Source organism: Microcebus murinus, chromosome 17, assembly GCF_040939455.1.
Source record: "Microcebus murinus isolate Inina chromosome 17, M.murinus_Inina_mat1.0, whole genome shotgun sequence".
Lineage (NCBI taxonomy): Eukaryota > Metazoa > Chordata > Mammalia > Primates > Cheirogaleidae > Microcebus > Microcebus murinus.
Genome location: NC_134120.1, coordinates 37357505 through 37418579, shown reverse-complemented (window position 1 = coordinate 37418579; position 61075 = coordinate 37357505). Strand labels below are relative to the sequence as shown.

Genomic DNA, 61075 nt, shown 5'->3' with positions numbered 1-61075 from the left:
TTGCTAAATTTAATTTAGATTATAAAATGTAGTAATCTGCTGCAGAGCCGACCTAGGTTACCAAATCAAATTGGCTAACCCAGATAATCAGGTAAAATGAAGCAAATGTTTAGTTCTTATATCTACTATGTTTTCATATATTAATACTTCTAAGTGTGTTTTACTTTGTCCCTTTGAAATATTCTTAACTATGTATGTAAGGTCAGAATCTTATATATGCAAAATCATACTGTCCTTTGACAGTATTTCAAGGGTACATTCACCAGAAATTTTGGCCTTGAGACATGCTGGTTTTAAAACTATCTTAAAGAAAGAAATAATAACTTTCTAATTTAAAAACCTTAATAAAGAGATCAAAATCTTAGAAACAGAAAATATAATAGAATGGTGGTTGTCAGGGCTGGGAGCAGGGAGAAAAGGGGAATTGTGTAATAGCTGTAGAGTTTCAATTCTGCAAGATGAAAAGTTCTAGAGATCTGTTGCATAACAAGGTCAACATAGATAACATGACTGTACTATATACATTCAAAAATGGTCAAGATGGTAAGTTTTTTTTTTGGTTTTTTTTTTGAGACAGAGTCTCACTCTGTTGCCCCGGCTAGAGTGAGTGCCATGGCATCAGCCTAGCTCACAGCAACCTCAAACTCCTGGGCTCAAGCAATCCTCCTGCCTCAGCCTCCCGAGTAGCTGGGACTACAGGCATGTGCTACCATGCCCGGCTAATTTTTTCTATATGTATTAGTTGGCCAATTAATTTCTTCCTATTTATAGTAGAGTCGGGGTCTCGCTCTTGCTCAGGCTGGTTTCGAACTCCTGACCTCGAGCAATCCGCCTGCCTCGGCCTCCCAGAGTGCTAGGATTACAGGCGTGAGCCACCGTGCCCGGCCGGTAAGTTTTATGTTATGTATTTTTAAACCACATTGCAAAAAAAAAAAAACAAAAAACCAACAAACAAAAAATGTTAAGCCTAGGCCGGGCGCTGTGGCTCACGCCTGTAATCCTAGCTCTTGGGAGGCCGAGGCGGGCGGATTGCTCAAGGTCAGGAGTTCAAAACCAGCCTGAGCGAGACCTCGTCTCTACTATAAATAGAAAGAAATTAATTGGCCAACTGATACATATATAAAAAAAATTAGCCGGGCATGGTGGCGCATGCCTGTAGTCCCAGCTACCAGGGAGGCTGAGGCAGAAGGATCACTCGAGCCCAGGAGTTTGAGGTTGCTGTGAGCTAGGCTGACGCCACGGCACTCACTCTAGCCCGGGCAACAAAGTGAGACTCTGTCTCAAAAAAAAAAAAAAAATGTTAAGCCAAATATCATGGTGTATATATAGTGCTAATTATAATTTCCTAAATGGAAATTATAATTGTCAGTGAAATGTAGGAAAGAAGAAATGTCATCTCACTGGCAAAGCTCTTGTAGTTTCCAAAATAAAGTTTTTAAATATAGAGACTGAAGAACTCTACTCCTGTTGCTATTTTTTTTCACCCACTGGTCTCTCTCCAGACTTCTGATGAAGCTTAAAGCACACAGCATTGTTAGCTTAGTTTTTTTCTCCCTATTTTCAGTACTTGTACAATCTCTTAGGCATTTATTGGTTTGAGTTGCTAGTCAGGGTTAGTATCACAATCATTTTCACTTAATTACCTCTTTAAAAGCCCTCTCTCTATACAGAGTCACGTTCTTAGGTACTGGGGATTAGCACTTCAACATATGAATTTGGGGGATGGATAAAATTCAGCCTATAAAACCTATTACAGTTCAAACAAAACTTTTTATTTTATTTTTTATTTCTTTTTTGAGACAGAGTCTCACTCTGTTGCCCGGGCTAGAGTGCCATGGCGTCAGCCTATCTCACAGCAACCTCAAACTCCTCGGCTCCTGTGATCCTCCTGCCTTAGCCTCCCCAGTAGCTGGGACTACAGGCATGCGCCACTATGCCTGGCTAACATATATATGGGGTCTTGCACTTGCTCAGGCTGGTCTCAAACTCCTAAGCTCAAACGATCCTCCTGCCTTGGCCTCCCATAGTGCTAGGATTACAGGCATGAGCCACCACACCCGGCCTACCCCCGGCCTTTACTTGTTATTTATTTATTTATTTATTTATTTTGAGACAGAGTCTCGCTTTGTTGTCCAGGCTAGAGTGAGTGCCTTGGTGTCAGCCTAGCTCACAGCAACCTTAAACTCCTGGGCTCAAGCAATCCTACTGCCTCAGCCTCCAGTGTAGCTGGGACTACAGGCATGCACCACCATACCCGGCTAAATTTTTCTATCTATGTTAGTTGGCCAATTAATTTCTTTCTATTTATAGGAGAGACGGGGTCTCGCTCTTGCTCAGGCTGGTTTCGAACTCCTGACCTCGAGCAATCCACCCGAGACGGCCTCCCAGAGTGCTAGGATTACAGGTGTGAGCCACCGTGCCCGGCCATACTTGTTATTTTTTACTTTTTTTAATAGAGATGGAGCAGTCTCACTATGTTGCCCAGGTTGATCTCAAACTCCTGGGCTCAAGCAATCCTCCCATTCGACCTCCCAAAATGCTATGATTACAGGCATGAGCCACCATCACCAGCCTAAAACATTTTTATATTAAACTTTCTCTGTTCAAATTACTCTGTGGTTTCCCTCTCCTGATTGGACCCAAACTGATAAGTCAGATTGTGTTGCTTTTTTCCTGAGTATCTTCAATAAGGTACAAGAAATTTACATGCTCCCATGGAGATTTTTCTGGATGTGGGTAGAGAAAAGAAGATTTGGCATTGAGCATGCTGAGGTCCAAATGAAGAAAACAAGCATTTGTTGGACCCAAGTGCAGAAGTCAAGTTCTTTGATTCACTTCCTTCTCTGCGTACAGGATTGAAATGCTGACTGGGAAGAGTGTGAGATCTTGGCAACTAGAATGGGGAGGAATGAATGGACTGGAGGATTTGGGGACTCTTGACTCCCTGAGCTGCACCAGAGCACCCCATGCTGTCTCCTCTCTTGACAAACAGGATGTTCCTGCTGTTGCAAAGTACACTGGACTAGAATTCAGTTTGGAAGCAGTGGGGTGATATTTTAGAGAAACAGTTCTCAACTTTTCTGGTACCAGGGACTAGTTTCATGGAAGACAATTTTTCCACCAGCAGGGGTCATGGGAATGGTTTCAGGATGATTCAAGTGTATTGCATTTATTGTGCAGTCAAACCTCTCTGCTAACGATAATCTGTATTTGCAGCCACTCCCCAGTGCTAGCGTCGCCACCTCAGCTGCACCTCAGATCATCAGGCATTAGATTCTGATAAGGAGTTGCAAGCTAGATCCCTCGCATGCGCAGTTAGTTTATAGTAAGGTTCAAGCTCTTATAAGAACCTAATACTGGCTGGGCGCGGTGGCTCACACCTGTAATCCTAGCTCTCTGGGAGGCCAGAGCGGGCTGATTGCTCGAGGTCAGGAGTTCGAAACCATCCTGAGTGAGACCCCTTCTCTATTAAAAATAGAAAGAAATTAATTGACCAATTAAATATATATATGCAAAAACTTAGCTGGGCATGGTGGCACATGCCTGTAGTCCCAGCTACTCGGGAGGCTGAGCAGGATCACTTGAGCCCAGGAGTTTGAGGTTGCCGTGAGCTAGGCTGATGCCAGGGCACTCTAGCCTGGGCAACAAAGTGAGACTCTGTCTCAAAAACAAAACAAAACAAAAAAAAGAACCTAATAGGAAACTGATCTGACAGGAGGCGGAGCTCAGGCGGTGATGTGAATGATGGGGAGCATCTGTAGAAACACATGAAGCTTTACTAGCTGCCACTCACCTCCTGCTGTGTGTTCCCAGATCCTAACAGGCCATGGACTACTACCTATATGGCTGGCCTGGGGGTTGGGGACCACAGTTTTAGAGGATAGAGAAGGAAAGCTCTCAGCCAGCCCAGCTAGCCTTCTTCAACCACACTGTCCTGAGATAAAGTTTGTCAAACAAAGTGCACTGGGATATGTATTGCCTCCAGAGCTACTGCTAACAAACAGAAACTTTATGGGTATAGACCAGCCTTGGCTCTTCAATTTAGCAGCCCTACTGACCTCACAAAGTTTTTGGTGTTTGCTTTTAGGAATTTCCCCAAAAATGAAACTGATAAATAGATGCTTACATTTTTAATAGAATTGTAGCACCAATAAAAACCCAATGTGTATTATAAATGGGTCCATGATTCATTAAAACCAATCAATGTCTTAGTTCCTTAGAGAGCCTCAGGTTCTCAGGCTATTTCCAGATTCCAATACCTTAACTGCAAAGGAGATATATCCACCCCTTCTCCCCAAATAAGGTAGTCTACTCTAATGTCCTTTTATTTTTTATTTTTTTTATTTTTTTTTTTTTTTTTTTTTTTTTTTTTTTTTTTTTTTTGAGACAGAGTCTCACTTTGTTGTCCAGGCTAGTGTGAGTGCCGTGGCGTCAGCCTAGCTCACAGCAACCTCAAACTCCTGGGCTCGAGTGATCCTTCTGCCTCAGCCTCCCGAGTAGCTGGGACTACAGGCATGCGCCACTATGCCCGGCTAATTTTTTTTTTTATATATATATATCAGTTGGCCAATTAATTTCTTTCTATTTATAGTAGAGACGGGGTCTCGCTCTTGCTCAGGCTGGTTTTGAACTCCTGACCTTGAGCAATCCGCCGGCCTCAGCCTCCCAAGAGCTAGGATTACAGGCGTGAGCCACAGCGCCCGGCCTCTAATGTCCTTTTAGATGATCTCTTGACAATAGAATTGATCCCAGCAGACAATATCAAAGGAGCTGGATGTGTTTTAACAATAGAACTCTCACCACTGCCAAGTCAACCAAATGATTGATGCCCATGAGACACAGTGGGTCTCTCTGCTTTGCTTTATTAACTCTGTCCAGCAACAGATGGTACATGTCCTGTGGTTTCTTCCCTTTTATCCATGTTTTAAATAGAAGTTTTCATTGTAGTTGTACTTGCTCTCTACTGTGGTATATAACAGGTGGTTGATAGGAATTTCATTTATGATTTAATCTAAGTTTGCAGTATCATGAGATGTCAAACTAGACCAGATTAAGACTCAGGTAAAGGAAGAAGTAAATTATTTGAAAACACAAAACTGAAAAAATAGTGGTCCCATGACATTGCCTCTGGAAATATAGCTGGAAGGGACCTTGGATTGCCTCATTTTGAGGAAGTAGTAAATGTTTATGTATTGAGGGGGAAGGCTGGAATAATTGAACTTCCTGTACAGAAGGAAAGGCTTATGTGTGTGCTGGAGGGTTCTTCCATTTTCCTAAAATTTAGGCTTTGTCTGTTTTTAAAACTGGTGTCAGGCGTTTGCCTCTATTGTTGCAGTAGAACTAATCTTGTTATAGTTGCCTCTGTCCTGGCTATAAGGCCAAGACAGCCCAATGCCCAGAGGATGTTAATAAACATGTGGAGTAAAGAAAAGACAAAAAGGAAAAAGGAAAAGGAGGAAGAAGGGAGGGAGAAAGGGTAAGGAATGTGAGGGAAGAGATCTTTTAGCTTCAAATTTATATCTTTCTCTGAAAGATTTCAAGGTGTTCAGGAAATTTCTCCCCAAAATATGACTCCTTGGGATAAAGAGTGTTTTGAATTAAAGGCCCTTAGATATCAACATGTGTTGGAAGGAGCTTTCCCTCTATCTGCATAAAACCAGACAGACCCATGAAAAAGAACTTCCCTTTCTTTCCCTGTTATCTCAATATATTAAAGGAAAGAAGATCAAGAATGCAACCAAACCTGGCCCAAATCATTTAAAATATAATCTTGTCTCTCGGGTTAATTTAATTTCCAAAGAGGATCATTTACAAGTCAATCTGTTTCCCCCCACCCATCCATTCTCCCAAGTATCTATTCATCCTCTCTAGTAACCATTTATTGCCTCCAAACAGAATTACCTATGTTCCTCATCTTCCCCTCCCCTCTAAAAGGAGGGTATATAAATTTCTGGACCCCATTGGGATATTGGGTGATGACTCTGTGATTCTCCCTGTTCGTAGGGTAAATAAATCTCTTTCTTTTATTAATCTGCCTTATTGTGAGTTGATCTTTCAGAAAACCTTCAGGGCAAAGGGGGAAGTTTCCCATCACCCACACAGATTAAAAAACAACATCATCAAACAACATCATCGGGCTGGGCGTGGTGGCTCATGCCTGTAATCCTAGCACTCTGGGAGGCCAAGGCAGGCGGACTGCTCGAGGTCAGGAGTTCAAAACCAGCTCTCCCAAGAGCGAGACCTCATCTCTACTATAAATGGAAAGAAATTAATTGGCCAACTAATATATATAGAAAAAATTAGCCAGGCATGGTGGCACATGCCTATAGTCCCAGCTACTCGGGAGGCTGAGGCAGAAGGATTTTTGAGCCCAGGAGTATGAGGTTGCTGTGAGCTAGGCTGACGCCATGGCACTCACTCTAGCCAGGGCAACAAAGGGAGACTCTGTTTCTAAAAAAAAACCAAAAAACAAAACAAAACAAAAAAACAACATCAAAGAAAAGTTGAAATATGAGTTGAGTTGTTGAAATCTATTTACTCTTACTGGTCTAATCTAGGGTTCTGCCTCCTAAAACATCATGGCTTATTCAGTGAAGCAACTTTAGTTGTATTCATAATGTCTGTTTCATTGTTGCTTTGCTCTCTTTCTACTGACTGGTTTCTGTGTTGAGGAAGGGATACTGTGGCTGCCCCACAGCTCCTGTGTTCCACATTGGAAGGAGAGAGAGTACAGCTGTCACAGGCCAGGACTACATGCACCCCTATTCTAATCAGCTAACATGGAAGGAGGCTGGATTCCACATGACAAACAGGGCCACTGAAGCTACTAACAGGAAATTATTAAAAATGGAAGCTGTACAAAAGTATGTAAATCACTGCTGATATTAAGTTAAATGTCATGAAAATGCATATTCATAATGACATTTATGAAAGAGTTGAAATTTAATTGTCCCAAACCGGAGTACACTAAAAAAGGGTAAATTCCAACCCATAGAATGGGAGAAAATTTTTGCAAGCTATACATCTGATAAAGGGCTGATAACTAGAATCTATTTAGAACTCACGAAAATCAGCAAGGAAAAATCAAACAACCCTATCAAAAAGTGGGCAAAGGACATGAACAGAAATTTTTCAAAAGAAGATAATGGCCAACAAACATATGAAAAACTGCTCAATATCTGTAATCATCAGGGAAATGCAAATCAAAACTGCAATGAGATATTACTTATCTCCAGTAAGAATGGCCTTTATCCAAAAAGTCCCCAAATAATAAATGTTGGCGTGGATGCAGAGACATAGGAACACTCCTACACTGCTGGTGGGACTGCAAACTAGTTCAACCTCTGTGGAAAGCAATGTGGAGATACCGTAAAGCAATACAAGTAGATTTACCATTTGTTGTTTTTTTTTTAATCAAATTTTATTTTATTTTATTTCTTTATTTTGAGACAGAGTCTTGTTTTGTTGCCCATGCTAGAGTGAGTGCGGTGGTGTCAGCCTAGCTCACAGCAACCTCAAACTCCTGGGCTCAAGTGATCCTATTGCCTCAGCCTCCCGAGTAGCTGGGACTACAGGCATGTGCCACCATGCCTGGCTAATTTTTTCTATATATATTAGTTGGCCAATTAATTTATTTCTATTTATGTAGAGATGGGGTCTCGCTCTTGCTCAGGCTGGTTCGAACTCCTGATCTCGAGCAATCCGCCCCGCCTAGGCCTCCCAGAGTGCTAGGATTACAGGCGTGAGCCACCGCGCCCAGCCTAGATTTACCATTTGATCCAACAATCCCACTACTGGGATTGTACCCAAAAGATCAAATGACACTCTACAAAAAGACATCACTCAAATGTTTATAGCAGCACAATTCACAATTGCCAAGTTGTGGAAACAACCCAAGTGCCCATCGATACATGAGTGGATTAACAAAATATGGTATATGTATACCATGGAGCACTATTCAGCTTTAAGAAACAATGGTGATATAGCACCTCTTATATATTCCTAGATAGAGCTGGAACCCATTCTACTAAGTGAAGTATCTCAAGAATGGAAAAACAAGCACCACATATACTCACCAGAAAATTGGTATAAACTGATCAACACTTAAGTGGACATATAGGAATAGCATCTATCGGGTGTCTGCCAGGTGGGGGAGAGGGAATGGGTATACACATATATAATGAGTGTGATGCGCACCAACTGGGGCATGGACACACTTGAAGCTCTGACTCTAGGGGAGGGGGGACAAGGGAAATATATGTAACCTTAATATTTGTACCCCCATAATATGCTGGAAAAAATTTTAAAAGGCAAAAAAATAAAAAGAGTAAATTCCTTTATTTTCTCTAATTGATTTAGTCCCACTTTTGAATTTCCATTTGTACTAATTTGTAGAGGTGCGAGGAGAGTTTTCTTTTTTTTCTTTTTAAAATGCTCGGTTATCAGATGGGAAAGGGTTCAAATGTACTTTCATCAAAGCAGTACAGTAATTTTGGAGAATGTGCTCATTTGACAGAGGAGAGAATTTAAATTTGCAATGGAAACTAACTCAATTCTTTGTCTTTTGAGAAAGAAAACTACTTTTTCAGTATTTGTTTCTCATTTTGTTAGAGTCGATATACCCACAGCGTTACCGGACAGAGAGACAGAGTCACCGAGGATGCAATCACACAAGAGGAGGTTTATTTTCTGGCTAGCCAGGGTGTGAGCCTCAGTGCACCAGCGCAGTGGTCACTCTTTCAGGCAGGGACCCCGACTGGTGTAACTGCATGCTTTTTATCCCCATGGCGCACAAGCGGTGCACAAGCCGATCACGCGTGGATCACGCGTTGACCTTTAAGATGATTGGTTGCCCACTATTGTCCTTTTAATATGATTGGTTGCCCTCTATTGCCTGATGGGCCAGTGGCCCGTGCTACAATGACCTCACCCCATAATTCCCCATACAGCGGTGTAGCGAGCAAGCAATGACCAGAAGCAAATGTTTGTGGATAGCTCATTGCCCCGTCCTAGTAAACTCATTGCCCCACCCTAGTAAATTCCCGACAATTGGAAAAATTCTTCTGCCCTACAATTTGCCTCTCTCCTCCTTCTGAAGTGTTGCTTCAGCTAGGAAAATGGGACAGGGTCTAATCAGGAAAGTAAAGCTTGCAATAGGCAAAGCTTGCAATAGTTGAGAAGACATTTAATATGGAATTACAAAGATGTTGGAAGAACTGAAAGAGCAGAGCTGATGGTGAGGAAACACACAAGCCAGTGAGAAAAGGCAGGACATGCCCAGCAGGAAGTGGGACCATAGAGGAACAGGCATTCTCTCAGAAGCTGAAACCATGGAATGAAGCCACTGCCAGAAGCAGGGAGAGCAGGAAAAATATTAATAGCTTGGCTTCTTTCTTCCTTCCGTCCAGTCTCTGATCAGTGCCTCCTATTGACTGAATACAGCTAGAAGTTAGTTGACAAGGTAAACTGGGAAATACTTTTTAAGGGTCAGCTCCAAAAAAACCAGAGAAGAACAGGGAAATAGATGGGGAAATAGATGTGACTGTCAACAAGCATATCCCTAGGTCAGATACTGTTACAGCCAGTGTTACAGCGGGTGGTTCAAGAACAAACCGAGGGGCACACAGGGAGAATCAAAGTTTATTTGTCAGTAGGCTCAGAGGGGTCTCACCACCAAATTCTGAGCCCCATCTACCTGAATTTTCCTCCTTTCACTAAGTGAGGGTGGTCCCATGGGTGGGGTATCCGGTGTAGGTTAGTTTATGTCAGGTAATAGGTTAAGTGTTATGTTGATGTACCAGGAAATAGGGTAGTTGTCTGCACCGAATAGCTTTAGTGTTATGCTGATGCAGCAGGTAATAGACTAGTTGATGGCCCAGGTCATAGGTTAATATTATGCTGATGAGGGTCTTCCATGAGGGATGGGGGTCTTCCATGAGGGTCTTCCATGAGGGATGGCTGATGTAATAGATGTAATTGATGCCCTTATATGTCTACTACATGTAATAGATGTAATTGATGCCCTTATATGCCTACTATAGCGTATCATTTTTTAGTGGGTGATAGTCTTGTAAGGCTATTATATGAGTTGTTGTTCTCCAGGTTATAGTTGTCTCTATGAACTTTATAATTGTGTTCAGCATGTAGGGGCCTATAGTGACAAGGAGGAGAATAGTTATTAGTGGCCCAGCCAGAGGTAGTAGCTATGAAGTCTACTGTGCTAAGTCGAAATTCTAGGTTTGTTTTAATTTTTTGGTTTTATTTTTTGTGTGTTTGGCTTTTTTTTTTTTTTTTTTTTAGTTTTTTGACTTTTGTGGTTATTAATTTTGTCTGGTTTACATAGTAGCAGCACTTTTTCCCTAGAAATATACAGGTCTCCCCCTTTTCAGCAGTGAGTAGGTCTAAGGTCTGTCTATTTTGTAAGGTTATTGCTGTTAGTGAGTTTAATTGACTTTGGAGGGACAGTAGGGAAGCTGCTATTTGTTTTATGTCTTTAGTTCTTAGGATAACTTGTGTTAGATGTTTAGGGACGTTCTTAGGCCTCTTACTCCTGTTCCTACTCCAGCAGTAATTATTTCCCCCGTGAGGATCGATGTTAGTAAGGCTCGTCTTTTTCGGGTGTTTGGGTAGGGGCTTAGTGTAGCTTTTAGTTGCTGGGTTTTAAAGATAGAAACATCTGGGGTGAGGAAGAGCTAGCTGCTGGTCCCGGTCCAGTTTCTTGGGAGGCAGAGGTAGGCAATGTCTCTATAAAGAAAGAATATGCTATCCTGGGAGTAGGTGGCAGTGGCTTTATTGGGTAAGGTTTGGTTATTTCTGTAGAGTTCACCTGGTATGAGTTTTAATATTTTATTTTCTCCTGCATTAGTAATGTAAGTGATATTTAGGTGGGAAGTTATGGTTAAGTGGATAATGCATTCTACTGGGCCCACCAGGGATGTTTTGTTTGGGCCTGGGATCAAGATGTTGGTGTTCCAGCCTGCAGCTACGGGGACCCCAATATAGACTCGTTTCTGGAGGGGTATATAGACCCAACATGAAGTATGGTTGGGTAGAGCCTAGAGGGTCATATTGATGAACCAGGTTATTAGGGGAGAAGTTTTTAGGGGTTCAGTGATTTTTTCCTATGTCAGTAAGATTTGGCTTCTTATAAGTTGACTTTGTTTTTGATCCTTTTTTTTTTTTCTTGAGACAAAGTCTCACTTTGTTGCCCAGGCTAGAGTGAGTGCCGTGGAGTCAGCCTAGTTCACAGCAACCTTAAACTCATGGGCTCAAGCAATCCTTCTGCCTCAGCCTCCCGAGTAGCTGGGACTACAGGCATGTGCCACCATGCCCGGCTAATTTTTTCTATCTATATTAGTTGGCCAATTAATTTCTTTCTAATTATAGTAGAGACAGGGTTTTGCTTTTGCTCAGGCTGGTTTCAAACTCCTGACCTGGAGCAATCTGCTTGCCTCGGCCTCCCAGAGTGCTAGAATGACAGGCGTGAGCCACCGTGACAGGCCTTCAGGCGCTTTTTGATAGGTGGATTTGGACAGTTTGGAGTCAATGGTCCTTTGGGCCACAAAAATCCTGCTCTGTTCCTTATTAGCACAGAACCAGACCCAAGGGGTCATGGTCTGAGCAATCTCCAGCCATGAATCTATGTAAGGGAACTGATCGGGGTGGCCGGGAGACCTGGTCATGATTCTCCAAACTGCTCGCACAGTGGGGAGGTCTAAGGTTCCTATTGCGGGCCAGTGGCCCCTGAATATGGGTCATTCGTGTTCACAGAGGGCCCTAAGTCTACTAGGACTCAGTGTTGATGCTGTACTCTCTTGTGAAACCTTTTTTAAAGTTTTTTTTTAACATGTATTTAAGGACTGTAGGCTGCTTTTATGTTACCCATGCTAGATGCTTGAACCACGTCACAGCTTAACAGTCAAAGGGGGGTTTTCTGTCAGGTGTCCGACTGGCTGCGTCCCTTGCAGGAACTTATGCGAGTCTTGGCGAAGGTGTACCCGTATAAACCCGGGCCTGGTCGCTCCCTTTAGGGCAGTGCATCGCTGTCATGTGGTACGCCGCCGCAGAACCGCAGGCGAGGACCCGCTCAGGTTCCGTAGCCGTAGCTGTGGAACCACAAATAGTCCCCCTTCAAAAAAGGGGGTTTCTCTCATATGTCTGCCTGGCTGTGGCCCTCTTGGGAACTTAGGCGAGTCTTGGCGAAGGTGTACGCGTATAAACCCGGGCCTGGGCGCTCCCTTTAGGGCAGTGAATCGCCATTATGTGGTACGCCCGGCCGCCGCCAAACCGCAGGTGAGGACGCGCTCAGTTCTGTAGCCGTAGTGGTCGTTGTCCTCGTTGTAGTCGAGGCCGTAGCTGCGAAACCACAGTCACCCTTCACAAAAGGGGGTTTCCCTCACGTGTCCGCATGGCTGCGTCCCTTGCGGGAACTCAGGTGCATCTTGGCGAAGGTGTACCTGTATAAACCGGGGCCTGGGCGCTCCCTTTAGGGCTGTGAATCACCGTTATGTGGTACGCGGCCGCTGCCGCAGAACCGCAGGTGAGGACCCGCTCGGTTCCGTAGCCGTAGCCGCCTAGTAGTAGTCGTCGTGGTGTAGTAGTCTTCGTCGTAGTAGTAGCCGTCGCAGCCGTCGTCGCAGTCGTCCTCGTAGTCGTCCTCGTCGTCCTCGTCATCGTCGTCGTCCTCGCAGTCGTCCTCCCAGTCGTTGCAGCAGCCGCAGCAGCCACAGTAGCCGTCGCAGCCGGCTCACCACCAAATTCTGAGCCCCGTCTACCAGATTTTTCCAACTTTTATTAAATTGGGATAGTCCAAGGGGTCGGATCTCAAATATAAATTAATAGGTCAAACAATAATATTAATAAATTTAATATTATATGAATACTCGAAATAATAAAATAATTAAGGCTGGGCGCAGTGGCTCACGCCTGTAATCCTAGCACTCTGGGAGGCCAAGGCGGGTGGATTGCTTGAGGTCAGGAGTTCGAAACCAGACTGAGTGAGACCCCATCTCTACCATAAATAGAAAGAAAATTAATTGGCCAACTGATATATATAGAAAAAATTAGCCGGGCATGGTGGCGCATGCCTGTAGTCCCAGCTACTTGGGAGGCTGAGGCAGGAGGATTGCTTGCGCCCAGGAGTTTGAGGTTGCTGTGAGCTAGGCTGACGCCAGGGCACTCACTCTAGCCTCGCAACAAAGCGAGACTCTGTCTCAAAAAAACAAAACAAACAAACAAAAAACCAAAAATAATTAATACACAAGATAATTAATTCATATACCAGGTAATAGATTTCATATTATATTAATACACCAAATAATAGATTGATAGGCCAATTAATCTATGATATAATAATTAATTATTATACTAATGCGGGTCTTCCATAAAAAATAAAAATCTCAAATGACTAATATGCCAAATAATAAAAATTTTTCTTATCAATACTTTTAGTTACAAATAATAAGAGAAGAACCAATGGAGAATGGCTCAAATCAGAAGGGGTTTATTATCTTGCCTAACAGATAGGAGGTAGAGCAGTTTCAGGGTTGATTGGAGTAATTGGATGGTTCAGCTACATCAGGAACCTATATTCTTTCCATCTTTCAACTCTGTCATCCTCAGCACATTGGCTCATCCTTTAGCATGTTCTTTTCACAGTTTTATGATGCTTGCAACAGTTCCAGGCAGCACACAGAGACACAAAAACATCTGGACATGGGTATTGATTTGTTTATTCCCAATTATATGTTTTTTGTTTGTTTGTTTGTTTGTTTTTTAGAGAGGTCTTGCTATGTTGTCCAGGCAGGCCTCGAACTCTTGGGCTCAATCAACCCTTCCAATCCTTCAATCCTTCTACCTCAGCCTCCTAGGTCTACAAGCCTGTGTCATTGTGCTTGGCTGTTTGTGTTTTTTTTTTTTTTTTTTTTTTTGAGACAGAGTCTCGCTTTGTTGCCTAGGCTAGAGTGAGTGCCATGGCGTCAGCCTAGCTCACAGCAACCTCAATCTCCTGGCTCAAGCAATCCTCCTGCCTCAGCCTCCCGAGTAGCTGGGACTACAGGCATGCGCCACCATGCCCAGCTAATTTTTATATATATATATATATATGTATATATATATATATATATATATATTAGTTGGCCAATTAATTTCTTTCTATTTTTATAGTAGAGACGAGGTCTCGCTCTTGTTCAGGCTGGTTTCGAACTCCTGACCTCGAGCAATCCGCCCGCCTCGGCCTCCCAGAGAGCTAGGATTACAGGCGTGAGCCACCACGCCCGGCCTGTTTGTGTTTTTTGATTAGCAAAGTAAAAAGCACTTGCTAAAGCTCCTTAGAATAATTCTCCTCACATCCCCTTGGTCATAATTAGTCACGTGCTCATGCCTAAACCACTGGCAAGTGGAAAGGGCCCATTCAGATTGGCTCTTGTTAATCATGGTTTTTGCTCTTTATAAAAGACAAAATTACAACAAATTTAAAGATCTTAATTGGCTTTTATTTGAGATTCTAAAATCTGGCAACACCCCTTTCTATATAATGGCATGTGTGTTCTGATGAGCTGAGCAAAGGAGTTTGGATTTATAGATAGAAAAGGGCTGAGGAAAGCAGAAAGGGAAAACAAAAAGTGGATTGGCTGTTTCAAAGTTACTTTCCCTTATCATGCCAGCTAAAACTGGCTTGTTTGGGGGGTTGGCTATTATCTCTCAATCTTCAGATTTCTCACAAGATCAGATAAAAAATTTAGTTTGGGCTTGGTGACATGGAACTTCAGTGTAACTTCATTTTGGTTTGGTCTATTGGGTCTAGTTCAGGAGTTCAGTCCAAATCAATGGCCCCCTCCAAATTTTATTTAACATTTTTTTTTTTTTTTTGACAGAGTCTTGCTTTGTTGCCCAGGGTATAGTGCAGTGGTGTCATTGTAGTTCTCTGCAACCTCAGACTCCTGGGCTCAAGTGATCCTCCTGCCTCAGCCTCCCGAGTTGCTGGGACTACAGGCGTGCTATGATACTCGGCTAATTTTTGTATTTTTAGTAGAGATCTCAATCTTGGTCAGGCTGGTCTCAAATTCCCCAGCTCAAGCAATCCTCCAGCCTCAGCTTCCCAGAATGCTGGCATTATGGGTATGAGCTACTGCCCTGGGCTATTTAGCACTCTTTTTTTTTCTTTTTGAGTCAGAGTCTTGGTCTGTCACCCGTGCTAGAGTGCCCTGGCATCAGCCTCACTCACAGCAACCTCAAACTTTTGGGCTGAAGCAATCCTCCTGCCTCAGCCTCCTGAGTAGCTGGGATGCCAGGCATATGCCACCAAGCCCAGATGATTTTTTTCTATGTTTAGTAGAGACGGGGTCTCGCTCTTGCTCAGGCTGGTTTCAAACTCCTGACCTCAAGCCAGCCTCCTGCCTCAGCCTCCCAGAGCATGAGGATTACTGGCGTGGCCTGGCCCTATTTAGCACTCTTGAGCTGGAAATGAATGTTGCCTCCTGAAACATATGGCATATGGCTGGGAAAAAGAAAGAAGATACCTGAACAATAATAATGATTTGTTAAAGTGGGGATTGGGAGTGGGGCTTATGAATGGGTGTTGATAGGAAGATGGTGTCTGTTATAGTTTCTCTTTCACTTTCCTATTCACTTGAATTCCCTCTTACTCAGCCGGAGGCATCCATTTTCCTGTATGTTGGGTTGAGGTGGAGAAAAGAAGAAATTAGAATGAATTCAACAGGAATATAAAGAATATTGCCCATTTTTAAAAAAGAGAACATTTCCAAAACATGCTTAAACAACAAAACTATAAGTTTTTACTGCTTATTGATGCAGAGTCAGGAATAATATTGAAAATATTTAACAACTGGACCCAGATAAGCACTGATTATTCAGGAGAGACAACTAATCAGAATGGACAAGGCTGAAGGACTAGTAGAGCTGTACTGGTACAAACCAGCTGAATTCAATACTGCACATGGTACCAATTTAAAAAGGTACCAAAGGGTAGAGAGTAAAACATCCTCTGGGCCATTCCATCCTCCAACTTCCTAGTTCACTTCCCAGCAAAATAGGTTTTTGAGGCTTTTTAGTGCTACTCAAAGCCCGGCTTTGTCAATAAATTAATTTTCTACATTCTTTTATCTCCCTCTTTAGCATATCAATTACTTGATCTAGTGGACTTGACTGAATAGTTTTGCATATGGGAGTGCCCAATGAGCAAGCAGTTACTGCAGCAAGAGAAAAATCTCATTCCTTCCAGGCCAAGAAGTTGTGAAAGAGAGAGTAGGAGCTTCATTCCAGAGGGGAAAGGTGTTTTAGGTTCAAGGGCGTGCTGAGGGCAGGAGAGCTGGAAGCACATGACCTTATAGGCTGTTCAGAACCAACCTAGGGGTCAGCACTTCACATGAATTTAGTGACATAGAATATTTAGGCGGAACAAGTCTCCCTCCAAGAGTGGTTGAGGGGGGAACACAGGGATGTGACTGAGTTGAAAGCCAGAGGGTCTGCTAAAAAGCCTGCCATGTTGAGGGTCAAGGGACCGGAAGATGATTGTGGCAGAGATTGGGAGGGTTTACAGTGTTGGTGAGGTTGAATCAACTATACCACAGGGCATTGTCCCAGCTGAAACTGGTCAGAGCAGCCTTTACTAGCAGGTTCCATCTACAGAACACCCAAGACTCATCATATTTCAAGGAGCAGCCAAAATTAGCCTTGCTGAGGAAAAATCCAAGCAAGAATCCAAGTACTCTTGGATTTCAGGACGCAAATTCCCCAATAGTGCCTCAAGTTTATGTCAGCTATATTTCATCTTCCCTTCTACCCTCCCAATTGCCATTCTGATGGAAACAGGCTGAGTGGGACTGAGTTTTTTAACCTTAATTTAAAAGAACTGTTTAAATTATGTAAGTTATCAAAATGGTCTAACAGGGTTTTTCTCCCTACTGTCCAGAGGCTGAGGACATTTTATTTACACAGCTGAATGAATTAATGAATTTTGAGTAAATCTTTGACATTCTCATAAAGTTATCAAGTAGTTTTTCACATAAAATGATGCTAAGGCAGAAGATTGTGTCATTTGGTAATTATAATTTATTTAAGCTTAACTTTCCAAGGGTAACTATTTTTTCCTTATACGAAATTTTTTTATGGATTTTCTACATGTTGCCAACTATATGCTTATGTATACACCAAGTGACCTTTTTTGTTCTTTGAGACAAAGTCTTGTTCTGTTGCTCAGGCTAGAGTGCAGTGGCATCATCACAGCTCACTGCAACCTCAAATTCCTGGGCTCCAGTGATCCTCCTGCCTCAGCCTCCCAAAGTGCTGGGATTACAAGCATAAGCCACAGCACCCAGCCTCAGATGACTTCTTAGAATATTTGAGGGAGTAATACAAACATGTTTAGATTAAGCATGAGTAAAGCTGCTGTTACATAGAAAGAATGAATCAAATAAAATTGAGGTCACAGAATTAATGTTATGGTTAGGGATTCTCAATGAATAAATAAAGGGAAACACTATTGTTTTTCTTAAGAAAAATTGGTTATGTCATCAATATCTATGATTGATAAAAGGTCTTGTTTGTTGAGGATTTGAGCTCTCTTAAGAGTTTATTTTATTTTAAAGGAACATATACTTTGAATAACAATTTTGTGCATGTTCAACTAACCTAGGTGGGAAATCCATGGTGCTGTTTAATTGTAAATAGATTGATATAAGATTGGACCAATACTTGATGTGTATAATTTTAGTATGTAGGGTTTTTGTGTTTTTATTTTAAAAAAGTTCAATTTTCTTTGTCTTTGCCTTTATTCTGTTTTTTAAATTGTTGTTATTCTCTATATAAGGGTAATCTGCCCCATTCTAATGAAAAGTATGAAGATTTTTCTCCTTTTTAAAACCTCAGCTCAATAAATAAGTTCATTATCACCAAAAAAAAAAAAAAAAAAAAAGAAAATACACTTTACTTCCTGAAGTGGTTAGAATGAATGAAATATCAGTGGACATATATTATCAGGAAAGTGAAATTTGGAATCAAAGAACTATTTTATAAATGAATCTGAAAAGCACCTGGACTACAGCTAAGTTTCCACTTCTGTCATGTGCTCTTCCTCCTCCCAGGAAATCTGAAGCTAATATTACCTTCCCTGCCCTGCTTCTACTGTTCTTGCTGCTAAGGAGGAAAAGGAACAAAACAGAAAATATAGTTGGGTAGAGGGAAAAAGCTAATCGTTGGACAAATAACTATTATTCCAGGAATCATTGTTTTAAGATGCATGCATGTTGAGACCCATTTTCTCTGTAAGGTTTTCTGTGTTAAATCCATATATTTCGAACCATTCCATTTCTTATCCTCATTATATTCACTGTTAATGCAAAATTTAATACTTTGGCAAATACATTTTTTTTTGATCTCTCATTCTCATAGATATCTAATAGTGTAGCAAAGACATAACACCTCATATAATACAAAGGTCAACATAGACAACAAATGGCAGAATTGAATTAACTAGTCCCTTAAATCAGTGGTTCCCCAACTTTTTGGCACCAGGGAACGGTTTCATGAAAGACAATTTATTCATGGACTTGGGAGCACAGTGACCTGGGGTGGCGGTGCAGACAGAGCTCAGGTGGTGAGAAGCTGAGTGGCCTCCCTTTAAAAGCTCTGTATTTCTGATTATTAGGACAATGGCATTTCAGACAGGAGTCTTCATCCTCCTCATTTGCCGCCAATAAACTTTTTTTCTCAAACCACTTGTCCTCATTCTTCTGATGCGGCCTGAGGACAAGTGTTGAGCTTTCAGTAACAATAATGAAGACCTTTTAAATCGTTAACATTAGGGATCTTGAGGATAAAAAATCCTGAAAGCCCCACTATATTTGGTAGGAGTGGTGTGATGTGGGGTGCCTGCTATAGGGAGGCAGGCCGGGAGGAACAGGTGTTAATGTGGGCACCCAGCTGTTTATGTCACAACCTGCGGAGGCGCCACGTGCCCGTTGCTATGGAGGCCGCGCTCCCCACCCCGCCCCCCGCCTCTCCCCACTCCTCCGCCCCTCCCGGGGCTCTCTGTTGGTCGGTGACCAGCCGGGCAGGCTGCAGGCAGCGCAATGCCACGGGGGAGCTGCTGGCAGGGGCGGTGGGATCCTGGTGCACCATGAGCCTCGGGTCTGGCCCCGCTCCGGGCCGATGAGCACTGCGCACCCCGCCCTCTGTTTCCCCCCGGGCCTCGGCTGAGAAGGCAGCAGCGCCGGGACAAGAAACTCGGGGACGGCGCAGGGCCATCTCTCTCCCAGCACGCGACGGAGAAGCAGCCCCATCCAGAACGCCGCTCCCGGCCTTCCAAGTGAGGGTCTACGCCAGCGGACGACTGGAGGAGCTGAGCCGCTGGGAAGCGGGGCGGGAGGAACGGGAGGAGCGGCGGGAAGGGAGCCGCCTACGCGGGCTGGGGTCGGGAGGTCGGGCTGCGGGTGAGAAGGAGCAGAAAAGGGGAGGAAAGCGGGGCTTGGGGTGAAGCCACGGCCTAGCCGAGGAGCTCTACGGGAGAGGCTGGGACCTGGGGGCGGGGTGGAGGTGCCATTGCCGGCGAAAGGGGCGTGTGCCTGGCCTGGCCTGGAGACTGCGACCTCCCGCCAATCGCCGCCGTCCGGTCCTGCCCCTGCGGGCGGGGCAGCCGGAGGGCCGGCCCTTCGCCCGGCGCGTGCGGCAGTCGCAGCTCGGCGTTCGGCCACGCCCCTCCGGGAGCCCCGCCCCCTTCGTGGCACGAGCCGCTTCCTGACGCGATTCCCCTCCCCCTCCGGGTTCGCGCAGGGAGTCGGGACCCGGGCCGCCACCGTCACCTCGGCCGCTGCCGCCGCCATCACCTTGTTCCCCCGTCCCCCGCCATGGCCGAGGAACTCTCGGCGGCCACGTCCTACACCGAAGATGATTTCTACTGCCCCGTCTGTCAGGAGGTGCTCAAGACACCGGTGCGGACCGCGGCCTGTCAGCACGTGTGAGTGGACGCCCCCTCCCCCGCGCGGCGCCGGGTGGTCGTTTAGGCCCCGCATGCTGCCCCCGGCTGCGGCCTGACGCGAGCTGAGTCCGCCGCGGCCTGCCCGAGCGCCGCTCGCCCCGGAGGTCCCGTTCCCGGCCCGTCAGAGCCCCCGGCCGCCTTCCTCCCTTGCCTCGGGGCCGGGTGCGCGCGCCGGGCCCCTCAGCCCGAGCCCCGGGTCTGCCGGGTTCCCTCGTTTTCGCGCCCCCCGGGGCAGTGGCCGGGCCGGTCCCTGTGGCGTCTTCAGCCCCCGGAGGCCCCTCTCTTCTCCGCCAGGCCCGGGAGGAATTGCAGGGAACGTGGAGCCTTTTTGTTTCCTAGCAACCCGAGTGAGGCTGGGGTGTCGAGTGTCAAACGCCGCCGGAGGTGCCGGCACCAGCCCGCTCGCCTCACTCCGTGACCTGCCCTGCTTCGAAGTTTCTTCTTTCAGAACCGCTGTCCATCCCTTTCCCTCCGAGAGCTCTTAGTCTAATCTGATCTGCCTTCTAGCACCGTAGACCACCCTTCAGAGTGTTTTGTTTAAAATCCAGTATCTGATAGAATGGTCTAGAATGAGTTTTCTCTCCTGTGTTAGAACTGACAGGATTTCCGGGTATTGAAGTGATAGTTTCCCTTTGTTTTACCCTTCTGCCCATCACTCGGTTACTAGGGGTGGAGATAAACGAATACTACTTGCTGTCTGTGAGGGATGGACTGAAAATGAGATACTAATTTTAGGGATGAGGGAGAACACAAAGGGAATAGGTGAAATAATAGCATGATGCGTTTGGTTTGGCTTATTTGTAGGAACTTTGATAATTTTATAGACTGCTAAGGTGTCAGTAGGGTTTGGAAAGAGCTCTTCTTGAAAAGGTGTATAGAGGCCGGGCGCGGTGGCTCGCGCCTGTGTAATTCTAGCACTCTGGGAGGCCGAGGCGGGAGGATTGCTCGAGGTCAGGAGTTCGAGACCAGCCTGAGCAAAAGCGAGACCCTGTCTCTACTAAAAATAGAAAGAAATTAATTGGCCAACTAAAAATACGTAGAAAAAAAATTAGCATGGTGGCACATGCCTGTAGTCCCAGCTAAACGGGAGGCTCAGGCAGAAGGATTGCATGAGCCCCAGGAGTTTGAGGTTGCTGTGAGCTAAAAGGTGTATAGAACTTGTGACAAAACTTGCTGATGACCTAAGGTTTTAAGTAAACACACCAATTCCCAAGCTCCATTCCAAATTTACAAAAGAATTTCGAGCAGGTGGGGCCTGGAAATCTTAATTTTAAAATACACCCAGGCTTTAAAGTTCTGTGTGCTTGCAAACACCTGAAAAGAATTGACCACGCCCTTTTTTTTTTTTTTTTGATGTGGGGCTCTATAATTTTGTAAAGGATGGATTGGATTTTGGGTTCTTAATCACAAATGTTATTACTACAGTTGTTTTCTTGAGAACTCACTGTTGTTCTGTTCCTCAGTCTTAAGTGCGCTGTCTACTTTCGTCCTATTCTGTGCTAGTTCCCTGAGCCAAGAGTGTTGTTGGCTTTTCATGATAGAAATTTTCCCAGTTATGTTTTTGCTCTTTAAGGGAGATGAATGACAATCTGAAATTCCTTTTATTATTTAGTGCAGCAAATGCAGATTGTCAGAAAAATACTTTGAGATGTTTAGAGGACAATATATGCTTTTTTGCCTTTAATCTATCATTATCATGACTTGATGATTTTCCTATATTAAAAAAAATTGAAGTGCTGTGTTGGCAGTGGGTGGAAAGAAGGGAGGGCAGGAGGGTAAGATGAGAGGAAGTTATAGTATCTGTTAACTGTATATACATAGTAGTTGGTCATTTTTGGACAGGATCATTTCAGTCACCTTTTTGTTCATTAACCTTATAAAACTCATGAAATTTTTAGCTCCTCTCAAAATTTCATGTATGTTGCTCTCGTCCACCTACTTGTAGGACATTTTAAATCAAGGACTGTAATTTGACTTGACTTCAAGGGTGTGGAAAAGAGTGGAGATGATTGCTTTTTAATTCAGGACCTTTCTTTAATAAGCTCATTGTGCTTAGACGGTTCTGGCTGAACAATGAAAGAATAGGCAGAGAGAGAAAAAGTTTTATTTGGAAGGGGTGATAATGGCAGAACAGGGTCTTGATTGGCTGGAAGGAGTTTGTTGGGAAAAAGGAGAGAATTGTTTTTTAAGTAATATGGTTATCTATGTCATTTGCCTTACCTTTTCCACAAAGGATAGACCTATGCCTTTTTAGCTACAAAATCAATTTTTTGATTCATGGATATAGAGAGTTGGGGTGATAAGGGATTTGGGGTCACTGTGGGTCTGTTAGGAAATAAAAACAAGGGCATGACTACACAATGTCATAAAAAAAGTGAAAAAAAAATAAAAACAGGGTTTCATTGTCATTTCAGTTATAAGAAACGATTTGCCCACTGAGTATCCTAGTCAAAGGAACAAGTTCATTATCCTTAGAATAACTTTACCAAACTGTAAGGCCAGGCTCACGCCTATAATCCTAGCACTCTGGGAGGCCGAGGCGGGTGGATTGTTCGAGGTCAGGAGTTTGAAACCAGCCTGATCAAGAGAGAGACCCCGTCTCTACCATAAATAGAAATTAATTAGCCAACTGATAAATATAGAAAAAATTAGCCGGGCGTGGTGGTGCATGCCTGTAGTCCCAGCTTCTCGGGAGGCTGAGGCAGTAGGATTGCTTGAGCCCAGGAGTTTGAGGTTGCTGTGAGCTAGACTGATGCCAGGGCACTCACTCTAGCCTGGGCAACAAAGTGAGACTCTGTCTCAAAAAAATAAAAACTTTACCAAACTATAAATTCCCATTTAATCCCCATTCATTCTTTTAAACAGCAATTGTTGAATGCTTTCTGTTTGCTCAGTACAGGAAATAGGAAGTTCTTTTTCTGGAGATTGTTAATAGTCTAAGGAGAAGACTTATAAATAAGCATGACTGATATGGAAGAGATTTAGGTCAGAAATTCGAGCATTTAGAGTAAGTATCTGAGTCAGCTTAAGTATAAGGATGAGTTCCTGGATAAAGTGATACTTTAGGTCAGTTTGTATTGAGAATTTGTTGGGGAATACCCTGGTTAGGTTTACATCATATGCAGAGTCAAGGAGGAGTACAGAGGAATGTTCTGTTGTTACTGCAAGTGTTACAGTGGGTGGTCCTGAGGATAAACTGAGTGGCACACGGAGAGAATCAAAGTTTATTCGCTGGCTGGCGAGCTTAGAGGGGTGCCACCACCAAATTCTGAGCCCTCTCTACCTGATTTTCCCCACTTTTATTAAATTGGGTTGATCCGAGGGGTGGGATCTCTGCTGGTTGAGGCTGAGCTAGGTGTAATAGGTTAGTATTATGTTGATGGGCCAGGTAATAGGTTTAGTGTTATGCTGATGCACCAGGTAATAGATTAGTTGATGGGCCAGGTAATAGGTTAATATTATGCTGATGGTGGTCATCCTTGAGGGGAGGTGTCTCAGGTGGTTGAAACCCCAAGTAATAGATAGGGTTTCCTTATCATTCCCCCTTTGATGCCCTTGTATGTCTGTAATAGGGCATCGTTTCCCAGTGGATGATAGCCATTATGTGAGCTGCTGTTCTCCGGGTTACAGTTGTCTCTACGAATTTTATAATCGCGCTCAGTATGCAGGGACCTGTAATGGTGCCAGTCCAGTATTTCTTTCCCTGGCTGTGGCACACCTGGGCCTGACTATAATATGTCTTTGGCATGTAAGTGTGGACTGTGAAACCTCCCATGTGTTCCAGAAGCCTCAAGTAATCCTGTTAGTGGAGGGAATCTAAGTCCTACCATAACAAGCCTCAGGGCAGGGTTTCTCTGCCATAGCTGTTAGGATGAGTGCCCTAACCAGGAAGAGGGTAGGGACTGAGGCAGGAGTAGACTTCTTATAATGAGTTAAAATATTACAGTTAGAGATATCCTTTGTAGTCTAGTTTAATCTCCTGGAGCTATTGAGAAGAGTCTAATTTTCAGTAAAGTCATTATAATCCTAATGAGTGCCAGGGCCAGTGGACCCATTTACTGCATTTCAGTCCTGGGTGTGGCTGTCCTTCTTGGGAGATGGTTAAGTTAGATCTTTAGTGGGTTCTGTTGGTCCTGATGTGCAGTCCAGAGATCAGTTTTGTTGTCTGGTTCAGCCTTTTTCACCCAGGAGTGATGGATCCATGGAGTGATACTTGCAACTTTAATAACAGTGGGAGTAACTAGTATCACAGTTTGGGGACCCTTCCAGGTGGGCTCTAGGGGTGTTCTTTTCCAGTCTTTTACACAGACTAGATCCCCAGGTTGGTGGGGGTGGACACAGAGACCCAGGGTGATAGAGGTTTTTTTCTAGGACGGTGTGGTGGATATGGCACATAGTTTTGGCTAAGGCTTGGAGGTGTGTGTTTATATTCAATTCTCCTAGTTGTCTAATTTCTCCCCTTAATTGTTTGATGAGTGGGGGAGGTCTACTGAACAGGATTTCAAAGGGTGAATGTCCTGTGGGCCCTGGTGTGCACCTGACCCTGAATAGGGATAGGCTTAGCATGTCTACCCAGGGTAATTGTATTTCCTGACATAGCTTTGCTAGAGTTGTCTTGAGGGTCTGGTTCATACGCTTTACTTTCCCTGAGCTCTGTGGCCTGTAGGTTGTATGTAGTTTACATTTGATTCCTAGTGCCTTGATGAGGGTTTGTGTGACTTCCGCAGTTAAGCTTAGTCCATTGTCACTGCCAAAAGAGAGTGGTAGACTGTACCTGGGGATGATTTCTCTCAATAAATACTACACCACTTCCCTAGCCTATTCGGTCCAGTAGGGACTGCCTCGACCCAGCCTGAGAAGGTGCATATTATTACTAGCAGGTATTTATAGCCCCGACATGGTTTTACTTCTGTGAAATCAATTTCCGTATCTTCGAACGGAGAGGTTCTGGTGTGCTGAATTCCTGGGGCAGGTCTTGGCCTGAACGCTGCATTGTTTTTAGCACTGGTCTGGCAGCGAGCGAGCACTGACTGCTGCAGAGATGGACAGAAATTTGGCGATGCGAGCACTGACTGCTGCAGAGATGGACAGAAATTTGGCGATGTAGTATTATTACTGGGCAAGTCAAGTAGCTGTGTGAGGGCTGTTTTCCCTAAGTAAGTCAGGGTGTGATGTCTGGAGACAATAGAGGATGCTAATTTATTGAGGATAAAGATGTTATGGTCCCGTAGGTGCCACCACCCATCTGCATCCTTCTTTTCCTGCTCTGCTCACTAGCTGCATGCAGGAGAACCAGGTAGAATCAGGAGGAATGAGGCCCAGGAGTGTGTATGGATTCGGTACCACTGGGTGGAGAGTCACTGTAGCCTCATTAATAAGTGGCAGGTCTTGTATGGGCCAGTATCCACCTCCCTTGGGCTTTTTGACTGGCAGAAGGGGAGTGTTCCATGGGGATTGGCACTCCACCAAAATCCCCCTTAAGTCTATCGATGTATTTCTGAATTTACTCTCCAGCCTCCTTGGGGATGGGGTATTATCATCTACTAGTTGGTTGGGCTCCTGGTTTTATCTCCATCACCAGGGGTGTATGTTGGTGTGTAAGACCAGGGAGGTTGTCCTCCGCCTATACCAACGGAAAATCCTGCTGGAAGTCAGGAGGGTTCTGTTCCTCATTGGCCTCATCGTATAGCTTCCATTCCGATTCCTGGGGCAGGGTGACCACCATTATGAGAGTCTCTGGGGCGCCCAGTGTGAGGCTTGCAGTCCCTTCCACGTGGAAGGTGATCTGGGCTTCCAGTTTGCTCAGGAGATCTCTACCTAGGAGTGAGCTGGGGCAGTCTGGTATGTATAAGAATTCATATCTTATTTGGTGGCCCCAATCCGGCATATTTGGGATTGGCAGAAGGGTCAAGCCGCTCGAGTTCCAGTGGCTCCCACAATGGTGGTTTTCCATTTTGTAAGTAAGCCACCGGGGTTACTATGGAGTGTTCTGTCCCGGGGGCCAGGAGTCAGGTAACACAGTCGGTCCTATTTCCAGTTGACCGCAGTGAGACCAATGATGTCCTGGGTCTCTGGCTCCTGCTGGAAGCCCCTGGGCAGGTTCCTGTTTGAAGGTGGGTGTTATTTTGTTGTTGTTGTTGGGGCATTTACGTTTTCAGTTACCAAACTCCATACAATAGGTGCACTGGTCAGGCTTCAGGGTCCCTTGTCTCTTGGGTCCTCTTTTGGTGGGCCAGATCTCTTGGCTGGGTCAGGTCTTCCAAGGGCAGCTGCCAGGAGAGCAGCTTTCTGTTTCATTTTCTTGTCATTCTCCCTCTGGACAGTCCGGTCTCAATTAACATAGACCCTCTGGGCCATTTCCATCAGCTGCATGATGTTCATTCCTGCAAACCCATCACGTTTCTGGAATTTCTATCGGATGTCAGTATAGGACTGCCCAACAAATGCGGCATTCACCATCCACTGATTTTCGGCCACCTCTGGGTAGAAGGATTTGTGGACTCGGTAGGCCTCACAAAGCCGCTCATAGAATTTGCTCGGTGATTCCTCTGGCTTCTGGGTGATCAGAGTGACTTTGTTTATGTTGGTTGGTTTTCTGGCTCCCTCAAGGACCCCGTGGAGGATACTTTCTGAGTGCCTCTAGTCCACTCAGGGAGTTGAAATCCCAATCTGGTTTCGTTTTAGGTGCTGCTGTCTGCCCACTGGTCCCTGTCTAGGGTCCCTGCTGGAGCCTGGTCCTGAAGCCCCCTATGGCTCCCAGCTACAATCTGGGGTCATTCTTCTGTGTTGAAAAGGGTCAGAAGGAGCTGGTGGTAGTCTTCCCAAGTTGGATGGTGGGTCTGAGAGATGAATTTCAGGAGGTCAACGAGGGCCTGAGGTTTTTCTCAGTATGACGGGATGTGGTGCTTCCAGTTCATAAGGTCAGTGGTGGAGAAGGGTTGGTAGCACAGGACTGGCTGACCTGGCTGAGCAGACCCATCATCTGTAACCTGCATTGGACTGGCACCTCACGCAGGATGGCTGAAGTTGGGGCCTGAGCTGACTGTAGCCAGTGGGTGATGGGAGTGTCAGCACCCGGTTGGTCAGGAACCCAAGGGGGCATGGTCTGAGCAATCTCTAGCCATGAATCTATGTAAGGGAATTAATTGGTTGGGGCGGCTGGGAATCTTGGTCACGATTCTCCAAATTGCTTGCATGGTGGGGATGTCTAAGATTCCTGTTGCGGGCCAGTGGATCCTGAATATGGGTCATTCATGTTCACAGAGGGCCCTAAGTTTACTGGGACTCAGTGTGACGCCATAATCTCCCGTGGAAACGTTCTTAAAGTTCTTTAACATGCATTTAAGTACTATAGGCTTAGATTTTTTTTTTTTTTTTTTTTGAGACAGAGTCTCACTTTGTTGCCTGGGCTAGAGTGAGTGCCCTGGCATCAGCCTAGCTCACAGCAACCTCAATCTCCTGGGCTAAAGCTGTCCTCCTGCCTCAGCCTCCCAAGTAGCTGGGACTACAGGCATGCGCTACCATGCCCGGCTAATTTTTTGTATATATATTTTTAGTTGGTCAGTTAATTTCCTTCTATTTTTAGTAGAGATGGGGTCTCGCTCAGGCTGGTTTCGAACTTCTGACTTCCAGCAATCCACCTCTCTCGGCCTTCCAGAGTGCTAGGATGACAGGCTTGAGCCTCCGCACCTGGCCATAGGTTTAGATTTTATGTTACCCATGCTAGACCCTTGAACCGTGTCACAGCTTAACAGTCAAAGGGGGGTTTTCTCTCAGGTGTCTGCCTGGTTGCATCTCTCGTGGGAACTTAGGCGTGTCTTGGCTAATGTGTGCCCGAATAAACCCTGGGCCTGGCCACTCCCTTTAGGAAAGTGAATCACCGTTATGCCATACGACACCGATGCAGAACCAACCGCAGGTGAGGACCCACTCAGGTTTTGTAGCCGTAGCCATGGAACCACAGTCACTCTTCACTCATTCATACAGGCAGAGGTTACACATTCCCACCCTGGGAATTTCCGGCACTCAGGAGGTGGTCATCTGATGGGCCTGACTTGGACAGTTCCCAGGACATTACCTGGTTAGATGCCTCCAGACCTGATTTGACTTGTCCTTCCCTCCTACATGTCTGGGAAAGTTCAGGATCTCCAGGCCAGGGGAGCTCCTGAGGAGTGAAGGTTTTCCACAAAATGGCGGTTGGCCTCGGTTCTCTTCTGTGGCTGAAGTCTTGCCTATCGCTGCACCACCCATCCCCGAACTGGTGGCTTTAAAGGGCCAGCCGGGTCAGGGAACCAAAATGTGTTACAGCAAGTGTTACAGCAGGTGGTCCCGAGGACAAACCAAGCGGCACACGGAAAGAAAGTTTATTTGCCAGTGAGCTCAGAGGGGTCTCACCACCAAATTCTGAGCCCTGTCTACCCGGTTTTTCCCACTTTTATTAAGTTAGGGTGATCTTAGGGGTGGGGTCTCAGCTGGTTGAGGCACAGCCAGGTAACATGTAGCCTACGTGTCTGGTAATAGGTTAGTATTATGTTGATGGACCAGGTAATAGGTTAGTTGCTGCACCAGATAATAGGTTTAGTGTTATGCTGATGCACCAGGTAATAGGTTAGTTAGTATTATATTGTTGCACCAGGTAATAGATTAGTTGATGGGCCAGGTAATAGGTTAATATTATGCTGATGCAGTTCTTCCAGGAGAGTTGGTGGTCTCAGGTGGCTGATGCCCCAAGTAATAGATGGCGGTTTTCCTTATCACTGTATCTGGATTCCAAAGTTTGGCTGGAGCCAAAGAATGAGTGTAGTGGAGATGGAATTTAGCAATATTGGCAGGAACTTACTGTGTAAGCCAACTTGAACATTTTCCTGAAAACCAAAGAGATCTATTCAATAATTTTTGGCAAGGGAGCAGTATGGTTACATTTCAATTTTATAAAGTTTACTTTTCTCTGGGAGGCCAACGTGGGCGGATTGCTCAAGGTCAGGAGTTCCAAAGCAGCCTGAGCAAGAGCGAGACCCCGTCTCTACTAGAAATAGAAAGAAATTAATTGGCCAACTAATATATATAGAAAAAATTAGCCAGCATGGTGGTGCACGCCTGTAGTCCCAGCTACTCAGGAGGCTAAGGCAGAAGGATTGCTTGACCCCAGGAGTTTGAGGTTGCTGTGAGCCAGGCTAACGGCCTGGCACTCACTCTAGCCTGGGCAACAAAGTGAGACTCTGTCTCAAAAAATAAATAAATAAATAAAGTTTGCTTTTGTGGCAGGGTTCAGCTTGGTGTAGTGTTGAGACTAGTGAAGAGGTTGATTTGTGGGAGAGAAATGAGTAGAATCCGAACTAAGGTAATGATAGTGGGAATAATGGAGTGAAGAAACTCCTCACATTTTAAGGACATTTTGATGTAAGATTTGATGACTGTATGTATGTATGTATGTGTGTGTGTGTGTATATATATATATATATATATATAGTGTATTTAGATCTGGAAAATATGGAGCTAAATCTGTGGGCGTGGATGTAGTCACCAAGAGAGGCATATAAATTGAAAGATTAAAGAGGGCCTAAAATGGAACAAAGTGTTGTAGAATAAATATTTAATTATTGGGCGGAGAAAAGTACAGCTTGAGAAGGAATGGGCAAAAGGATAGGAAGAAAACCAGGACATAATGTGACAGTTGGAACTGAGAGTAGAACTCAAGTCATTTGCTAATGACTATTAAGGAAGCAGTCAGCATTGCCTTAGAGTGGTCAGATGTGATATTTTGGAGAAAAAAAATGTAAAGACAATTAAGAATACTAAAGTTGAACAGGTATTCAAAGTAAGGTTTCAGGCCCGGGGGAGTTGGCTCACACCTGTAATCCTAGCACTCTGGGAAGCCAAGGCAGGCAGATTGCTCAAGGTCAGGAGTTAGAAACCAGCCTGAGCAAGAGCAAGACCCTGTCTCTACTATATATAGAAAGAAATTAATTGGCCAACTAATATATATAGAAAAAATTAGCCAGGCATGGTGGTGCACGCCTGTACTCCTAGCTACTCGGGAGGCTGAGGCAGTAGGATTGCTTGAGCCCAGGAGTTTGAGGTTGCTGTGAGCTAGGCTGACACCACAGCACTCATTCTAGCCTGGGCAATAGAGCAAGACTCTGTCTTAAAAAAAAACCCACAAAGGTTTCAGAAGAACATACAGACTAGCATAGTACTAAGATATTTATCTCTTGATGTTTTCCTCTATAATCTTCAAAGGCTCTTTGACCTCTCTTCCCTGTTTTGAACAAAGAAACTGTTATATGTAAGCTCCTATTACAATGGAAATTACATAACAAGTTTGAGTCCTTGCTAAACTCTTGAGAATGGAAATCAGATCTGTGTTTGCTTTTGGGCCAAATTTTTAAACAGATGGAGTCTTACTCTCACCTAGGGTGGACTATAGTGGCATATTGGTAGCTAATTTCTTCTTTCTTTCTTCCTCCTTTCCCTTTCCTTTTGCTATGTTGCTTAGGCTGATCTTGAACTCCTGGCCTCAAGCAATTCTCTTGCCCTAGCCTCACAAGTAGTTGGGATTATGGCCACGCCCCTGTACCTGGTGAGGCAGCTTTTAAAATGAGCTTCTATTTCTCATTAAGCAAAATTTGTATGATTTTGTTTTTGCCTTGCTTGAATTATCCGCTCCCTGAATTTTCAGTTTATATTTCTTATAATTTTAGTTTGTTAATTTTTAAATTTATTTATTTTTTTAGATACAGGGTCTCGCTATGTTACCCAGGCTAGTCTGGAACTCCTAGACTCAAAGTGATCTTCCCACCTCAGTCTCCCAAGTAGAAGGGACTATAGGCTTGCCACCTTACTTGTCTTATAATTTTAACAGTTTTGTTGTTATATTGTTACTTGAGCAGTGATGCTATAAATATATACTTTTAAATTTTCTTCTTTTCTACAGACTTTTTTTTTTTTAGCCTTTTAATTTTTATTACTCAATAGCCTCATTTTTTTTTTTTTTGAGACAGACTCTCACTGTATTGTTCAGGCTAGAGTGCCGTGGCGTCAGCCTAGCTCATAGCAACCTCAGACTCCTGGGCTCAAGCAATCCTTCTGCCTCAGCCTCCCGAGTAGCTAGGAGTACAGGCGTGCACCACCATGCCCAGCTAATTTTTTCTATATATTTTTAGTTGGCCAATTAATTTCTTTCTATATATAGTAGAGACAGGGTCTCACTCTTGCTCAGGCTGGTCTCGAACTCCTGAGATACAGGCATGAGCTACCGTGCCCTACAAATAGCCTCATTTTTAAATTTAGCTTTCTGAGTCTGTTCTTGTACCTTCATCACTTCCAATGACTTTTTGCTCCTTGATAAGGAAAGCATTCTCGATCCTGTCATGAACTCATTTAGCACACACATGGAACCACCATAGGCCCTGCTGACATGTTTTTTTGTTTTAGCAACCTCATAAGAACTTTGGATCTTACAGCACAAATTCCTTGGAGTCTGCCTGGGCACACGCCACATGCAGATATTGGTGCTTTCCCAACCTTGTTGGTATAAAAGTGAACAATTCTATTACTAGGGGGTCAGGACAGCTTAGTTTTGTTAGAGGCTGTATTGTAGGAAAGCCTACGGTGGTAAGTCAAACACTGGACCATTGTGAGTGCCTCTAGACAGCGTCCCCAGAAGAGTGAGACTTGTTTATAACTCTGAAAACCAGGCTTATATAGGTTCTTGCTGTTTAGATAAATAGTTGTTTTAGACCATCTTTTTTCTTAAGATTTTTAAGACTTTATCCAAATCCTCTTGACATATAGTTATTTATAAAATGGCATAACTTTTAAAAAGTATATGCTAAAACAGAAGGTTGACTTAATTTTAGGTCCTGAAGACTAATTAAAAACCTCAGAATTTTTTTCAACATTTAGGTTATTTTGGGGAATGATCTTGATTACTGAGTAGGAAGATACATATTATAGATTAAGTGCCAAATTTTTATATTTAAAAATTGTTTTATTCCATTTTATTTTTTGTTTTGTTTTTAAAGAATAGAGATGGGTTCTTGTTATGTTGCCCATGCTGGTCTCGAAGTCTGGGCATCAAGTAATCTTCCCGTCTCAGCCTCCCAAAATGCCAGATTTTAAAAAATTTATTTAATTTTTTTATTTCAGCATATTATGGAGGTACAAATGTTAAGGTTACGTATATTGCCCTTGCCCCCCCCCTCCCCCCTAGAGTCAGAGCTTTAAGCCTGACCATCCCCCAAATGTTGCACATCTCACTCATTAGGTTTGTATATACCCATCCTGTCCTCCCCTCTCCCACCCGCCTGACACCCGATAAATGTTTTTCCTATATGTCCACTTAGGTGTTGATCCATTAATACAAATTTGCTGGTGAGTACATGTGGTGCTTGTTTTTCCATTCTTGAGATACTTCACTTAGTAGAATGGGTTCCAGCTCTATCCAGGAAAATACAAGAGGTGCTATATCACCATTGTTTCTTAAAGCTGAATAGTATTCCATGGTATACATATACCACATTTTATTAATACACTCATGTATTGATGGGCACTTGGGTTGTTTCCACAACTTTGCAAGTGTGAATTGTGCTGCTATAAAAATTCAAGTGCAGATGTCTTTTTCATAAAGTGAAATCTTTTGGGTAGATGCCCAGTAGTGGAATTGCTGGATCAAATGGTAGATCTACTTGTATCACTTTTAGGTATCTCCATATTGCTTTCCACAGAGGTTGAACTAGTTTGCATTCCCACCAGCAATGTAGGAGTGTTCCTATCTCTCTGCATCCACGCCAGCATGTGTTATTTGGGGACTTTTTGACAAAGGCCATTCTCACTGGAGTTAAGTGATATCTTATTGTGGATTTGATTTGCATTTCCATGATGATTAGAGATGTTGAACATTTTTTCATATGTTTGTTGGCCATTCTGTCTTGTTTTGAGAAGTTTCTGCTCATGTCCTTTGCCCAGTTTTTTGATAGGGTTGTTTTTTGTTTGTTTGTTTGTTTTTTTGAGACAGAGTCTCACTTTGTTGCCCAGGCTAGAGTGAGTGCTGTGGTGTCAGCCTAGCTCACAGCAACCTAAAACTCCTGGGCCAAGGGATCCTCCTACCTCAGCCTCCCCAGTAGCTGGGACTACAGGCATGCGCCACCATGCCCAGTTAATTTTTTCTGTGTATATTAGTTGGCCAACTAATTTCTTTCTATTTATAGTAGAAACGGGATCTCGCTCTTGCTCAGGCTGGTTTCGAACTCCTGACCTCGAGCTATCTACCCGCCTGGACCTCCCAGAGTGCTAGGATTACAGGTGTGAGCCACCATGCCCACCCTGATAGGGTTGTTTGATTTTTTTCTTGCTGATTTTCCTGAGTTCTAAATATATTCTAGTCATCAGCCCTTTATTGGATGGATGTGTAGCTTGTGAAAATTTTCTCCTATTCTGTGGGTTGTCTGTTTGCTCTCTTGACAGTTTCTTTGGCTATGCAGAAGCTTTTTTTTTTTTTTTTTTTTTTTTTTTTTTTTTTTTTTTAAGACTAGTCAAGTGCAGTAGTGAGGAGGGGGGAAAGTAGTAGAACAAGGAGTTCAATCTGTAACTGACTGTGAACAATCACGTGAGATAACTCACTACCTTCGGACCAGCCTGCAGAAGCTTTTTAATTTGATCAGGTCCCATTTATTTATTTTTGTTGCTGCTGTGATTGCCTTTGGGGTCTTCTTCATAAATTCCCAAAGTGCCAGATTTTTAATTATTTAATTTGTTTTTACTAAAATTAGCATTGTGGGTGGGAATATTTTTCTCTCTCACTGTTTGCTGATTAGCCTTTTATTGGGTGAATCAATAAGAACAGAAATTCATCTGGCACCTGCTAATTTAGAGTTGAGAAAAATTTAAAGATAACTTTTTAGGTTGTTTCAGGGTAGTGAACTATTTTAACGATGCAGGCTCCTTTGATATGTAAAAATAGGGGAGTTGAGGAGAGGCAGTTTCATATCTGAAGAAACATGCTTGGTGGTACAGAGAAATAGATAAAAGACCTGAATAACTTTCTTGGGTACCTCTTATTACAGTTTATAATCATAACATTTTTGAAATCAGATGATTTGACTAATGTCAGTCTCTGTGGTTAGGCTGTAAGCTTTATAAAGGCAGCAACCCAGATCTACTTTTATTTATCTGAGCCTACTCATGTAATATTTTAAACGTGAGAGTTTTTCTTGTGAGATAAATTCTGACAGATGGAATTGCTGAGTCAAAGGGTAAATACAAGGGAATTTGTTGGCCATGTCACACAATAGTGATTACAGCGCTAGTGAAGTGTTTTATACACAGAAGGCACTCAAGGTTTTGATTTGAGGACTGTTAGTTTATATGTTTGGGTTGAGGAATTTAATAATCTTTGGATTAGATTAAGGTAAATTGGCATTCATTGCTTTACCAAATATTAATGAATGCCTATAGGTGCCTGGTACTGTTATAATGCTGGGGGTACTGTGGTGAGCAAAGTGTTATGTTCCCAACCCTCTTAGAGCTGGATGTTGAGGAGATATATTTTAATTCAAATAAAATTCTTGGGGTCCCAGAGAGAGACTATAAGAGGGAGGGTCAGATCTAGTGGGTGAAGGGGTGAGTAGTCAAAGACCTTTCCCTCCCCTCCCCTCCCCTCCCCTCCCCTCCCCTCCCCTCCCCTCCCCTCCCCTCCCCTCCCCTCCCCTCCCCTCCCCTCCCCTCTCTCGCTGCTGTGTCTCCCAAGCTGTAGTGCAGTGGTGCCATCGGAGCTCACTGCAACCTCCTTGTCTCAGAATCCTTTACCATAGAGGGTAATACTCACCTGTTACTATGTTAGGAAATATTTTTAGTATTTCTAATTGCTAGGGCCTAGGAAATGAATATATCTTTGGATGACCATTATTTAATTTATAGAATCTAGGATCTATCTGCTGTAAGTTAAATTTTGTTCAAGGTGGGAAACTTAGATCTAGGTTCATTTTTTTGCTTATGGATGTCCAATTGCTCTAGCATCATTTATTGAAAAATCTTTTTTGGGGGGATGGGCGTGGTGACTCATGCCTTGTAATCCTAGCACTCTGGGAGGCTGAGCCGGGGAGGGGTTGCTTGAGCTCAGGAGTTCAAGACCAGCCTGAGCAAGAGCAAGACCCCGTCTCTACTATAAATAGAAAGAAATTAGCCAAACAACTAAAAATAGAAAAAATTAGCCAGGCATGGTGACACATGCCTGTAGCCCCAGCTACCCAGGCAATAGAGTGAGATGAGACTCTGTTTCAAAAAAAAAAAAGACTTTTTTTCCCTTGAATTGCTTTTGCACCTTTGTTAATCATTTTTGTTTTTAAAGATATATTCTTATCAGCCTATAGTCTTCTAGAATATTAACAACCCCTAGCAGTCCCCCTAATGGTTCCTTCTCCAAGGAGTATATGCCATCTCCTCAGGGATATTGCTATCCTGACTTTTAATGACAGTTTTACTGTTTTTTTGGACTTTGTTGACAGTTTCAATTTCTTATTCAAAGAGGAAAGTTTAGCTTGATTGTTTGGTAATATTTTTACTTTCATCTCTTTAAATATTCTCTCTGATAGCTTTATAGACTTGGCTTCCATAACATTACTTAGTCCTGGTTCTTCTTTGACTCTTCTCAGTTTTGTGTTGTTTTGGAGAACAGGGTCTTAGTCTGTTGCCCAGGCTAGAGTGCAGTGGTGTCATTATAGTTCACTGTAGCCTCAAACTCATGGGCTCAAGGGATCCTCTTGCCTCAGCCTCCTGAGTAGCTGAGACTACAGGTATGTACCACCATGCTGGGGTCTCAACATGTTGTCCAGTGTTGTCCAGGCTGATCTTGAACTCCTGGCCTCAAGCAATCCTCTCGCTTTGGCCTCCCAAAGTGCTAGGGTTACAGGGGTGAGCCACTGTGCCTGGCCTCTCTTGATTCTTCTCTAATACTCCTTTAAATGTATATATTTCTCTGGATTGTTTCTTTCATGCCCTTCTCACCTTGTCTGCTTTCTATATTTCCCCCTCTAATTTTTAGATCTCTGATTCCGATTGTTTACTGGATATCACCCATTGAGATTTTTGTAGGCACTTTTACTTTTCTCTGTCAGATCAATTCTTCTAATATTTCTTAACTTGGTAAATGCAGTCACCTTGTACTCGGTCTTCTAAGTTAGAAATGCCTTTCTCATTCTTTTACATTTATCAAAAAATTCTGTTGATTTTGTTTTTTAAAACAGGAAGCTCTCTCCGTATATAGGCACAAACATTGAGAACTGTTTCTTTAACATGGAAATCCTCTTGTCTCTCCCTGCCTTACCCCGTCTTAGTGCAGACCTTATGGTCTGGAGTCTGTTATTCCGGTTATTCTTTTTTTTATGTGGTCTGGTTCTTCTCCTGCTTTTCTCTTCTGATGAATATTTATTTTTATTTTTTTTTTATTTTTCTCCTGCTTTTCTCTTCTAATGGATATTTATGTTTCTGAAGTTATTAAGTCTCAAAATGGCACAGAGGTGAGCACCTATAGTCCCAGATACTCTGGAGGCTGGGGCAGTAGAATTGCTTGAGCCCAGAAGTTCAGGCCAGCCTGGGCAACATAACAAGACTATAGCTCTGGCCGAGCCGGGTGGATCGCTCAAGGTCAGGAGTTTGAAACCAGCTTGAGCAAGAATGAGACTCCATCTCTACTAAAAATAGAAACAAATGAATTGACCAACTTAAAAAAAAATATATATATATATATATATATATAAAATTAGCCAGGCATGGTGGCACATGCCTGTAGTCCCAGCCACTCGGGAGGCTGAGGCAGTAGGATCCCTTGAGCTCAGGAGATTGAGGTTGATGTGAGCTAGGCTGATGTGACGGCACTCACTCTGGCCTGGACAACAAAGTGAGACTGTCTCAAAAAAAATAAATAAAAACTACAGCTCTAAAATAAATAAATTAATAAAAGAATTACAAAGAGTTTAAAAAACTACTTTAAAAAATGGCACTAAGACTTATTTTTGAGACAGTCTTACTCTGTTGCCCACAATAGAGTGATGTGGTGTCAGCCTAGCTCATAGCAACCTCAAACTCTTGGGCTTACACAATCCTTCTGCTTTGGCCTCTTGAGTACCATACCCAGCTAATTTTTCCTATATTATTTTAGCTGTCCTGCTAATTTCTTTCTATTTTTAGTAAAGACCTGGTCTCACTCTTTCTCAGGTTGGTTTCAAGCTCCTGACCTTGAGTGTTCCTCCCGTCTCGGTCTCCCAGAGTTCTAGGATTACAGGCATGAGGCACAACTTTTAGGACACCTTCTCTTTAAGGATTCTGATTAGTATTGACATATTATTACCTGGAAGTGTGAAACATATCCTTATATCTCCACTAATACTTTTTAAAATTTTTTCATTTTTTTATTTTATGTTTGTTGAGATGTGAAGTCTTGCTTTGTTGCCCAGGCTGGCTTTGAACTCTGTGCTCAAGCAATCCTTCCACCTCAGCCTCCTGAGTAGCTAGGACTATGTATGGCCACACATCACCATGCCTAGTGTTGGTTATATTTATTATTTTTTTTTGTTTTTTTGTTTTTTGAGACAGTCTCTGTTGCCCAGGCTAGAGTGCCGTGGCGTCAGTCTAGCTCACAGCAACCTCAAACTCCTGGGCTCAAGCAATCCTGCCTCTGCCTCCTGAGTAGCTGGGACTACAGGCCAGCTAATTTTTATATATATAGATTTTTAGTTAGCCAGGTAATTTCTTTCTATTTTTTAGTAGAGACGGGGTCTCACTCTTTATATTTATTAGTTTTAAAACTAGATTTTAGCTTGACAAGTGAAAATTAGTATCTTGATCTTGTTTACTTTGCATTGTTTCCTGGTTAGGGTGATTTTTTTTTTTTTTTTTTTTTTTTGAGACAGAGTCTCACTTTGTTGCCCAGGCTAGAGTGAGTGCCGTGGTGTCAGCCTGGCTCACAGCAACCTCAATCTCCGGGGCTCAGCGATCCTACTGCCTCAGCCTCCCGAGTAGCTGGGACTACAGGCATGCGCCACCATGCCCGGCTAATTTTTTGTATATATATTTTTAGTTGGTCAATTAATTTATTTCTATATTTGGTAGAGACGGGGTCTTGCTCAGGCTGGTTTCGAACTCCTGACCTTGAGCAATCTGCCCACCTCGGCCTCCCAAAGTGCTAGGATTACAGGCATGAGCCACCATGCCCGGCCCTAGGGTGAATATTTTTGTAGTTTTAATTTATGGTCTTGATTGGTAATCAATTCTAATGCTACTTTAGTGATATTAGCTTCTATTTGAGCATTTTCCTGACTATTAGAAATACTGCGATAAACATTTTATGTGTATTATCTATTTTAATTCTCTGAACAACCCAATCAATTGTAAATACTTTTATGGGTGTGGAAACTAATTTTAGAGGGGAAATGTGACTTGTTCAATGCTCCCTAGTCAGGGAACTCAGATTCTGTGATCTGTTATTTACACTGTTACTTTTCAAATTTTGTTAGTATAGATGAAGTATATTGTTATGTTTGTATTTGTTTGTATTTATAGGGGATTTGATTAAAAGTATTACTTGCTCTAGATCCCAGATATATATACATCTCTATTTATCTGGGTCTCTTAAAAGCAAAATGATAAATGTTTAAAGCTGAAAGTATTCTTAAATATTTCTCAAGTTATTGAGAAATATTCCATTGCACACTGTTGTGGGAAATTTTCATGTTTCCTGATCAAATAAGTTTGGGCAACACTTAAGTTTTTCTTAGGGGAGAAACCTATTAACTTTATCTTAGGACTTTCCAAATCAATTTGTGTACTCTTATATAAATCTTGTGGAACAACAGCTTGATGTGCATCAGTTTGAGACAAAAGCTGATGTGATCCATCCTTTTCTACTGTAAGGGAGGAAATGGAGACTCAGTGTGGTTTAGTGTGTTGCCTAAGATCACGCAGGTACTAAATGGCGGAGCCAGGATAAGATGCAGTTTGTCCTTTGTACCATGCTTTATCTGTTAATGTTATATAATATAAATATTTTTCATATACTATTTTGAAAAGGTGTAAGGCAGACTTGATTGTAGTTTCTTTTGTTTTTTTTTTTTTTTTTTTGGCTAACTCTGAGGTGTCTATGTAGTTTCTTTTGTATTCTTGTCTAGTCCAGTTATCAGTCTTATTCTCTGAGAAATACATATACATTTCTTAAAATTCTGATTTATGTACATATGAATAGCCTAACTTATTTAGCATTAATACATATCCATAATCACTTGTTTGTGTTTAATCATAGATGACAGAAGTAATTTTTTTTGTAATTAATGTATTATAATGTTTGATTTAGTTTCTGTAGAAAATGTTTCCTGACAGCAATGAGAGAAAGTGGAATACACTGTCCCTTGTGTCGTGGAAATGTGACTAGAAGAGAGAGAGCATGTCCTGAACGGGCCTTAGACCTTGAAGATATCATGAGAAAGTTTTCTGGTAGCTGCAGATGCTGTGCAAAACAGGTAGAGTAAATTTGGCATAGCTTTTCCTCAGGTTTCTGTTTCTAAATCCTTGTTTGAATTTTCTTGGTGGGTGCTGTTTTGAAAAGAGGTTATTTTGATTGGGAATTGGGTAGAAAAGGCCAAAAAAGCTGTGGCTGTAGATCTTAGTAGGTCATAAACTTATGGAGAACCCAGACTGAAAAGTAAAATCTCTGAATTTACCATAGTTTTTAACACAGTATTTTCTTTAAGTAATTGCTCATTGATTACTTACTAAATTAAGTAAATGAGTAAGCTGGTATTTAGTGCATTTAAACCCCTTCTGGCATAAATTCAACCATTAAGTAATTTTTCTGATGGTGACATCATTATTGTGATTTTTGTTCATAGAAATGTTAATAGTTCAGCCAAGTGGATTTTTGTGGTCAAGGAACTATATAGCCGTTCACTTATATATTTATCTAAGAAATTGCAAAATATTTCATTAATTTTTAAGGAACATGTAGGAAAATCAGGTGTTTGCAAATAATCAGCATTAATTCTCTAATATGCATTTTATTGTTCTGTCATTTGGAGAAGGAGTGAAATGGTGAGGGGGTGGTTAGGCTTTGAGTATATATCTGTGTGTCTATGAATTTATCACTGACATTTTTTCTAACAGCTAATAAAGTTGATGAGCAAAACTATTTGCTATTTCATGCATTCACACAAGTCAGATCTGCTGTTCAGTCTCTCTGAGGAAGGTGTCTAACTAACAGGGCAATGAAGTGAAGTTGGAAACACACTTGAGAGATTCTGGATTTTCTCCTCAGTGAGAAACTGAAAAATGTTCCAAGTGTTAACCTGGGAACTTAATTTTTTTTAAAGCACCTTCTAACTCTGCCAGGCTACAGTAGTTAAATAATAAATAAATGCCCAATAGCATGAGACAACTTTTTAGTAGTTTTAATTTTTTTGTCTGTTAGTAGTAGTATCTTTGTAAGCATATGATTATTTCTTAGTATTTTTTACAGTGAGTTTATGGACAGATGAACTCTTCTTTCTGTATGGTCTCTCCATCTAATGGACATATTTTTAGCTCCTACTAAAAGATTAAGTCATTTTCTTCTTTTAAAAAAACCTCTTAATAATCTGTTTTTATCTTTTTTCCCTCTTGTTGACAGTATCTAAACTCTTGTGAGTTCTATTTTAAATTAAAAATCATATTTTAATCAATAATTCACAGATTAAATTCTATCGCATGAGACATCATTACAAATCTTGTAAGAAGTATCAGGATGAATATGGCGTTTCTTCTATCATTCCAAACTTTCAGATCTCTCAAGATTCGGTAGGGAACAGGTAAGCATATTTATTCCTAAAAGTAGAATTTTTATAATTGAAATGGAAATTATTTTGGGAAATATATGATAAGGTATTTTTGGAGGTGTTGGTATGCGTTTATGTTTAAAGTAAATTGCCAAATATCAGAACTACAGCATTTCCCTTCCAAATTTATATGACACGCATAAGATTACATCTGGGAGATCAACTTCATGATATAATTAAGTTTATCTTATTTAAAATCATTGTAAGAATCTGCATTTTTTTGAGTAAGAAATAGATTTGAGAAGGCCAGGCGCGGTGGCTCACGCCTGTAATCCTACCACTCTGGGAGGCCGAGGAGGGCGGATTGCTCCAGGTCAGGAGTTCAAAACCAGCCTGAACAAGAACGAGTCCCCGTCTCTACTATAAATACAAAGAAATTAATTGGCCAACTAATATATATAGAAATAATTAGCCGGGCATGGTGGCTCATGCCTGTAAGTCCCAGCTACTTGGGAGGCTGAGGCAGGAGGATGCTTGAGACCAGGAGTTTGAGGTTGCAGTGAGCTAGGCTGATGCCATGGCACTCACTCTAGCCTGGGCAACAAAGTGAGACTGTCTCGAAAAGAAAAAAAAAGAAATAGATTTGAGAGTTGAAGGCTGTTTTCTCTTACTGATTTTGTAACTGAAATGATTTGAAAACTAGAGAAAATCCCTTTTAGTAATATGTTTGCAAAGTAGAATCTTTTTATTCTCTTTCCTATCTGAGGAATAGACTTAGAGTTGTTTGAAAATTTTATTCTGGTAATACAATATCATGTAAAAATGACACTTGGTACAGTTAGGTTTTTCTGTTTTAGTCTCCAAAAAAAACCCAGGTTTTTGGCTTGATTTGTATCTTATTATCTCAGATTTATGTATTAAGTAGTTTGTGAAATGTATTTTATACAGAAGAATGGCCAACATATACATGTATGGCTTAAAAAATACTTAAATATATATACGTATATATAAATAAAATAGTTACCCACTTAACCCAGGTCAAGAAATAGAACATTTTTCAGAGCCTTAGAATCTTCTTGTGAGCCCCTGCCCATTTGAACCCCATATTCCTAAAGGTAACCATTGTCCTCTTATTTGGATTATTTATTCCTTGCTTTCCTTTATATATTATCACCCATGCATATATCCCTACAATGCATTGTTTAATTTTGAAAAACTCAGTAGTAAGCACACATGTAAAGAAAGGCAATATTGCCACCCTTATGGAAAGGTTCCCAGGAGACAACACTTAGTAAGCAGAATCCCTAAGAGTTAATGTTAGTAGCTTTTCATCTCATATGCTGCTAAGTTCTAGTAATTTAATCACCCTTAAACACTCTATATTCAACATATACTGCATCAAGCTTCTTCCCTACTGTTCAGTTGAAACTGTTCTGGAAAAGGTCTTTAGTAATTTACTGATTGCTTAGTCTGCAACATTCTTTTAGTTTTACTGGACTTTTACTCATTTTACTGGACTTCTTAGTGTCATTGGATGAAATCTGTTACTCTCATTTTGTAGTTTTTTAAAATCCTCCTAAGTTTCCTCATCCCTGTACTTTCCTTATTATTTTACTTCTTTATTATAATATCATATATATGTGTGTGTGTATATATTTTGAGACAGAGTCTTGCTTTATCTCTCTGGCTAGAGTGCAGTGGTATCATCATAGTTCACTGCAGCCTCCAACTCCTGGGCTCAAGCCATTCTCCTGCTTCAGCCTCTTGAGTAGCTGGGACTACAGGCGTGTACCACCACCTGGCTAATTTTTCTATTTTTTTTGTAGAGATGAGGGTCTCACTCTTGCTCAGGCTGATCTCAAACTCTTGAGCTCAAGCAATCCATCTGCCTCAGGCTCCCAGAGTGCTAGGATTACAGGTGTGAGCCACCTCACCCGGCCAATGTTCTTTTTTTTTTTTTATTTTGAGACGGAGTCTTGCTCTCTTGCCCAGGCTAGAGTGAGTGCCGTGGAGTCAGCCTAGCTCACAGCAACCTCAAACTCCTGGGCTCAAGTGATCCTGCTGCCTCAGCCTCCTGAGTAGCTGGGACTACAGGCATGCGCCACCATGTCTGCCTAAATTTTTATATATATATATATATATATATATATATATATATATATATATATTAGTTGGCCAATTAATTTCTATTTTCAGTAGAGACTGTTTCTTGCTCAGGCTGGTTTTGAACTCCTGACCTCGAGCAATCCGCCCGCCTCGGCCTCCCAGAGTGTTAGGATAACAGGCGTGCACTGCGTCCGGCCCCAGTGTTTGTTCTTAATCATCATCACTTTCACTCTCTCACCTAGATGCTTTTACCAATAGTACTCCTTTCCTCATCACCGCAACTCACACTTTGTCTCCTGGTGGACTTTTTCTTCTCTTTTTTTTTTTTTTTGGAGACAGAGTCTCACTTTGTTGCCTAGGCTAGAGTGAGTGCCGTGGCGTCAGCCTAGCTCACAGCAACCTCAAACTCCTGGGCTCAAGCGATCCTTCTGTCTCAGCCTCCCAAGTAGCTGGGACTACAGGCATGAGCCACCATGCCCGGCTAATTTTTTCTATATATATTAGTTGGCCAATTAGTTTCTTTCTATTTATTGTAGAGACGGGGTCTCGCTCTTGCTCAGGCTGGTTTCGAACTTCCGACCTCGAGCAATCCACCCGCCTCGGCCTCCCAGAGAGCTAGGATTACAGGCGTGAGCCACCGCGCCCGGCCACTTTTTCTTCTCTTTAAAGACAGACCAAGTGTTAGCTACTCTAAAATCTTTTCTGACTTCTAGAATTTCTTCTTAGTAGAACTGTTCTTTGTGTTTCTGTTAGACCCACTAAGCTTTATTATATTTGTTTGCTTGTCTCATTACCTAGAATCAGCTTTTGCATCTTATTATTTCTACATCCTATGAAAAATTCTAATTGCAATGAAAGAATTGAATTTGTATATGAATTTTTAGTCAGTAAGGAATTTGGCAAAGGAAGGAAAAGAAGTTTTTTTTAAAAAAAATGGTAAGAAATATAAGATATGACACCAGAGTATATAGTCTCAGGGTCTTGGCAGGAAACAGATTGTGTGCTCTAATTAGGTAGTTTGGGCAGAATTTAGTAAAGGAAATTTCTTTGAAGAGTAGTATATTGGGTATAGTATATGAACAGGGTATAGGAAGTCACAAGGAATAATAATGTACTCTGGGTCTATTGAAAGCAGGAGAAGGCAGGAAGTAGATACCAGAACCTGGATAAAGAAAGTTATATGAAAAAGGCAGTCAGAATGGGATGCAGCTAGTCAAGGCAGTTTTGTAGGATAGCATCTGGGAAGTGTTTCTTGTTTCTTCCTCGAAATCCTCCGTTTCCCAGCTGAATCACCTCAGAAATAGCAAGGGAACTTGCTGATTCAAATTAGTCTCCCAGTGAACAGAGTATGATCAAAATGGAGAGAGAGGATATGGAGAGGCAAGATATCTAGTACATAAAGATTTTAGTTAGTAGCCAAATATGTTGTAATACACTGTTTCAGAGTTTCTGAGTAGCTAGTAGGAAGAACAAAACATCCAGTAATAATTAACAGTCTCTGATATTATAAGCAAAATAGTTACCAATGAGAAACATAGCTATTCCTGATACTAAAAAAAATGATACTGAAGAATGATTTTTTGCCTGTATGTCCTCAAGAGAAGAAATAAATACAGTAAACATCATTTTCCCTGTGATAAATATAAAACAAGTTACATAGGGCTACACTTAAATACCTTCAGTGTAGACTGTCATAATGCCTTATTGCAGTTTAGATAAAGCTTTTCTTCCAGGGATTTTTCTCTGATCCTCTGGCTTAATCTAGGTGGTGGTAGAATGGACAGGATCTATACTTGCAGACAGTTCTCTGTGAAGATTATTTCTAGTAGCTAAGCTTTTTTATGCAACACTGTTTTGAAGACATTTAGCTAAGCTTTTGATAAATGTTTCAGTTTAGAAAATTTAAGGTTCTATTCTCTGTCAAGTAACTGGAGAACAGATACAATCTATATTGCTAATTAAGAGCAGGTTTATAGAGTTAGCTGAGCAGTGTTTAGTGCCATCTCGTGAAAAATCATTGCTTTAGTAGACAATTGTGACTCTACCTCTATAGCAAAGTAGGCCAAGGGACCACTGCAGAATAGAGCTTGTGTTTGCTTAGAATATGTTTCACAATATTCTCTCATAAGTACAAATGGAGGATTTAAACTATGGCTTGAATAGAGCATGGCTGTGGAAATTCTTAAAACAGTATTTGCATGCTCCTTATATGAGTAGTTAAAAAAATTTACAAAATAGGCCAGGCTTGGTGACTCATGCAGGGGAGGATGGCTTGAGGCCAGGAGTTGGAGTCCAGCCTGAGCAACATAGTGAGAGATCTCATCCCTACCAAAAAGCTTTTAATAATTAGCCAGGAGTGGTGGTGTATACCTGTAATCCCAGCTATTCAGAAGGTTTAAGCCCAGGAGTTTAAGGTTGTAGTGATCTATGGTGACACCACTCCACTCTAACAGAGTGAGACCCTGTCTCAAATTAAATAAATAAATAAAGAGTAAAATAATCTATAGATCATTTCATTCATTCTATATACATTAATTGTACCTTCTGTAGTGTTGGGCACACTCTACCTGTTATTGAATATACAGGGATAGATAAAACAGACATAATGTCGTTTTCTATATATCCAACCATTAGCAGTATGATTTTCAGTTGAGTCATCAAATACAAACTGGTAGCACTATTTTCATTCAGATAATTCGGGGTAGGAGTATAAATGTTGGAGGGTATTTAGCAAAATTATTGCACTGGTATGAAGTAGTTTCTGATAATAATTAGAGCAGTGCTAGTTGTTTTACTAAGGCTATTTCTATTTCATAATAATAAAATTCTGCTTCTGACATAAAATTGTATCTTTTTGTTTCCTTTATCTACTAGTGGAGGGGAGGGAGGATGCATGTAATCCTTAAAATACCAGAACACATTTCTATTTTATCTTCCTTGGGAATTATTTGGTCTGTTTACAGGTTGTTCCTACTAAGCTTGACTCTTTGTAAACAATAACAGGATATAGGTAGGCTCATACAGCTTAGTTCAAAAACAGCTCTTCACAAAGACAAAAAAATGAAAGTTGCAAGCATTCTTTTGTTGTTCCTAATAGATTCCTCTCCAAGTTGTTAAACATTTTAAGTGGCTAAATAACTGTTAAGGAATCTGGTACAAGTATAAAGTAAAATGTTCTTTTTTTTTAGTTTATAGGCATTTTTTATATATTCTGTATAATAACTTTGTTACCTGCATTGCAAATATCTTTGCTCAGTCTTTGGCTCATGTGGTGTCTTTTGACATATAAAAGTATTATATATTATATTTACACGTATGTATATAAATATTTTATTTATGGTTCTTTTTGTGTTATCTTTGAGAAATCTTTTTCTTTATCAGGATTATAAAAGGTATTTTCCTATTAAACATTTAAAACCTGTGTTTTCCACATTTATTTGGGATGTATAATGTGAGGTAGGAAAACTTTATGATTAACCATTTGTCCTGGATCTACCCACTGAGGGGTCCATTCTTTCCCCAGTGATTTATCATGCTCCTTCTGTCTTGTGTATCTCTGCATTCTGTTCCTTGGTCCATTGTTTATCCTTTAGAACTATTGTCTACCTTTCCCATTTTAAAAAAGTATATTAAAAGTTCATTTAGAGCATGTGTAAATATTTTATTATATCTTTTCTTAATAAAACCTTATAGTTTATGTTGCTATAAAAATGAGGATTTTTTCCTGTTTTATAACTTTAATTGGTTATCACTAGTAAGTAGAAATATTATGGATTGGTTTTTTTTTTTTTTTTGAGACAGAGTCTTGCTTTGTTGCCCAGGCTAGAGTGAGTGCCTTGGCATCAGCCTAGCTCACAGCAACCTCAAACTCCTGGGCTCAAGCGATGCTACTGCCTCAGCCTCCCAAGTAGCTGGGACTACAGGCATGAGCCACCATGCCCAGCTAATTTTTTCTATATATGTAAGTTGGCCAATTAATTTCTTTCTATTTATAGTAGAGACAGGGTCTCGCTCGTGCTCAGGCTGGTTTCGAACTCCTGACCTCGAGCAATCCATCCACCTTAGCCTCCCAGAATGCTAGGATTACAGGCGTGAGTCACCCCTCCTGGCCTATGGATTGGTTTTTATGTTATGCAGATTGATCCAAGGGATTGAAAAAAAATAGAAAAAAAAAGAAAAAAGATTTTTATGTTAATCTTGTTTTCAGCAACTTTGGTGTTGTAGTAATTCTAATCTAATAGTTCAGAATCTACTTGTGGGTTCTTTTAGATTTATTATATAGAAAATTTTATTTTTGCATACAGTAGGGTCTCTATCCAATATTAAATAGCAGACATTTTTTTCTTCCTCATTTTAGTGGGAATACAGCTAAAATTTTACTATTAAGTATGATGTTTCCTGTAGTTTTTTTTTTAGCATAGATACTCTTTTAAAACATTTTTTAATTTTTAAATTTGTATTTATTTTTTTCCCTCCGAAGGAAAGCATAGATATTCTTAGAGTTTCACAGTTTACATATACAGATATATATAGAGAGACATCTGTTCCATGATGATATTACCCTGGATTTAAGATTTCCTCATTAAGTAGTTATATTCAAGTCAGAATCATTTATGGACTTTTAAATATATATACATATCTGGCTTGATTCCCAGATATTCTGATGTTTAGAGTCTTTAGGCATTTGTATTTTTCAAAAACATTGCGTCAGCCTAGCTCACAGCAACCTGAAACTCCTGGGCTCAAGCAATCCTCCTGTCTCAGCCTCCTGAGTAGCTGGGACTATAGGCATGTACCACCATGCCAGGCTAATTTTTCTATATATTTTTAGTTGGCCAATTAATTTGTTTCTATTTTTAGTAGAGACACGAGGTCTTGCACTTGCTCAGGTTGGTTTCGAATTCCTGACCTTCAGTGATCCTCCCACCTCAGCTTCCCATAGGGGGGAAAAAAAAATATATATATATATATATATATATATATTGGTTTAACACTTGATTATACACTATATATGTGTATATACACATACATACATATATATATATATATATTGGTTTAACACTTGACATAGTAACTCGGAGATTTGGATCTAAGTTCACTTTATTTTGATGCTTGGTTTTGATGACTATCATGGCTGGAAAAGATAATTACTACACAAAAAAATGTAGATCCAAATGGAAGAAGTATGCCATAGATTGAAATTACTAAATTTTTTAGTCCCATTCACTAATATCAAAAAGGCTTTTGTTGAAATTTTCAACATCCCTGATGATGTTATAGTTCTTACAAACCAATCAAAAGTTGACAGTGTTATTAAAGGATGCATTCAAAACCCAGTGATTGTATTATTTGGAAGATTTTTTAAACTGTTTAGAAAAATCTGCTATCAAGTTTAATGTCTAGATAATAAGATTTAAAAAAATAGGTGACACATGCTATTTTGCATAACAAATTCATATAACATCCCTTAATAAATTTGCTCTACAATGTTTGAGTTTGTTTTAAAACACAAGGTTTTAGTCTTCATGGTGTGAAAATGCCACCTTTACCTGAACAGATTAATATCTGCTATAAATAGTGGTTTAATAGTCTTTTTTTTTTTGAGACAGAATCTCACTCTGTTGCCCAGGCTAGAGTGAGTGCCGTGGAGTCAGCCTAGCTCACAGCAACCTCAAACTCCTGGGCTCAAGCAATCCTACTGCCTCAGCCTCCTGAGAAGCTTGGACTACAGGCATGTGCCACCATGCCCGGCTGATTTTTTTCTATATATATTAGTTGGCCAATTAATTTCTTTCTATTTATAGTAGAGTCGGGGTCTTGCTCTTGCTCAGGCTGGTTTTCGAACTCCTGACCTCGAGCAGTCCACCGCCTTCAGCTAATATAGAAAAAATTCGCTGGGCATGGTAGCACATGCCTATAGTCCCAGCTACTAAGGAGGCTGAGGCAGAAGTATCGCTTGAGTCCAGGAGTTTGAGGTTGCTGTGAGTTAGGCTGATGCCAGGGCACTCTAGCCGGGGCAGCAGAGTGAGACTCTGCCTCAAAAAAAATAAATAAATAAATAAATAAACAAATATTTCTACTATTAAAGGATCTTGCTTTTTATAAAATTGGCCAGATTGATAAAATTCTTCAGCACACAAGTGTTGATCATATGTGGAGTGTGTCTACTCTTTCCACAGGATTCTTCTAATATTCCTTTGACACATGATTCTGGCATAGGGTACAAGTGAAGATATCAACTTCTATAAGTAAATGTTAGTGAAACCTAGTTTATTTCCTTTTGGGGGGGTAGGATATAAACATAATGTTCAAATATTTTCTTAACTCCCTGGGCTCAATCGGTGGTTCACTCCTACAATCCTAATACTTGGGAGGCTGAGGTGGGAGGATTATTTGAGGCCAGGAGTTTGAGGGCAGCCTGAGCAATATAGCAAGACCCTGTCTCTACAAAAAATACAAAAATTAGCCAGGTGTAGTAGCAGATTAGTCCTTCTTGTTTGTAAGTTTGAGGTGGGAGGATCACTTGAGCTTGCTGTCAGCTATGATGACACCCTTGCACTCTAGCCAAGGCAACAGAATGAGACCCCATGTCAAAAAAACAAATGAAAAAAAAAAAATCCAAATATTCTATGGAACCTACTCTCCTTTGGAGGCCATAACCTTAAACCATATTCTAGTTACTAGTCAAAAATTTCACAGAAGCCAGGCCCAGTGGCTCACACACCTATAATCCTAGCATTCTGGGAGGCTGAGGCAGGAGAATGACGAGAGCTATGATGTTGCCACTGCACTGTAGCTTGGGCAAGAGAGTAAGACTATGTCTGAAACAAACAGAAGTTTACAGAATTGAGTCTACTCCAGCATTTAAAATTACTAGTCTGGGGTAGAGGTGGAGGAATAGGATTTAACATAATTCTTTAAAATTCTCTATGCTTTTGTAATTGCACATACATTTTAAAGGACATGAATGAGAATTTAATAAACAGACTTAATTTGTTTGGAAAGTAATTAAATATTTTATGGTTTAGAATTATTTGAAATTCAGACTTTTAAAACAAATTTAGACTAATCTTCATTAATGGTTCAAGTTAATGTGCTTTATTACTTTGGGGTATTAACTTTCCCCCCCCTCTGTGCTTCTCAAGTAATAGAAGTGAAACATCCACATCTGATAACACAGAAAGTTACCAAGAGAATACAAGGTAAGCTTTTGAATAATTCTGCTACATTAGTAAATATCATCACTTTATCAAATATTTTGAAATTAAACTTTTCAAAATTCTGTTAAATCACCGGGCATAGTGCTAGAAGTTAGCAGTTTCGAAATGGCAATGCAGTTGCTGTTTTTGTGAATCGGATTAGAAAGGTTTACTGGTGGTCAGGTTTCTGCTGTGTGTAATTCTGGTAGAGTTGTCAATGCTGAAATGTCTCTTGCTGACATTCAGAAGTATTAAAACCCAGTGATTCGTGATCCTCAAAATGTTTTGAAGTGTTTCATTCCGGTAATCATTGTTTTTTTTTTTCTTTCTTTTTTTTTTCCTTGCGAATTTTGGGCATATTAGATTCCTAGTGCCTGGGATAGTTTAAAAATACAATATTGATAAAACTGTTAAAAGTTTTAAGTTCCTAGATAAGGGATTTCCAAATTGTGGGACACTACAGGATATTTAAAAATTCAAAGGACACACATGATAGCTATTGGCATCATACAAATGACTATAATTTTGACCTAACTGCTTAATAAATGCAACTGGCTAGGTTTTTGTTTTTGTTTTGGCCTTAGAGACACCATGAAAAAATTAACTGGGAACACTAAGAGTACTGTAAACTGAGATTGGTTTGGGAACCTTTGTTCTAGATCATTTGTTGAAAATGTTTTCAAAATGAGAGAACCTTTGAACAGTTTGATAATTATAACTTTTAAAAAAACTTATAGTGGTGATTGGTCACTATTATTTTGAATTAAATATGCCTCATTTAAAATTGTTTTATAGTTCTGGGCATCCCACCTTTAAGTGTCCCCTGTGTCAAGAATCAAATTTTACCAGACAGCGTTTACTGGATCACTGTAACAGTAATCACCTATTTCAGATAGTTCCTGTGGTAAGTACATGTTTTTAAACAGTCTTCTGCTTAGATTAAAGCCTGCTATAACACTTATTTTACCTCGTGTATACGAGGAAAGGTAGTTGATTTAAATTTGGATGGGGCATTATTAATCAAGTAGATTTTTGTTAACAAATGATTGATGACTATGAAGCAAATTGAGATATTTAAAATTCCAGCAACTCATTATAAAAAGAGAAATACTTATTTTGAGGTAATGTAGGAGAAGAGTGAAGTAATGAGTGAACCAGGGGACTCATTCCTTAACAATTGCAGAATCTAATTGTATTGGGTATGCAGACAAATGGATCCAGTCAGGTGGATCTGCTACAAGTGATAATACCTATAAGTAAGAATAAAGTCAGTAGTTATTTTTTATTGTACCTTGGAGAATCTAGCATATGAATGCATAAAGCAAGAAAGGAAAATAATCACACTTTTCTTTTTGATGTATACATTTTTTTAATTACATTTTTTGAGGGTGTCTAAGAAAGTGGTGAGATCTTTTTGATGAATGAGGGAGATACAGCTGAGTGCAGGGTTCCAACATTGTGATGATGGTGCTAGAACTCATTTCGAATATGAGTTTCACAGATAAGTGGTTTCAACTGTGGATGGAACAGAAGAAACTGACCTGGGAGAGAGAACTTCCCTTTCAACCAAACATTTTGATATATTTTGTCTTCAGAAATAAGAATAGAAGGAAATGTTACCAATAAGAATTATAGAATTTCTAAGCTGTTTTAATGAATGTACTAGAAAAAATTGTGAAAGAATATTCCCCAATAGCTATTGAGGATAACCTTAAACTCTCTCATACCACCTAAGAAGACATACCCCACCTACTTTGCTTATTAGAGGGGGTTGGTTATAGCTAAATAAACAGAGTACAAAAGAAGTCTCAAGGAAATCTCTCATATTTAACAGATTTTACGTAGTTTTATATTGGATTACCATGTTTTTTTCATTTCTGTATAATATTCAATATATTATAAACACTGGCTAGAGTTCAATTATTAAAGTTTCTTTTATATTATTTCAATATGTCATCCATTCACTTTTTTTTTTTTTTTTTTTGAGACAGAGTCTCACTCTGTTGCCTGGGCTAGAATCATTCACTTTTTAAGATGTACTTTTTTTTTTTTTTTTGAGACAGTCTTACTATGTTCCCTGGGCTAGAGTGCCGTGGCATCAGCCTAGCTCACAGCAACCTCAAACTCCTGGGCTCAAGCGATCATCCTGCCTCATCCTGCCAAGTAGCTGGGACTATAGGCATGCGTCCATAGGCCCGCCTCATTTTTCTATTTTTTTTTTTTTTTGTTAGAGATGAGGTCTCACTCTTGCTCAGGCTGGTCTCAAACTCCTGAGCTCAAGCAATCCTCTCACCTCAGCCTCCCAGAGTGCTGGAATTACAGGTGTGAACCAGGGCACCCAGCCCTAAGATGTACTTTAATTAAAACTTTAAGGATATGACTTAAAGTGCATTCTGTAATTTATTTCATTTTCATTTTACTTATAAATGAAATTAAGCTAATAATTATAGTTATTTTGTAGATCAAATGAGATTATATACTGGGTGTGTGGTAGACAGTGATAATTATTACAACTGGTATTAAAAGCTGGATATGGTGTTTCTGTTACAGTTGTGTAATTGGAGATTTAAGTAGTAGAATGTCTAAGACCTTTTATTATATTGTGTTATATTAGTGTCATTTAGCTAAGGTACTTTAGTTGGGAAATGATCTAGTCATGGAACTTGGCCTTTAGAAATGCTTTTCATTTAGATGTTTTGATAACATAAGCCTGTGTTATTTAATTACTCAATTATATAACATACTATTGTTTTCATTTTTTTTAATTTAAATCAATTTCTTATAGACATGTCCTATTTGTGTGTCTCTTCCTTGGGGAGATCCTAGCCAGATTACTAGAAATTTTGTTAGTCATCTAAATCAAAGACATCGGTTTGATTATGGAGAATTCGTGGTAAGTGAATTTTTCAAGATTAAGAAAGTACTGTTTAAATATTCACGTTAGGTTAACTTTTCAATCTAGACTTGGGTTTTGAGGCAAATTGTTTCATACTGGATGGATATGAAGCAAGTCTTTGGTTTTTAATAATAATACTGGTTACCTTTGGTTTGTAGAAGTGGGTACAAATTGAATTTACTTTCTACCTCCTGTACTAGAGAAATAATTACTAGAGGAAGACCAAACCCCCAGATTAACAAAATGATGATTAATACAAAAACTGTCTAGATTTAAGAGAAAATTCTACCTACATGAGAAGTAAAACTGGTGTAACACATGAAGGAGGGTGTATTTCTCATGTAGTATAAGTTGCTTGTTAAACCCAGTATAATTTCTCACATCTAGCATGTGAGACACATTATTTTTTAAAATGAGAGAACTTGATTATCAAGCAAAGCCAGGCTGAGTTTATTTAACAGGGTGAGGGGAGTTATATAATGTAAAAATGGATCCCCAAAGAAAAATGTAGTGTTAATTTCTACTTCCCAAATGGGTTGTGATAATTTGTTCTAAAATTAGTGATAACTTCTGTTTTATTGATTGTGAAATTGCATCTTATTCAACTTCAGTGTAATTAAAACCTTAGAATAAAAAAAACACCTTAGGATTAATCCTACAAAGAATGCCACTTGTTTTTCAATTTAGGTAAGCACAGATATGTGAAATTCTCACAATGGCATGAATAAAATCTTGCCCTCTAATGTTGAAATTTTTCTCTGCTATCCAATGTTGAAGTTACATCATTTTTTTTTTTTTTTTTGAGAGCTCACTCTGTTGCCCAGGCTAGAGGGCCATGGTGTCAGCCTAGCTCACAGCAACCTGAGACTCTTGGGCTCAAGCAATCCTTCAGCCTCAGCCTCCTGAGTAGCTGGGACTACAGGCATGCGCCACCATGCCCGGCTAAGTTTTTTTTTTTTTTCCTATATATTTTTTAGTTGGCCAATTAACTTCTTTCTATTTATAGTAGAAACGAGGTCTCGCTCTTGCTCAGGCTGGTTTCAAACTCCTGGCCTTGAGCGATCTGCCTGCCTTGGCCTCCAGAGTGCTAGGATTACAGGTATGAGCCACTGCACCTGGCTTACATCATTTTTGATAAATATTTTTTTATTTTTGTGAAATTTGCATTTTTTAGTCTCCTATTTCAAGAGATAACAATTCAAATGCATGTAAAATTCAGGTGTACTCTATTTTATGAAGTAATTATAGATTCTCATTGTAAGAAAGGTTACTATGTCTGGAGAACTGTATTTGGAAAAACAAAAATATATTTTGTGGGCCACTTTGGATCTAATTGTCAGATTGTTTTATCTTGCCATAGAAAAATATGTAGTTTTAACTATTTGAGATTGTCAAGTAGAAGCCTTGATATGTTTTAAAGCAAACCCATAGGACATAAAATTGATAGCAAATAGAAATTTTGAAGTTAAGGAGTAGTTTTATAACTAAGATTGAGTGAGCTATAGTTTTGAGCTTCATGTTATGATTATGAAGCCATTTATTCTCAACTCATAATTCAGTAAATACTTGTTTTCTTTTTTCTTATATATTCAAATACTTTTTATCCATATATGTGTTTATTTTGTATATTTGTAGTCTATTTATAATGCTTGGCTTCTGGATCATGGTTCTTGCCCCAGCCCCTGCACAAAGTATTTAAAATTCATTCAAGACCATCACTGCTTGTTTTTACCTTATACACAATGGATTATGAATACCTTGTAGGTCAGGGATTGGGATTTATGGATTTTATAATCCTTTGACCTAGCACAGCTATCAAGGATTTAATAAATATTTGTTAAATAAATGAATAAATGGTGTTTAACTTATTAAAATACCTGGAACAAATACCCTTGCCCAAACGAGAATTAAATTTGCCATCTAACTTAGCCTTTCCAAGGCTGATGTAAGTCTTAAGTTCTCAAAATTGGTTGACTTACTTTCTTTTTTTTTTTTGAGACAGAGTCTCACTTTGTTGCCCAGGCTAGAGTGAGTGCCGTGGCGTTAGCCTGGCTCACAGCAACCTCAATCTCCGGGGCTCAGCGATCCTACTGCCTCAGCCTCCCGAGTAGCTGGGACTACAGGCATGCGCCACCATGCCCGGCTAATTTTTTGTATATATATTTTTAGTTGGTCAATTAATTTCTATTTTTGGTAGAGACAGGGTCTCGCTCAGGCTGGTTTCGAACTCCTGACCTTGAGCAATCCGCCCGCCTCGGCCTCCCAAAGTGCTAGGATTACAGGCGTGAGCCACCGCGCCCGGCCGTGACTTACTTTCTTTAAAATTAGTTTACTTTCAGACATTTGGCATTTTTTCTAGAGGTGACAGAAAATGTATCACTTATGATTGTGCATTACAATTAAGTTCACTTTTTTTTTTTTTTTTTAATTTAAAGAGATGAGGTCTTGTTATGTTGCCCAGGTGCCCAGGCTAGCCTCGAACTCCTAGGGTCAAGTGATCCTTCCTCCATAGCCTCCTGAATAGCTGGGACCACAGGCTCACAGCACCATGCCTAGCTTTACAGTTGTCTGCAGTTTTGATTAATCACTTATCATTAGGAGCTATAACTCAAATTTCATTCTCTGCTTATCTTTTCTATTAGTTATTCCTAAATAATTATAAGTGAACTTAATTTTTTATTAAAGTTCAGGTATTTAAATCTTTTATTTTTTGAAATGGGGGTCGTGCTGTGTTGCCCAAGCTGGTCTTGAGCTCCTGGGCTCAAGTCATCCTGCCTCAGCCTTCCAAGTAGCTGGGATTATAGGCTTATACCACCATCCCTGGCTAAATCTTGTATTTTAAAGGATACTATATGCTTTACATAAACTGTTTTGAGTGTGTATAATGTGTATCAAGAAGCGTAATGTATCAGGCAAAGTACTGAGTAGTTGAGTTATATTTTTCCTGTTGACATGTTAATGTTATTGTGTTTAGAATCTTCAGCTAGATGAGGAAACCCAGTATCAAACTGCTGTTGAAGAATCTTTTCAAGTAAACATCTGAAGGCTGTTATACATCTCCACATCTTTGTACCTGCAAGTGCCATCTTTAAGGGGAAAACTACATGAAGTCACTGTTTCAATAACTTGATGTGTATATTAATAAAAGTAATTCAGTCTATTGTTTTAGTTTTTTGATTGAAAAATAAAGGTAGGCCATCTAAAAACTTCATCGTCTTGATAAGTTAAAAATGAAAGTTATGACGTTAGCTTTAAAAGCAAAAATGGATTATATTTCACTAATGTAATGGTGAAAAGGGAAACCCTGTTGTACTTTTTCTTTTTTTATATTACATATTCTTGAATTTTTCATTATGTTGCTTTTGAAATTTGGTACATTTCCTCTCATTTACTTTATTGTACACAGATAACACACAGTAGCAAATTCTGAAAGATGTGATTGATATAAACCTAACAAATCTGAGCCAGTTGTCAGAGTCACAGAATAGAAACTTGAAGTACTAAATGGAACAATCCAAAGGAAATTTTTAAAATACAGATTCTAGCTGAAGAATTCAACTATAAGAAAATTGTATTTATATAACGTTTAGTATTTTTGAAGACTAGTGAGATTTCTGTAATAATTTTAACTCTTTACAAAGTTAAAGCTCATTGTAAAGATACTTTCGGTCTGCTAGTAGAAGGAAATACCAAGAGAAAAAATTTATTTCTTTGATGGGCAATTGGTGATTTCTCTCTTGTTTTATTAATTTGTAAACTTGGAATATGGTAAGCTGAATAACAGCTTAACCTCAGAATTTTCAGTAGCCAGTATTTCTGATTAGCTGAGATGAAACTTGTATTAGGAATCTTCAGTTGGTGATACTATGTTCTACAGATAAATTTAAATGAGAAATTTAGCTTCTTCTTAGTTTAGAAATTCATTCAAATCTAAAGATATATATGTATATATACATACATTTTGTGTGTGTATACACATGTATACAGTTTGTCAGGTTATATACAGAATTTCTATTAAGGATTTTAAAAGTGGACAAGCAATAGGAGATTGAAGTTTTCATCTGTTTTGATTAAAATTTTATATATCAAAATGTTTAAAGTAAGAGTCACATGCTAACTGATCTAGTTGGCTGCTGTTACACCTTAAAAATTGAGTTTACACAGACACACAATTACCTATTTATATGGTGCTCATTTGTTATTCTCAAAGATAATGCATGACTATGATGTAGTGAAACAGATTCTACCAGCTACCCTGTTTTGCTACTTTTTAGTCAAACCTGGGTTTGTTCTTAGTATTCATTAATAAGAATCATAAAGTATTTTGTATAAGGCCTAAATCACAGAATTAAGGATGAAGAGTGGATTAGCTGACATTCTTTACTAATATACATTGTTTAAGCTTTCTTTAAAATAACTAAACATACAATCTTGGAAGTAGTTTGCTGCTAATATATACATATATTGTATAAAAAGGTATATTTTGGTTTTGTTAAAACCCTTGTTGACTTTTCTACAGTGGACATTTTTTAAACTTGATTTAATAAAAATATTAATTTTGGAAGTGGAGTTTTGTAAAAGCCTTTTTCAATCAAACAGTAATGACTTTATGTATAGTTGTAACAATCTCAAAAAAAGCCATACATCTTAACATATGCTTTTTGTTCTGTCATTTTAAAAGAGTGATGTTTACTATGTGCTTGAACATTTTCTCTGCAGTTACAAGAGTAAGAATATCTGTATAATGAACTCTTTTTAAAGAGACTTTTGACCATAGTTTTTTCTAATTTAAAGCAATAACTTTAGTAATTTCTTTCAAAGTTTAATATGTCCAGTATGTCAAATTAAAACCATTCTGGGATTTGAGAACTTTAAAGGAAAATTGTAGTAAAGATCATCTTGATGAAATTGTGTTTTGAAGTTTTGTGGAAATTGAGTTAAATACTAAGTTTTGTGTGTCTCACATATAAGCTTTTTTATAAGGAAAATTACTTTTATCTGGGAACTCCTCATTATAGAAATGATTGTTTAAAATCTCTCCTTTTGTCAGTCCATTGGGGATAGGGATAGGCTATAGAGATTTAATTTATGGAAATTAAATTTATGGGAAAAAGTTCTTATTTTTAATATTGCTTGTAGCTAAGTCAGGATAAAGGTTGGAAACTCTTGATACTCTGATACCTAAATTTCACAATACCACTTATGAAAGCTGTTTCAGCAAATTACAGTTTATGTTGTTAAACAGAGTCTTATTTGAAATGTATTGCTTTATTTTTCAATTAAAAGTGGTTTTCTCCTACTTGTGTGACTAATTAAAATTTTGTCTAGAGGCAAACATTTAACTCTCATAACTCACCCTGAAAGACATAGGAGATAACTCTTTATTTTGTAGTTAAAAAAGTGGATAGGAGAAAGCTACCACATGCTGATGCTATATGTTGGATTTAACTTTATAAACCTATTTTATCTATTTTAAATGTTAATCACCTTATAAAACTATTTTAGGAAATGTCCATGCAGCAAGATTTTCAAGCCTTGTGAGCAGCCACGCAGAAAACTAGTTGGTTAATAAACACTTTATATGGAGAAATTACCGTTAAGTAAGATATAAGGGCTATAAGAATGTGTTGTCAAATACAATGTCATACCTATGGAACTGCTTGCTAAGTATTATGACCTTTTGTGTAAGCTGTGCATTGGATAGTTTCTTTTCAAGAGATTTTGTAGTTACAAGATTTTAATAAGTATGTAAAGACTATTCTGAGAACAGAGTCTAAACCTAGGAATAGAAACTAAAAGAGTTGCAGCAGATAACAGAAGAGAGGGTAGATAGGTCTTTACTGGAAAACTGCAAGCCTGAAAACAATAGTCTAGTTTCTTGGGCCAGACAGCCTGGTTTTTGTGGTTTTTTTGTTTTTTGGTTTTTTTTGAGACAGAGTCTCACTTTGTTGCCCAGGCTAGAGTGAGTGCTGTGGTGTCAGCCTAGCTCACAGCAACCTCAAACTCCTGGGCTCAAGCAATCCTTCTGCCTCAGCCTCCCGAGTAGCTGGGGCTACAGGCATGTGCAGCCATGCCTGGCTAGTTTTTTCTGTATATATTAGTTGGCCAATTTCTTTCTATTTATGGTAGAGACGGGGTCTCGATCTTGCTCAGACTGGTTTCGAACTCTTGACCACCTGGAGTGATCCGCCTGCCTTGGCCTCCCAGAGTGCTAGGATTATAGGCTTGAGCCACCACACCCGGCTTAGACAGCCTGATTTTGATGATTCTGCAGGTTTGACATTTGTGTGGTTTTGGACAAATTTCTTAGTCTCTCACTTCTATGGTTTGTGAAGATTGAGTTAATATACAAAGTGCTTGCATAGAGCCTGCTATCCTTATTACTGTGTATCCAGTACAAATCAACCAGTTGTATTTTTATCTGGAAAGTCCTACTTCAGTCTGTAAAATCCTGTCAGGAAAGTGAAATTCTTTTTTCCCTTTAAGAATATAGAACCTAGGCCGGGCGCGGTGGCTCACGCCTGCAATCCTAGTACTCTGGGAGGCGGAGGCGGGCGGATTGCTCAAGGTCAGGAGTTCGAAACCAGTCTGAGCAAGAGCGAGACCCCCGTCTCTACTATAAATAGAAATTAATTGGCCTACTAATGTATACAGAAAAAATTAGCTGGGCATGGTGGTGCATGCCTGTAGTCCCAGCTACTGGGGAGGCTGAGGCAGGAGGATTGCTTGAGCCCAGGAGTTTGAGGTTGCTGTGAGCTAGGCTAATGCCATGGCACTCTGGCCTGGGCAACAGAGTGAGACTGTCTCAAAAAAGAAAAGAAAAAAAATAGAGAACCTAAAGCATTTTTAGTCTGTTTGCTAGCCTCAACTTTGTGGTAAGATTACTGTCTTTGTCTCTAAGTACAAATATATCCCTCACAATGAGGAATTCTAAGTAAAACATTTTTTAGAATAATCTTATGAAGAACAGTCAGCTGATGATCATTTCTCAACCAAATGAATACCCAGGAGTTATGATGACAAATTAACCCACCCTGTTACTTTTAACATGCTTGGTTCTTAGTAATTAACGTGAAGAAACCCATTGTCTCTAGAAGAAAACTTAGGGAGACAGGCACAGAGTAAGAAAGGAAGAAATGCAGTATGAGTATGCTGTGGTTACTTACAAGGTCAAATCTTAGCAGAAATAGATCTTGGAAGACAGGTACCCCTTTTGTTCTGTTCATGGTTTCTATACAATGGATGTGGAGATTTAATATGACATGTTTTCAGCAGTTATTGTCATGAAGTTTCACTCTCATCCTTACACCAGGATGCAGTGGATCTGGATCTAGAGATATGAATTCATCTGAAGCAGCTATTTAATTCATGTATCTTGAGCTTCAGTTTCTTTTTGGTCTTCCCCAAAATGGCTCTGCCATTCTTTCTAGTTAAATATTTTCCTTAGAAAAGATGGAAGCCAGGATTTGTAGCTTTAGAACTTTAATGCTGAAAACTCCCTTATTTCCTAGATGGAGTTCTCATAGCCAGTCAGTACTTACTTCACTTTTGCTGGGTCGAGATACTGCTTTCTCTTGGCATGTGTAGTATCCTCTCCTGGCCCTCCTCTGATTCCTGTCGACTCATTTGCTGGTTCACCTCCTAAGACTGGGCATTTAAATGTCAAGAGTTCTTCAGGGCTCAGTCCTGTCCTCCTCCTTTACTTTAATCAGGAGATCAAGGATTCTCATCCTTTATTATATACATCAGTGATCATATTCATACAGGGTTCGACCACCATCTTTATGTTAACCAATCTCAAATTTTCATCTGCATGTTTTCTCTGATACCCGTATGTCCGTTCAGTACCTCCAGGGATCTCACAGGCATCTCAAACTCATAATAGCTAAGACCAACTTCTCATAGCTGGTTCTCTCCTGTTCCAAAGCTCAGTAATTATAGTACTGTCCAACACTTGCTTAAGCCAAAAGCTTGGGAGTCACCTTTGGCATTTGCATTTTCCTTACATCACACACCTAATTCATTAACAAGTCCTGTTGATTTTACCTCCTAAATATCTCTTAAATCTCTGTTTTTCCTCCTATCC

At 40.4% G+C, this 61075-nt stretch overlaps 1 protein-coding gene and 1 non-coding gene across 2 annotated transcripts; one reads left to right on the top strand and one right to left on the bottom strand.

Moving 5' to 3' along the window:
* Positions 1–8427: 8427 nt before the first annotated feature.
* On the bottom strand, positions 8428–8507 carry LOC142861787 (small nucleolar RNA MBII-202). Its single transcript, XR_012912937.1, has one exon. It is a non-coding gene; the product is annotated as a small nucleolar RNA MBII-202 (small nucleolar RNA).
* Positions 8508–19020: 10513 nt separating this feature from the next.
* RNF138 (ring finger protein 138) lies at positions 19021–56149 on the top strand. Its single transcript, XM_075993571.1, has 8 exons — positions 19021–19324; positions 19789–19972; positions 39336–39501; positions 40706–40821; positions 50040–50096; positions 50889–50997; positions 52879–52986; positions 55964–56149. Exons 2-8 carry the CDS (start codon positions 19863–19865, stop codon positions 56030–56032), a joined length of 735 nt encoding a protein of 244 aa, XP_075849686.1. The 5' UTR covers positions 19021–19324; positions 19789–19862; the 3' UTR covers positions 56033–56149.
* Positions 56150–61075: the final 4926 nt, after the last annotated feature.

Bases quoted from the DNA above. Each gene is read 5' to 3' on its own strand.
- RNF138 (XM_075993571.1), top strand. From the start codon at position 19,863: ATGGCCGAGGAACTCTCGGCGGCCACGTCCTACACCGAAGATGATTTC. The intron at 39,502-40,705 runs GTAGAGTAAATT...AATAATTCACAG, and splicing joins GCAGATGCTGTGCAAAACAG to ATTAAATTCTATCGCATGAG. The intron at 50,097-50,888 runs GTAAGCTTTTGA...ATTGTTTTATAG, and splicing joins AGTTACCAAGAGAATACAAG to TTCTGGGCATCCCACCTTTA.